The sequence below is a fragment of the Pieris rapae genome, chromosome 18, assembly GCF_905147795.1.
Source record: "Pieris rapae chromosome 18, ilPieRapa1.1, whole genome shotgun sequence".
NCBI classification, from domain to species: domain Eukaryota; kingdom Metazoa; phylum Arthropoda; class Insecta; order Lepidoptera; family Pieridae; genus Pieris; species Pieris rapae.
Genome location: NC_059526.1, coordinates 8515120 through 8587208, shown reverse-complemented (window position 1 = coordinate 8587208; position 72089 = coordinate 8515120). Strand labels below are relative to the sequence as shown.

At 33.0% G+C, this 72089-nt stretch overlaps 2 protein-coding genes across 2 annotated transcripts; both read left to right on the top strand.

Moving 5' to 3' along the window:
• The first annotated feature begins 17688 nt into the window (after positions 1–17688).
• LOC111000023 (regulator of hypoxia-inducible factor 1-like) lies at positions 17689–45289 on the top strand. The gene is made up of 13 exons (XM_045632275.1): positions 17689–17771; positions 22742–22890; positions 23574–23744; positions 24414–24567; positions 25638–25740; positions 27164–27251; positions 33564–33730; positions 33995–34180; positions 35990–36169; positions 37517–37667; positions 38527–38707; positions 40918–41060; positions 44420–45289. The coding sequence occupies exons 1-13, from the start codon at positions 17720–17722 to the stop codon at positions 44609–44611; spliced, it is 1917 nt and encodes a 638-aa protein (XP_045488231.1). The 5' UTR covers positions 17689–17719; the 3' UTR covers positions 44612–45289.
• Positions 45290–59274: 13985 nt separating this feature from the next.
• Positions 59275–64432, top strand: LOC111000016 (chymotrypsin-like elastase family member 2A). The gene is made up of 7 exons (XM_022269326.2): positions 59275–59632; positions 60430–60603; positions 61340–61571; positions 62558–62667; positions 62872–63039; positions 63703–63859; positions 64196–64432. Exons 1-7 carry the CDS (start codon positions 59309–59311, stop codon positions 64414–64416), a joined length of 1386 nt encoding a protein of 461 aa, XP_022125018.2. The 5' UTR covers positions 59275–59308; the 3' UTR covers positions 64417–64432.
• The last annotated feature ends 7657 nt before the right edge of the window (positions 64433–72089 follow it).

The following is a 72089-nucleotide window of genomic DNA, read 5'->3' as shown; positions in this document are numbered from 1 at the left end:
TATATTATATTACATATAAACTATTCACTTTATAAAACATTTCTCTTGTCAACTAGCGGACTGTGGAATCGGTTTCCAGTGGAAGTCATACGAGATAACGTATTCAGTAATTCAAAATGTAGATTACTTGGGCACATGTGGTAAATATAGATGTTAATCATCATCTTTGGGGCACATGTGTGTGTTATTTACATTTCGCGTGCCGATATCCCGGGACTGGCTTAAAAATATACAAGCTAGTCCAAAAGCAATGTGAACTGCGTCGGAAAATTTTTTTCAACAATCAAAGTATCAACTCGGAAGCCGGATTCGAAATTTTCTTTTGTTTTCCGCTTCAATCAGAATATGTCAATAGGTTCGGCTTTCACTTGTTTTGAATTTTGGGCATTTCCATATTTATTATACCGATATTTTGCATGTAATCGCGGTTCATAGTGTGTGTAGTGACGACAAAATACAAGAATATTTCGTTCAACTTACTCAAGATGTGGAACATGGTGTAATGGTTGCAGCTCCTTACAAACGTTATGTAAAAAAAGCTTGGTGATTAAAATGAGTGGCGGAGAGTTTATTGCCAGTTCTTCACTTCCATTCTACGTTCTTGATTAGAGAGCTGGCAGTAAATGTAAAATAAGAAGCATTTAATGTATTTTTTGACGTTCCTGAGTGTACATGTTACCTACATGAATAAATGATTTTTGTTTGTTTGTTTGTTTAAACTTAGACTTTGTTGTCTTTGGAGCAGAGCCTTTGCGGCTCTTGGACCGTGAGATTCATATGCTCCCCACATTAACTTTTAAGAGTTATTTTAGTTTTTTTTCTTAATACTATATATCAGTGGCGAAGGGTGAAATTTTGGCAAAGGGAAGCCGGTCCAAAAAAATGTTGAACAGCACTCTATATGAATTAAAGCCATAATCAAAATCACAAACAAAATCCACAGTATTTAACCAAATCTGCGATTAAATTACCTTACAGAATCAGTCACAGTTTAAATAACACAGATATTAAAATATAACAAACGAAATTATCACGCACCAGTGGTATAGGAACACATGTCACATACTAAAAATAATCTATTTTCAACCAAACGAAATGGAACGCGAAAATATGCCAAAATAAAAAGAATATGACTTGCGAAGGATTTCATTATAACGCTAATTCTTTTTAATTTTGTCGTGTTTTCTTTCTCCCGTGCCGTGGTTCAATAACAATAATTTCTTTGTCTCTTTCTAATAGAGGAGAGGAGAGAACTGCAAGCCGGTCGCGATCAGCCTTATCTTTCTTTAAATTTTACGTACAGTTAGCGAGCATTAGAAAGAGATGGTTTGACACGCTCTGTCTCTTTTCGCCTCATAGTAAAACGTTGGCCGAGATAAGCTGTAATTCGTCGAGTTACCTTTAATGTAATTTAGGTACGAAAAATTGACGCGCTGATTAATTTACGACTATAAAATGAAATGTGATACTTAGGGTATTGCTAAGAATTACTATTGCTATTGTAAATCGCGCAGGCATTTAATTAATAATACTTTGTTAATGAAATAGAATGTAAATACTTTTGTATGAATATGGAACTGATTTTTGAAAGGTAACCCGGTGGGAATCGGCTTGTATGGACTCTTCGCCACTGCTATATATATATAAATTAGCTTTAATCGGTTGTATTTACAATAACCGAAAAATAAAAAAATAATAATAATACCTAATTATCTTTTATAGGTAAAGTGTAATATTAGAAATAATAGTAAAACATTAATTTGATAACATTGTGTTTATTAGTAGCTCGGTTTCTTTAATAAATGTATGTAATTGAATCCATAAAAAAATGTTATAGTTAGACGGCTATAATATTTTCCTAATAAGGTTCTGTTACGAGGTCATGTTGCGAATTTTCATACTAATTGAATGAACAAAATAGGTTCACCGCTGGGGTCACGGGAAAACTTAAACTGGCTAGTTTATTCGATGTCATCATATGCATAAGCAAGTTCAATTGCATTGAGTTTAAATAGTTTTATAATAACTGATGATGTTCTGAAAATTTTTTTTTAGGGAAAAATCATAAATGGATAAAAACATAAATTATCATGGACAGGCCCACCAGGTAAACGGTACAGAGGCAGACAGTAAGGGATGATGACATCAAAACAATCGCGGGTCCCCAATGGATGCAAATAATATATGAAATATTTACCTTTATAAAGGATAACAATATATATCAAAAAATAATTTAAATCTAAAAATAAAATGTCGCACCCAACTACCTTAATGAGCTCATCAACTGCCTAGCATGTTTACTAAACACGCCTTTTAACCAGAGGCCTGAATGATATTCAGCTATTTGATCAAACAGCTAGGCAAATATTAAATAATTTGAATGGATTATTGTTGCCTAGCTTGTTCATTTTAGTTGGTTCCACTTTCTCCCACCGAACTTGATCATAATTTCAAAAGAACACATATTCTACTACATTTTAAATATATTAAATACAGATTTTTATCTCAGATATTTCATCTTTTCTTTTTCTGTCACATGGTCATCCTATCGTGCGAATGGCCTAAGTATTAGCTAACCAGTTTATTAAATGTTGTTACAAATGCTACAGCTGAATGTTATTCAGGCCGCTAGTTAAACGGAGCTGTTAAGTAAAGCCGTTGTCGATTGAATTTAAGCTAATTAAGCTAGTTGACTGTGATATCTATCTAACTATATATACTAACAAAAAACTTGTCCTAGAGTTTTGTATGATTATTCTTACAATCTTAATCTTCTTAGGTTGTAGCAGGTTAGCTGAGAACTTTAACATATGAGGAAACGGAGCACATTTTGGTGCGAATTCGCTAGTTTCAGACAAGCCTAATTGTATAACTGACAGCATGCACACACTTGCTCACACACAAACACACACAGCACACATACACACACACAAACACGGATGCATAAATTAAGTTTATAGCTATTTTTTTTAGAAATTACAAAAAAAAACACTATGACCCAATAGACTAACTAACTGCGCAAACGTACTCGTACATCAAACCGGCATGCCTCAGACCCAAAAAGTCAATAGCGTTCAGAAGACTGATCACCTACTTGCCTAGATTGACAAATTATCATGAAACAGATACAGAAATTGCCTTTAGCGGTTAGAGGTTTAAGCGCCTTGGTTTGTACTCATTAATACTTTGTTTTAGCTGTACGTACCTAATTAACTATATTTACGAAAATTAGTCTACAAATAATAAATTATCTCGTGTAAACATAATTAATAATAAATTGCACATATACAGCTTAAATATTCCGCAGCAAGTTTAGCTAAACACTATCGCACCAGCTATATGGCTAATGGCAAAATTAAGCTGTAAAATTTGGGAAGCACGATTATAAACTTTAATTATGAAATATTAGACGTGAAATATTATGGTTTGCGTTTCTCTTTTTGTGAATAGATTTTAATTAGCTTTCTGTTTTCATAATATGTAGATCTTGTGTCCAACTAAACCAATTCTTATATCGTCGGGAATCGAACTCAGGAAGTTGTTTACTAAAACACTTATTTATGTTTCCATAGTTGCTACATAGATAGCCAGGTTAATTTAATTAACTTTATATTTCAGAAATCAACAATATTGTCTTATAAATCTAGCCTAGTCTCCTAATATAATCATGATTATCTTATCAAATATTTAACAAAAGAATTAAATTAATTAGCTAGCAGAATTAATATAATAATGCTAGATTTGATTTCAAATACACTCACAATTAGGCATTTCTAGGGCTCACAAATAATTGTTCTTAAAAATTGTGGTTGCTCTGAAGTACAAAGCCGGAACAATTACAAACATTGCTGAAACTCACGAACGAAGGCTTCGTCAAACGTCGTGGATATTTAACATCCTGACACCACGGGCCTAGTGAGAGAAAAAAACCTTTGAATTTGTGATTTAGTGTTAGTGCATGTTATAGTGCACAGTAAGTGAAAAAAAAGACAAAAACAGCCCGGTAATATCTGTTTACTATATTTGTATTATTTGACATTTCTTATTCTAAGGGGCCAGATCTTAATATCCGATGAGTAGACTGTTTCAGTAAGTAGACTAATAAAAATAATAAAGCCCGCGATGTAAACACAATTTGACAGTTGGAGACAACCTTAAAATCCGAAAGACCGATGTATGAAAATGTCAACAAGATTATAAATTAAAAAGAAGCAATCTTGTATGTATGAAAACAGAATTAATTATGCAGGCACTTTTAATGCGGTTGGGAAATTTGAAAAGTTTTAGCTTAACAAAGTGATTGTCCTAAATACACAAGATAAGTCGATCGAGTTATAAGCCCTTGTTTGCCAGTGGAAGATTCGAAACATTATGTAAAGATTAATATAGGTATTAATATAATTATATATACTATATATATATATAGTCACAACCACTTCCAGACTAAGAAATGTTTACATTCAAAATTTGAATCAATGAAATTTAAATCTAGAATTGTAAAATTTTATATTAATTATGTATTATAATGTCTGTTAAATGCAGAGAATATTTTTTATTCTCAGGAAATGTATCATTTGTAATTACGACGGTAATTTTGAATGTAGAACCGGGCGTTGTAATTGATGACAGTGAAACAGACTCCGTACATCTTTGACCAATTTGCAATTCAATAGAACTCAGCTACAATACAACTTGTAAATTAAGTTTACTTTTGATAGTTACAATACTGTGCATGTATAAAACTATGCGCATCAAATAAAGGCTGCATTCATCTCAAGGCCGGTGCTGCCACATGTCATCTGAGTACCTTAGTTCCTATTAAGCGGGCGAAGCGAAGTATAGACCAGGATTGAATCTCTTTCCAGCTCCGTTCAGTTGCCAGCCTCGGTCTTTTTATAGATTACACTCCGGAGAATTCTCTATGGAATTACACAACCAAATTCCGTCATCCTGTCAATCGACGTTCATCTTGAAGCATGCTGTTTGCTTGGAGTTTCACCACTCCAAACTCTTGCGGAACTCACAAAGAATATATCACATAAAATAAGCTACTTCTGGACAAGTGTGATCACCAATAAGCTGCATCTCACTTTACATCGGGCAGGACTGTGGTCTAAACGTTGATTTAAAGCAAACCTATTAAACTATCACATTCTGCTATCATAATCAGTTATTCGTTTGGGTCCATCTTTAAACATGTCGTCAATTCTCCTCCAGCTCCCATTGCATTGTACTTTTTTGCATCCATTTCTCACACTCTACTTATATTTGAGACTACCTATAATAGATAGGTCCTTATAATGTGCCAGAGTCTGTATTTATTTTTGTACTTTTTTCGCCCATTATTGTTTTTTCGCCCATTTATTTTTTCCCCCCCAAGATTTACATAAAATAACAAAAATTTCAATAGTGTATTCTAATCTTTATTGATTTTCCATCTGTTTCAACTGGTTTAATTAAGGATAATTTATTTCAAGAGGTGTAATTTAATGCGCCTTGTAAATTTCACTTAACAATTTTGTTTATCATGTGGAGTGCCTGAGTTGCTAATGGCTACTGATAATTTAACTTTAACTCTGTTTTTGTGTTACTATTGCTATAATTTATAATTTATCATATTACTTTTTTAAGGTCAGTAATATTGGAGATTTTTTTTTTGTTCTTTCTTTTTGAAGTAAAACTTCTTTAGACGGTAAATTTGCATGAGGGTAATTTTTTACGGATGTAACGTCACGAAGATGTGCAGCGTTTTTGTCGAAGGGAGAGGGATTGAGAGCGATTAAGCTGTGAGTGAGTGAGAAAGGGAGATCGAAAAAATACATGCTAATAGTTGATGTATTCGTTTAGTAGTATATTAGAACTTTAGATTACCATTCTGTCGCATAACATCTTGTGCAGTAAACCAAATAGACTGCATCATCAGCTCTTGCAATTTGCGATGATGGGATTATAGCTGAGCGTATCTTCCTCTCTCCAAGGGAGAAATAAAGTTTATGTGTTATTTTGTGTAACAAATACAGCTAAATTACAATGAAATTAATTACACATTTTAAATTGTTATTTGTTAACTAGTGGTAATATTGGCTCGATGACCAAGAATGCGAGTGTCAAGTGATGATACATATATAAATAATATTGTCATAATTATGCACGTCTGTATCATATCATTATAAACCAAGCGATATTCGTCATACTAGGCTAACATTTGCAATAATAATTCTAAGAACAATAAAGAGCATTACCCAGATTACACGTCACTATGGCAACGGATATACCATTAAAATGAATAGTGCGTCTCGCTCGCACCTTGTACCAAACATATAAATGAGACAGAGATAAGCCCACTTCCGACAGCTTCCGGTGTAACATCCGCGATACGGAGTAGATTGTATCACTTTTGCGCCATAATGTATAAACAGTCTATATATTTCTAAATTTAAGGCTGTTCAAAATTTGAAACAACTCTTTATATTTTTAATGAAACCAGAATAATTATTAATTACCCATCAGTATTGTTTAATCCAGATTGTAATTTATATAAAATCACGTTAATAAATTAATAAATCATTTATTTGCAACAAAGTGGGTTTGCTAGTGCGGATGCACAATTAGCCAAATCTAAATTAGCTTGCAAATGTCATATTAATTTTCATAAATAACCACGACATATCAGAATAATAAGTTATTTATGAGTATAATTGTAGACTTTATACTACGAACAAAATTAGGAGTTTACCGTACATACACCATGATTTTGTTTGTAAGAAATATGACTGTTTCATGTTGAAAAGCAACGTTTAATATTATTAAAAATATGATATCTACCAAAATATTCATTGAAACAATTAAATTGTGTATAAATAATTTCAGTTGTGTAAAACGCATTTTTTTTATAGAACCGGGGACAATCGGGCAGGAGGCTCACCTGATGCAATAGCTTTCATAATATATATCTACTGTATAAATCTTAATCATTCAAAGTAACTTGATTTAAAAGGCAAGCAATTTTTACGAAACAAAATTTACAACCCATGGGAAATTTCCCTCTGCTCTCTATAGTAATTATTTATTTATGCTATTAAACTCTATCGGAATTTCAGTTCTTTCTTTAAATTGTACGATTTGAAATCGTGATTCAAAAATTCAACCCCTTCTCAGTTCTTCTTTGTTGGTGTGAGACCTGTGCCAGTCCAACATCAAAAAACGACAACAATCTCCAAATTATAGAAGGAAAAATACATTTATTTGATTATATCGCTCACACATATATAAAAAAAAACTTTAATTTAAGGCCCTACTCTGATTTCAGTCTCTGTCAGCGGTAACACAGATTTTCAGTGGACCCATACTTGGGGTAAAGAAGGGCTATATACACCAAGCAAAACAAAAATTTAATAATTAATATAAAAATGACATATTTGAAAACAGAATGAAAAAAAAACACAATGTGAAATTAAATGTGATTTCCATATATATTCGAAGAGCTGCCATGGCAAAGTTAGAGCAGCAATACAACTGAACATAATAATATGTATAATATAATATAATCACTAAAGTAAATAAATTAATCAGTAAAGAACTCGCAAAGACGACAGAACTTGCTACTTTGTAACATGAGTTTTACAATTGATTAAAAGCACTTGGAAAAGGCTACCACAATATTTTATAAACCTAGCTTCTTAAAAAAATAGTTCCTACATTTCCATATAAATTGTGCGAGCTCATACGAGTTTATACGGAGTTAAAAAAATAAGATTTTTTCAAATATCCTTTGAGATCAAACGTCCCATTCTCTTTGTGGCCGTAGTAGAGCGATGAATTTTAATGAATTACTCTCAAAATTAAGACTGCATACGATTCTGTTTTATTTAAAAAAAAAATCTATCCGTGTTTTTCGAAACTTAGAAACCACATTCATATTCTTTTTATCAGTAGGTTTTCTTTAAAAATACGTCAGCTTTCAGATCAGATTATATAATAACTTTCTTATTTGCTTGAATCTCAGGAACTGTTGGAAGTATTTAAATTAAATTAGGAGTCGGTACTGGAGCTCCCAGTCAGCAACAGCTCAGTACCAGCTCCTTCCACTTATTACACTAAAAAATATCGTCTATTGTTATCAGTGGGGACTAGGGGCATCCACGGGGCCCTGGTTTGCAGCCCATAAAGCCTTTAAGTAGATCCGTCCCGGTTATCGAGGTAACACTGTATTATAAGCTAAAGACTATGATTGATTGACATTCTCATTTGACTCAGTCTTATTGACATTTGACCTCAACTTTGTGCTATAATCCTATATCCACATGTTCAATTCTTATTTATATACAAACACTAATCAATTTTATGTAATTGCATAATTCTTAATTCAAATACCTTCCGTAATTTGAACAATTTTAAAATACAGCACATAAAAAAGCAGTTACATTGAAAGTGAACAAACCGTTTGAGTTAATCAATAGGTTGAAACTGAAACGATCCCGGTTCAAAGTTATTTCATTTAAACCGCGAAACAAATAGTTTACAGTTGAAGTTTATTAACTTAAATGACCTGTGTACTGTGAGTTTGACAACGTATTAAACGGTCATACAATGTGAAAAATAAATGTTTAACAAATCTTACAGCGAATATATATTTATAGACTATTTTTCCAGTATTTATATACAAAAATTGTCATTACACCGAACTACAAAAAGTAACAATTGACAATGTGTGTCTGGGTCTCAGATTTCTGTCTTTCTATTTAATGATAATTTGTCAATCTAATAGGCAAGTATGGTGATCAGGCTTCTGTAACAAACCCCGTTGACAGCTTGTGTCTATGGCAATCCGGTTTCCTTCCGATGCTTACCTTCACCGTTTGAACGAATGTAAAATTCACATATAGCAAGTTCATTGGTGTATAGCCGGGGATCGTACCTGCGACCTCAGGGATGAGGGTCGCACGCATCTAAATACACTAAGTTAAAGGTACTCAATAATCTATCCTTAGCTTCCAGTGAGAACCTTTTAGATGGTTGAAAAGTGCTCCTATTTTTGTGGTAATTATATTTTCATAGAAAATAAACTTTTTTATAAATTGTGTGTTTAATACAAAAATGTCCTGCAGTCACGAGGTGCAAGTACAGCGCCCTATGGTAACCATGCCGGCCTTAAAATGCGGCTAAAATATTGCTGTAACTAAATAAATGATTATTATATTTCATTTTGCAACTCGGTGTGAATGGCACTTAATGTTTTGAAATTTCAATTAAAAGTTTTACCACAAAATTAAGGCTAATTCTGTTTCGTTTCTTTTATTAAGGTTTCTTATTTTGTACTAAAATATGGCGTTTAAATAAATATTATGTAAAAATAAAGGGAGTCGAAAATGGCCTGAAGAGATTCGAGAAAAGGATGGGCATGCCGGTTGCTAGACTTGGAGGTCGCACTCCTGTGCCCCGAAATACTAAACGCGGTTGTGTAGTAATGCATTGATTGCAGTTAGCTTGATCGTAAATATTCACATGCCAACATTAAAACATTTGGTGCAAAACGATGTTCAAAATAGTCGCGCTTACCACCAGGCGAAATAAGCTCATTAAAATTAAATCGCAGGCACAAAAACACAAACAATTTGGAATAGGCACAAAAGATACGAGGTCGCGACCTCCTACAAGATAATTAACTCAAACTCAAAATAACTTATTCACATAGCTAACCAAGTACACTTATGAACGTCAACAGAAAAGAAGTTAAATTGATTCTTAATTTACAGTAACCAGTTCGCAATAGAGTGGGCAAAAAGAACTGGCAAGAAACTCTCCGCCAATCTTTTGAATCGCCCAGTTCAAGTCTAGAAAGTCTAGATAGTTTACATACTAATTGTTTAAACTGGAGCAAATAAATCCCAAAGACAAGAATCATTTAAATATTCCCAGACAGATAACTCACTAATTAGATTTAAAAAAACATAATGTCTTCGTGATCTCGTGATTAACAATTTTTGTCATCTAAAGAGTTGTCAATTGATTTTAGGCAAATTGATTTCCGGCCGGTAAGGATATACACAATTTTTCGACCTCTGTGCCTTCGGGCCTTCTTGTCAGTGGTTAGACATTTAGACAGGTCGGGGACCTTTCCTTTAGATTGGAGTAATAATTCACCTTTCTTTCTCCACATGGCTAATACTGAAGAGTGTGCATTTAGCAAACATCTTTAATAACTCTTCTTGCCAGCCAGAGGACTGTTTAAATTTATATGTTTTAAATGTCCGGAGTATCTGCTCATATATGTTATATATGAGCATAACTAAATATATGAGAGGCTATGATGTAAGAACCCAACAACCCTACGAAGCCCTAAGCCTCACAGACGGAGCCCTACGACTAGGATTTTAGTCTTTGAGGTACACAAATGAAAACCAAAATAGGCATTCACTGTCTTTATTGTCAGCACTGTATAACACGGCGGTTCTATGACGACTGCCTGATCCACGTGCAAATGGAATTACGAATAAACGATACATAGACATAATTACAAATGGAATTACGAAATTTACAGTACAAATATAGTAAATTTACAGACTTAATTACCTCTACATACAACGACTTCTAAAAAAAAACTTCAATACTTTTTTCTTTGATGTATTTAGTAGAATGGTCAATGAATCGTAAAATAAACTCATTCTCATATGAATTAATATATTTCGAGTAGAACATTATCTTTATTAGTCAATTAACTAAATTACAATTAATAATGCTAATCAAGCCACTGAAGTGAACTTTATCACTTGACCGAATTTGATGTTAAGATCTTTGATATAATAACAATTCAATTCAGTGAATACATGACATAGTAATTTATGGTACGCTTATATAAAAAGCAAAAGAACTTTATGGTCTGATTAATTCCAAAATATGAGGTTTCACATGTAACATTTTTAGGATAGTCAAAATACTAAAAATTTATACTTAACCCACGATTACTATACACGATTATGTTATTCTGTATTCTGTCAAATGTGAAAATTTACTTCAAACTCAATTAAAAAATCATTTATTTATGTAACATAATGTATTTAAATATGAACGTCAAGAAAAGAAATATACATTAAATTCTTTTAATTTTACATTTACTGCCAGTTCTCAAATCAACGGCGTAGAACGAAAGAGAAGAACTGGCAATAAACTCTAATCATCAGATCTGTCAGTCTTCTGTAATTCTAAATTCGGATATTACTTATAACTCTTCCCTAACAAGAAAGAGACTTATAGACAAGTATGATCTTCAATTTGCTTGAACTATATTTCATGGATGCCTTTAAAACTACAGTTAAAGATGTAGTCTGTCAATTTATAGTTGACCTGATTTTGATTTTGGCTAACCAAAAAAGTTCAACTTTTTATTATTCTATGCAAGACAACATTTTAAAAGCGGGTTAAAAATTATTTCTATACATGTGGTTATTACCGACCCGAATGACTCGTTATGTTGTACGTGACCGCTGGAGGGTTGAAAAGCAATTATAAGCCTGATTCGGTCGAAAGGACGTTGTAGTTTGTCAGCGATTAACTGGTTCCAGCGAAAAAAGCTTCCTGTAACTTTATAAGCTGTAGTAAATAGATGTTATTTCAAATTTGGAATCTATTTTTTAAATAACAGGGTACTAACAGGAGGCTCATATGTATTGTAATAAAAAAATATATATATTTTGGAATATAAGATACAGATATCACATATTTCGCGTTATTAAATTAGAATCGGTCGACATCCCTACTCATCGGCAAAGAAGACAGAGGGTGTAGGCCGAGAGAAAGGCCGGCGTAAAAAACTCTCGGTAGGTACTCTTTTAAAATAGCAAATCGTCAAGCAACACTTATTTTAAAATAAATACCGAAAAATTAATTAGAAATAGCCTGCCTAGCACTAGTCCTTTTATCAACTATATAATAGTTAGCCCTTTTACATGGCCTTCCTTTAAGACATTTCTTAAATTTATTAAAAAGCAGAGATAAAAGTTCCAATGTGATTTTATTAAAGAAAAGTATTCCCTTTAAAAAAAAATACTTACTTTAGATTATTACTCTAGTACGGGGAAATTGCAGCCTGCGTTTGTTCTATTCTAGTAAACTTATCACTATAAAATATTTTCATTAATATATTGCGAGGAAAATGTAAGGTAAAATTTATTTCCTTGAATTTATCTCTCAGAGATTCCCTACAATTTAAATTATAGATTGCACGAATAGCCCTCTTTTACAGGATGAAAATAGATTCGACATCAGCAGCATGACCCCATAGTGATAAGCCAGAAATCATTAAGCTGTGACACTAACTAAATTAAATGATGTCCATGGACCACTTATCCAAAAGGGTCGCTAGTGCTTTACCGGCCATAGGTTCGATACCCGGCTGTGCAACAATGGACTTTGTGTCTATTATTACAGTTGGCTCGAATGGTGAAGGAAAACATCGTCAAGCACAAGAGGCTCATCACCTTCTTTCTGAGACTTGCTTACTTAATTAGATTGACAAATGATCATGACACAGAAATCTGAGGCCAAGACCTAAAAAGGTTGTAGCGTCAGTTTCTTTGTCTCCATATTAAGAGACGATAAAAGTTCCCAACTTCTGAAGTATTGCATACACAACTTTAATGGGAATAGATAATTGAAGTAGAACAATTATCATAGGGCACCAGCCACCATACCAGCCCTTCAAGCCTCAATTTGCTTCATTAATGCAACAAAATGTCTGCCTCTTAGAATTTGTTACACGGCAAAATAAGAGCTAAGTACTGTTCTTATAAGCGGTGTCCTGAAGGACGGATCAGCACGAATTCCCAAAAGGCAAAGAAAAAACATTATTAAGATAATTGTACCCAAGAGAAATTTCGTTCTGCCAATTTTTTTGCTAAAACCGAATCGAATTCGTGAGGGAAATAGGTTTTTGCGGAATAGAATCGAAGTGGAAAAGGAAACTTATGGCTTAAATTTAAATTTCGAATGTTACACGTAAAAAAAACGACGGCAGACAGGTGGCTGTTCAAGCTTTTTTTTTTCAGAAGAACTTTGGCCAAAAATTTATATAGTGTGCCGAGCATTGGCGTTTATAAATGAAATAAAAAATTTCCATGTAAACACATGATTACACACGGACAGACCGTATACAACCGCACTGCAGAAGAACAAAGAATCCTTATGACGGTTAAGAAAAGAAAACTTTAATATTTTGGACACGTCTCTATTTAAGTTCGGTGGTGGTTGTTGGTGGAATGTTTAAAGAATTGAAACTCTTTGTTAGGAGCCGAGTATCAACTGGCTTTAATCGTTTTAAGCATGAGCTTATAACTAACATAAAATGAGAGGTTGCAATGCTGGATTAACAGAAAACTAACTTGACTTATTTAAGGGTTGTTAAATATAAACACACATCTGTTACCGATAACGAATATTAGTGTAGTCGATCTATAGGACATTATCGGAAACCGGAATGTTATATAAAAAATTATGAGTTTGGGAAAAACTAAATGGCTCAGTTTGACTTCAAGTATGCGATGGTTACTAAAGGTGGCGACTGACATTCAATATACCCTCGATGTGAGCACGTTACAAGTCGAATATTCGGCATGTCAGTATATCGAGCCGAGCAGCTCGATACGATCTTCGAACGCGCTTCACTCGGTTGTCGGTTTTTTGCGAATCCCTTTGAATGTTATATTACAAGTCAGTCGCCACCACATCTAACGTCCTCCATTTTGACTGCAACTGTGGGTGGGATAGATCACAGGCGAATGGCGAATATTCAGTTGTTGTGAGCTTGCTCAAAATGAACAAATATTCACATCAAGCGAAAATTCGACGTCAGTCGCCACCTTATTAACATTTGGTTTGCGTTTCTAAAATACATATATGTAACTTAACTAATGTCAGGGTAACTTTCGTAATAGCAAACAATTTAGCGCCTCCCACTAATTATTCAAGACAAAGATCGGCCCGCATCACGTCTTGGTTGAAGAATCTTAGGCAATGATTCAAAGCTCCAAGTCATTGCTCAGAAGCGCGCCATCCGAAATTAGTAGATTTTTTTAAATATTTTCTAGACAATTCCCCGACTATGTAGTCGTCGGAGGCATTAAGTATCTAACATAAGTCGTATTGGTAACTCCGATGATAATACAGCACTACCTATTTATTTTAACCACCCTTTGTATAACCACTAAAGCAAATCCCAAAAATATGCCTCTCAATTGGACGTTAAACATTATTTCCTTTAAATTTGTCTCCGTTACTTTTATGCCCATAGCTCTAATAATATATAGTTGCAGTTAAAGTACTCTTGGGCATAGGGTTCAAGTGTACAAGTCGCTTATTAAACATTTCAGTTGGCGCCTGGTACTACCGGATACCCCAGGGCTGGTACTTTCCTCGCTCGACGAATAAGTATCCCAATACAGCTAGAAATATCACCATTAAAGGTGTACTGCCACGAGGAGTTTTTAAATTCGTATTAATTTTTTTTGTCTAATGAATCTGACAGGCTACTTCGTTCGTCAATCACATAACATATGTATTATTTATGTCCTATTTCATTTTTATTAAGTATTATGGTAAATAAACATTTAACTTTAATTGTACATAATAAAATAAATTAATGTAACACAACCACATTGGTATTAAACACAATATTATCGTAATTACGTAGCGTAAAATATTGTCAAATTTGCTCTTTTACTGTTTTATCTCTCATAATGCCCCATCTTTTGAGTTTTTCTGGTTTTTATTATCATATTGTATTCTTATTTCTTAATAGCATTATAATACAATAAACTATTGTATTTATATTTATTTTAAACAATTATAAACACGACGATTTTCACAGAACAAAAAATGTGATTTTTGTCTCATAATGTTTCACAAGAAAACAATCGGAGTCCGCTTATTTCGTCTTAATATTGAGGTCAAATAGAATAAATAAAAAAAATCAAACAAATTATGTCAGAATGAAGAAAAATGTTTGAACAAACGCAGCGGTGCGTGTCGTACCGTTGCGATCGCACATTGCTTCATTAGTCATTACTCCTCTTGTTATGCTGGGTACACACTGTCTGCGCTTATGCGTTTGAAATTGGCAAACTGTTAACTTTTAATAATGAATAGTCGTCATCGTAATCATCTCACCTAGCTAGCAAATTATAGTTAGTGGTGTGAGTGAGGCTGCCGGAAGTTCATCTTCTCCTCGAATCATGGCAGCGTTATTAAATAGAATTTTTACCCATTTGTACCCGCACATTTCTTACTAGTTCTTAAAACAAATTGGAGAAGAATGGACGAGTCTTGCAAGATATGTATGGTATTATTTTTTAGCACTTACTAGACTAGACTAGATTTGCGACAATAGACAAAACACTTAAACAACTGACAATATTTAAACAATGTTTCAACGGCATCTTATTTTTTTTTTCATTTACTGTACAAGCGTTGTGCGAGTTTTATATGTACATATAGACAGTTAAACCAGTGGCAACATCACTAACAAAATAGGAACACGAATTACGAATAAACATCAAATATAACCATTACAAAAATAACATCAAAAAAGTTAGTTAAATATATTAATAACGCGTGTTAAAATAACTTTAGGAAACGCGATGTTGACTCGCTAATTTTCCGGTTTCGCGCCAGTCTTGACGCGGCTAATAAAACTAGTTTTTATTTCTAACCTACATTATAAATGTGAAAATTTCATTGCCCAATGGACGTGAGTGGATTTATATATCCTTATTTACTTTTATAGGAGGTTTCCTTTCATCATTGTTTCTATTTTGTTATATACAAGTCCTTGTGACATAATTGTTTATGAAGCGCCTAAAATTAAACTTGTAGCTCCAATAAATGCAAAACCATATATCCCTACTGCAATTGAAAAAAAAAACTAAAAAGCAGAAATTTAGCCTTTGTATTATTATTGTTTTTTATAAAGGATTCTGGCATGTTTTTTTTAAATATTTAAGTACTAAATAGATACTTAAATACAACAATTTTACTGTTAAACTATGACATTTTGGATTCATTAAATATAATATATAAATTATTAAATAATAAATATCATACATGGCTATAATACTAGTATTTGTTAAGTGTGCTTCTTTTCAGTGATGCAATAGAATTTATTTCGTTAATAAAAGTAGAAATTAATTATTTAATTACCGACAAAATAAGTTACCACCAACCCAAATGCGGTAACTGTTTATATTATATACAAAACACACACCTACACAAAAATAACATAACATTGAACCGTAAAACGTTAAAAAACTAGCGGCCCGTCCCGGCTTCGGGTAGACATTTAATGCTTAAAAATATTACTGTAGATATTGATATGTTAATTAATATTGTGGAACATTTATTTATCATCAAGTTTTTCAGCGCATGCGATAAAAAGGCATTATTTTAAGCCTTGGGTAAGATTATTGAAGTTTTAGAAGGAGTGTGTATGATGTGCCATTAGACTATTTGCAAACTTATGTAATTTTTGGTAAAATAAATCATACCATTTTCCATGACGCTAAGGTATTCATATAATACGTGTGAATATTTCAACAGTAAAATAAATAGTTATAAAATTTTGTTTGAACTATTGTGAATTTATCATTAACCTTGTTGACCTGACCTATAATTAATATGCGATAGGATTAATCGTTTGTTTATAACGTAATACATACTAGTAATTTGGATTTTTATAAAATTCGAAAATTGTTCTGATTTTTTTATCAATATATTATGTTATGTTTTTTTAAATGTTACTTATCTTGTAAAGGCATGATGATGAATCAATGAATTCTCGAATTTTAAATTATTCTCTTTTGTTGGATTTTTAGTCAATTCTTTCTTGTCTGGAGTTCAAAAAGGACTCTGTTTCGTAATATTATCAGTTTTAATTTAATAATAAAGATCTAATTTATGATTATATTGAGTTCAACTGTTACTACAACTACTGTTGTATAATGTGATTTTATCTTATTTCCTACTACAATATTTGAATTTAGAACTTTAGCGACACTGACGTTATTAAAATACGTAAGATTGAAACAAAACTCACTATAACACAATTATTAAAAGGATGTTAATTATAATGGTTCATCATACTACATGTAACTAACATGAGAAAGTAAAAATTAAAAATAAATTAGTTGTTTATTAATTAATAAGTAACGCCAACAGTACTTTTTATTAACTATTGATAATATTAGGTTCAATTGCAAATAATGCTATTAAAACGTAATTAATCTGTTCTTACTTAGTACTTTAAGGTGTTTTAACCATTTATTAATTAACTTGTTTGTATAAATTAAATTAATTAATTAGTCGCTACTGGAAAAGCGATCTTTTCCGGGAATGAAGGTAATATTTGCATATAGTGCTGTTTTTAGTAGGGTAAAGAAAAACATTGTAACGAGTGTGGATCGTAAAGGCTGGAAGACCTGTTCGTACATCTGGAATAGATTCCATAAGAATTCGAAATACATCGAGCGTGTATGATGGACCGTTGTGAGTTGCAGCGAGGAGATATTTAAGAACTGTAGATATATTTGTTCTGTTGTCTCTGTCTACCGATTTGGATGATTCGAATTCAAGACTTCCCGGTACGCAACTTGCGCTTACTACTAAACTGCGGAGATTGTATTGCGTTAGTATGCTTCGCTTGCTTGTTGTTCAGTCTGTGATAGGCTTCCCTAAAATGTGGTTGCTGCTACTTTGTGCTGTGAGTGTCTTCGCACAAAATGGCACTGGTACGTATAAGTGTTGTGAAATTAAGACTCAAACGCCACGGCCGTGCCAAAAATTAACAATATTGTTTGAATTTCAAAATGCATTCCATATTCAAAATAGTACAATTATAATTTTAGCGTCACCTTTTGCAAATTTGCTTTTGTAGAAACCTAAGGGTTGCCTTAGACTCCAGTGAATCGGTTTTAAAGTCATAATTGATTTTAAAGGTATACTTTTGGCGGTTTCGGAAAAATGATGAGGGTAGATTTTTACGATGCGCGCGCCGACATCGACACTTTGATGTTAGTTAGAGTCAACGTTTTAGTTTTTTCTATTGTTAGTTTCGTTTTTTACGAAAAACGTAGAATAAGGCGAAAAATAAAATTTTTAAAAAGATTTTACCTTGTTACGCCAAAAAGTATAACTTCTAACGCGTGTACATAAGTACACACACATGTTTTTTTTGAAGTTATACTTCTTTTGGCGCGTTAGGGAAAAATTGTCGCAAAAAACCGTTACCCTGAAGTTATAGTCAACGTTTTAGTTTATTATATTGTTAGTGCCGTTTTTCACAAACGTAAAATAAGGCGAGAGATAAAATGTTTGAAAAGATTTTAATCTTGTTACGCCTTAAGTATTTAAGCTTCTTTTTTTTGTAGAGGATGTTACGAGCCAAAACCATAGCTATTATGTCTAGATATATTTCAAGCTCTGTGGATGAAATGTTTCCATTTTTAAATGTAGAATGTGATAAATGAATTCTTTTACGTGTGCTGTCGTTGCAGCTGAAAACACCATCTCGGAAATCAATCCTATTAGAATATGGATAATATGAACATAGAGTGCGCTTGTACGCGTAGTCATAGTCATAATATCTTTATTCATTTAGGGAAAACATGTACACTTAAGAACGTCTAGGAAAACAAATTAAATTAATCTTAGGTACATGTAGCCTATGATGCCGTTGATGCGACTGCTTGATAGAGAGTAGCCGTGAAGAATAAAAAATATTATTAACTGCGTTTATATTTTAAAGAAAAATTTCTATGATATACTCGTGTAAAGATAATTTAATATACGTGCCGCCCATGGACACTTAATTCCAGAAGGCTTGCGAGTTCGTGCCGGCATCATTGCGTCACCACGCCAAAAATTACGAATCCATTTCGACATCGAAAGGATTCAAGTCAAATTGAAAAACCAAAAGGATGTCTAATCGAAACCTCAAGGATATTAGGGAGAGCAATTATAGCAAAAATACGTTTTAAAATTGATGAGTACGATTATCCTATGACAGCGTTATTATATAAATTAATGACTAGGTAAAGTTGCAGTATGATTCGATAAAAAATAATTATTTACATACGTCAATCAAATAAAAAATATCAAGATGAATTATTATTATTATATTATGATGCAAGATTAATGACAATATTATAACTACACTTAATATATACTCTATACAAATGCATTTTCATCGGATTTTACAACAATGTTTGTTGTTGTTTAAACTTTGTTAAGTTTATTTAATTTTAACTATTTCTTCATAGATTTGAATATCATATACACTTCAAACCAGATTAATTGAGATAAGTTTGTGATAAGAGCAATTCGCGAAACAGGTATTGCAATTCCAAACGTTATGAAAGGGTTAGCTGACGAAACATAAAACTGGATTGAAATGTAGACATTATGTAAGCGTTTTTCCTATATCGTATTTCTTAATTTCTACGCATGCCTGTCTATATAAGCCTATTTTGAGGCTAAATACTCAAAAATTGTATGACCGCTGTAATCGTTATGTCACTCTCGAAGGCATATATCCGTTCCACAACTACGCGTTTTTCTAGGCAGTTTTTGCCGCTCACCACCACTTTGTGGAACCAGCTACAATTCTTAAAAGGCCGGCAACGCACTCGTGAGCCCTCTGGCATCGAGAGTGTTCATGGGCGGCGGTATCAGTTAACATCAGGTGAGCCTCTTGCCCGTTTGCCCCCTGTTCTATAAAAAAATATACAGAATAATCAAATCAAATTCTATCAATATACTTTGTAGCCTTTGAACTTTTCAGGCCACCGATTACACCCAGTAGCACTCTTGTCTCACGTTTGTGTACTTTTATTTACATTTTACATTGTAAAACGTTATGCTCCGCCCATTGCCACTTCTTTTTTAGGGCATAACGTAAGGCATCTAACAATTTAGTTTTTCCGTTTATTAAATAAACCTTAGATAATAAATAATTTTAATACATTATCTTACAAAAATTAAAATAATAAAATATTTATAATTAATCGGGAATTGTATAAGAAAAACATTTTTGTGTGACAATCAAAGTTTTATTATAATTTAACAAAATCATCAACAAACATTATTATTATATTAATGATTATTTGAGTAAAATATTACAATTAATATAAATTTGATATTGTCATAATATATTATTATAATTAGATATTTTATCACAGCAAATAATATAAAAATTAACTATATAAAATGTTTAATCTGATTTACAATTTTACTTCTATGTAAAATTATTTATTATATAATAAAATGTAGCCCTTATGTGTATTAGAATATACAATTTTCATTGCACAACTATACATACATTTTATACTATATTCTTGCAAATAATTTATTATTATAATAGATGTGCTGAGATCTCTCGGATATTCTTGGTACCTTGCTTGTCAATAATTAATAATATGCTAGTGCGCCTCACGGACCAAGACGAGTCAACTAAATAATAAATGAATAGTCTCTAATTTGTTAAAAGCAATAACGGTAATAGTATAAAAATATAGTATATATAGTATAATAATGTAAAACCAGAAATACTATGATATCATTCGTATATTCTATCCAATTTCCTGAATATAAAATTTGTAAGCAAAATTACACATTTTTTGTTTGTAAAATTTCCTTTTTGAATAACCGGTGCAAACAGCCACAATGTTCTTGAGCTTCCAGTAAATGTTTTTAATAATTTCTGCGTAAAGCCTTATACCTTATATTATCTGAAAATATCATAAACCAAACCATCTCGATTTTCCGAAATGAAAAAAACAATAAATAAGAGATAATGCTCTGTAAATTTAGTTTTATTTTTAATAAAATTATAGACTTTGATCACACATGATTTTCTATACATAAATAGATATATATAATCAAATTCATAAACTTTGGTCCCTGTGTTAACGACGGCAGGATTTTTGAAATAAATAACATTTTACACGTTTAAATTTATATTTTAAATGTTATTAGTAAAACATTTTCCAGATTTTTATTATTACCCAAGCTTTAGTGTGAACGTGTCTAAACTATCGCTTAATTATTCTTAGTACATTTCGTATATAATATGCAGTTTTCGTCCGCTTGTGATTCTTACAACATAACACTAATGCGATTCGTCGCATTGACTGCATTTAACTATCACAGTAATAGTTGCATTTCCGATAAAACCTGTTATTTAGTTGCAACTGTGTGTGAAAGTAAAACTGTACGTATAATTACACACTACTATAAGAATGCTGTCCTCTGACATCTTGCTCACTGCTGAGCACCGCGATGCTACCGACCCAATTGTGGCAGATTAATGCACTGCAGCTTCCATCTCTGACCTATCTCAATCCATTATTGACCATGAGATTGATATATTAATCCAGATATTGTTACTAGTGTGCCAATAACCAATCGACGGTTTGTAATAGCCATCTGTCGATACAAGATATCCATGGTCAGAAAATGACCAATATCCTAACTTAAGATTTTAATTTACACCAGTTTTTTATATAATTAAAAAGCTATTCGTTATGTTTGAAACATAGACATGTATAGGCTAACTATAAAGTTATTGATTATCTAGTTGATAAAGGGGCCTGGGACTAGTGCTGGGCAGGCTACCTGTAATCAATTTGATATATTTGTTTTAAATATTGTTTGATATGATTTGCTTTTTTAAAAGAGTACCAAGAATTTTTTACGCCGGCTTTTTCTCTCGGCCAAGGGATCTCCGGCGTAGGGATGCCTACAAGTTCGAATTGATTGACGTGGAATAAGTGATACCTAGATGATCTTATGTTCCAAAATAAACGTATTTTATTTTTTATTTTATTTTTATTTTATTTTATATTTTAAAATTAATTGTACGGTTTTAATTACTTTTTTTGGTTTATATTGATCAAATATGAGTGTAAAGAGCGAAGAGATTCGGCATCCTATTCGGTCGACTTTGACAATCTCAGATTGAAAACAATCTGAGATTGATTGGGCGTAAGAGAATGTGAGACATATTAAGTGGTATCTTAACATACATTTTCTCGATTATTATAAGTTTTTTAAGACTTCCGGGCAACGTTACCGAATTATTGAGAGACACTCCAGAATGCTAGGCTCCATCATTATTACTAGGATTATAAATAATTTTGACAACAAATTGGTTACACGTGGTAATGGCAACTCTTATTATTGAAAAGAAACAACGAGCATCCACAAACGTATACCCAGAGACAAGTCTAAGTGTAACTTTCAATTGTCAAATAATGTGCCTCCAAATTAAAAAAATACCTTTTAATAATAGTAAATTTGTTTTATATAAACATATAAAGGGTGTTTTGTCTATTATCTTAATATATATAAATCTCGTGTCACAATGTTTGTCCTCAATCAACTCCTAAACCACTTAACCGATTATAATAAAATTCGCACACCAAGTGCAGTTCGATCCAACTTGAGAGATAGGATAGTTTAAATCTCAAATTATTATAAATTAAATTAAATAAAAATTTAATTTATTGCTAATTATTTGTTTATTATTTGATACAATTCTAACAGATGGCGCTGTGTTAAAAGTACCAACGTTTCACCTACCGTTTCCCTTGAATAGTTTACTACTATGTAATATAAAAAAAACCTTAGCCACAGCAATGCTTGGCCGAGTCTGCTAGTAGACTTATAGAATATATATGAATGCACAATATCTATTTTCCAGAACTTCGTGAAGTATTCGATTACCAATCCATGCCAGCCCTCTCCGAATTGGACGACTTCGACAAATGCCTAAAGGACCCTGAAGCGGTTTATTGCATTGTGGATATGGAACTTCTGGAAGATGATACACCATTGTACCAGTATATAAAGGTATATGTTACAATACTATATTATTCGGATTGTTATGTCGTATCGACCGATATCTGTTTCTCAACGGCATGACTAGCACGAATGGAAAAAATGAGTATCGCTATACAGGGTTGCCAAAAAGTCGTGGATTTGTTTTTCGTCCAATTTTCTTATAAAATCGTTAAATAAATTATAACTCTGCGGAGCTGATGGACCTTCAGTAGAACATTTTTTGCAGCTTTTGTTTGATCCACGACTTTTTGACCAATCAGGTTTTGACTAGTTAGGTTTATTGCATTAGATTAAACAGTACAGTGTGTATGTATTTATTGTAATGCGTAACATTATATGTTACGTTAGTAAATTACCAGTTGAAAATAATATTAGTATATACTTAATAATTGATTGATAACCTGACATTTATCTCTTGTGGCGTTTATTCTCAAGCAAAATACAATCAGACGATTTCAGGTTCGAATCCTAGAAAAAACGTCATTTAAGGATGATAAATAATAGACAAGTACTGGCTTAGTACTTATTTATTTCAGCTACATTTATTTTTTACATATATACAGCTAAACAGAACATTATAGGAATTAGGTGGATACTACACTATTGCACCGAAGAGATAGATACAGACACACAGCATATATCTCTCCCTGACATATACTGTACTGTTACAAATAATTAACTATATGTTGCAGAATTTCTCGTCGCTATATTATAGAAACTATAAGCACTCAAAACTACATCGCGGCGTGTGTGGAACACAACATTGTGGATTGAATTTGACACATGCGAATGTAACCGATTTAACAGTGGATACTTTGAGAGAATGCTTTAATGCGAGTATACATAAAGGATATGGGTTGCAGGTAATTTCCAAAACTATATATTTCCTATCAAAAAATGGCTTATATACAGTCTTTCCTCCAACTCTCATTTTCCCTTTGGAGTTGGGCCTTTTGGGCCGTGGGGCTTTAGTGCAACTGCAACTTGCAATTTGGCGTCCAGCTAAACTCGCTCAACAAATAATAATCACAATGCAGCGAGGAAATGCTGGCAGCATTAAAGGTAAAATCCAGGGACCAAACTTTTTAAATTTGTTTTTCATCTTCTATTTATCAATATTGAATAGGTTAAATATAGTAACCTTTCTATATAATGGAAATCTATGTAAAAAACATATTTGTACTTCATTTCATTTTCTAACGAAAATTGTACATAACTACAAAATAAAAATCGGATATAAATAAGGATAAAAGTAGAATTCATATTCTCTTATTTGATATTATTAATTTATATTTTGTGGAGGGTAGTTGCGCCGAGCGCAATTGACCGCCATTATTTCTGATTGTTTTCTCGCTGGATAAGCGTATGCACTATGCATCCGCAGTCTTTTTAATCTAATTTAATTAAAAGAATCTTTTGTTTTCGTTTCAAAAGAGTGTACCATAAAGATAAATATATAAATAACCGGAAATAAACCGTAAGAATCCTTGCTGTAATATCCGTAGCGCTGGTAAATAAGAAATATTTTCTAGGTGGAATCACTATCAGTACGTTACTGCAAAACTCAGAAAGACCGTCTGCCAATAGACTGGCTGGACATCATCATTGGTATTTTAATACTTCTGGTCTTATTCGTGAACCTTGGTTGTTCCGCTTACTACTTCTTCTGGCCTCCACAGGAAAGAGGTAAGTTCTAGACTAGCGATATTACTACTAAAATAACTTTGGAAGAAGTGCAGCCCTTTCTGACTTTTCGGAAGTACAAAAGTTTTGCATTGAACAAACATAAAAAAATATCTAAAACGATGAAATCTCATAAGATTCAGAGTTCAAACTGAGCTAAGCGTGACTTCCGAATGTCAAAAACGTATTACACTTGAAGTCATACTTACTAGTCCTCTCTCTGATGTTAAGTAACTTTTTTAATCTTATACTAAAAGCGAACTTAGAAAGCCTTTTAAATAAAGTAATAAGATATTAAAAAAAATCACATTTCCAGACTCTCTGTATAGTCTAGAGAAAGATGTATTTTTTTCACTTTAGATTCTTGTTTAGATAATAAACGTTTTATGCCAACCTGCTACTCTTGTGGTTAGAGCCAAATCAATTTGTTAATGACGTTTAATTACATCCTTGTTGACTCCCAAATGACTTTGATGAACTATTAATAATTCTGTTGACATGGGCTTAGAATATTAATCTACAATACATATATATGTATGTATATTTACATGTGATGCTTTCAATAGGAAGGTGATTTAATTTTAATAGCAAGTTTTAAAGCGTGGAAGACTATGTAGACTACATGTTTTGACAAGAGTTATAAACAACAGTTCTTATTATTATGTCATTATGATAAATAATATGGCATTTTCATTCCTATTTTTATATGGTTGACTAAGTTTTTATAATTATTCAATCGGAAGGCACTTCATTTTGTAAATAAAAGATTTATTGTAATTTATTTATTATATTATTCAAAATTTCTTACAAATATAATTTCAATTGTAAATGACTTTATGTATTCCAGTGTTAAGCAAGCTTAAACTGGCTTATTAAAATTCTAGATTTAATAAAATACTTACAAAAATCTTCTTATGAGTACTTAGCTGATTAAGGTTTTAAGAAATCTAATATTTCTAAAAGTAAACTGTCCCATAAAAAATTATGATAATTTTCGCACCAAATACATTGAAAGTTCAAGCTTTGGTTTCTTAATTATATAGTTTATAATAACGATTTTCTTTTTCTTTTAGGTAACAGATATTTGTTAGCATTTTGTATCCAGAAAAATTGGAAAGCATTGAAGTATGGCGGCAGTGCTGATGGAGGAATTTTCAAATGTTTTCAAGCTATGAGGTAAATAACTGTAGTGTAGTTAGGAAAGGTGAATGTTGACACTCCCCAGCTGCCTAGCTTCTCAACTACAGATCTGCCTGATCGCACGGCTATGTAGGTCCTATGTAAACAATAAATACCTACATTAGAAAGTTATGTCTTAACTGATTTGTATGTATGTATGTATGATGTATTACTATACAGGTAGCATTTATCAAACTTTAAACTTCAACTTACGTATCAGAAGTATAAAAATCAGTCGACTATGATATATTACGACAATAAATATGGCTGCTTTATGAATAACAATATTTTCATGTGTTTCCCATATGAACATAAACATGACGTCCATATCACAACGCGTACAGAACTAGAAATGCTCTTGATCAATCACAATCAATCGAAACGTCCATGGTTTCGTGTTTCATAGTTTCAAACGGAAAGTTCGTATCGTAAGTAAACGAAACGCGTCGTCATTTCGTCTCTTCAAAAGGCATTTATCCAAAATATTAATAACTGGGAATTCATAATAGGTTTTATTGACATTGATTTAGGGCAACAGAAGAAAAACTTTTATTATTGACACATTGAAGGACATGATCATACGTTATTTAGGTCTGACGATCCAATTTTAACTACAGAGCTGCGAGTTGAACATAATGGATAATCAGTGTAGTCGCACAATCTGACAATTAACGTTCAACTGTGGATTCCCCCTTACAATAAAATATCGAATAACATTTCTATATAACTCTTCCATTCCCATATATATTTATTTTATCTATTCTGAACTAGGTGACCGGTCTTGTTGACTTTTTTACCATTCGGCGTGTAGTCTATGGTACACATAAGAAATCAGGCCTTTTTAGGTCTGTAGGCCTTCCGTATCTGTGTCATAATCATTTGTTTATTATAGATACAGGTATTACTTATACCACTATCCATATATATATATATACATCATTAAATTTTTATCCGGAGACATCCCAACTCATAGGCAAAGAAAACAGACGGTGTAGGCCGAGAGAAAAATACGGCGTAAAAAATTCTCGGTACTCTTTAATAATAGGAAATCATCAAACCTTATTTAAAAACAAATATAGCAAATTAATTAGAAAAAGCTTCTCTAATACTAGTCCCAGGACCTTTTATCAACTAGATAATCGTCAACTTTATAGTAAGCCTTTTTACACAGCTTTTAATTAAAACATTAAACATTAAAAAGCAGAGATAAAAGAGCCTCTGGGATTTTAATTAAGAAATATTCACCGTTCGAGTGAATGTTAAATGCGCTTATTAGAAAGTTGGTAATTCACAGCTGGGGATCGAACCTACGACCTCAGAGATGAGAATCACACGCTTAAGCCAATAGGCCAACTTTGTATACATACATACATAAGTTTAGTATGGTATACATAATAATGAATATAATTTGTCTTCATAGGTTTTATACAATGGCAATGATTCTTGGTCTTCATTCTATGATCTTCATTGGTTATGGCTACACGGAGAATCCAGAATTCATTGAAAATGTAAGTATCTTATTGTATAAATTGACTTATCCAATTCAGCCGATGCACATGTCGCAGGCATTTTGTACGATTCCGCCGTTTACATACGGCGTCGGCAGTTTATAAACGCTCGCTGTTTTGTAATATGCCGAAGGCAAAATCTATAATGCCGTGTCATTATGTAATAGGCCTAAACATTTGATTGTCGATTGAATCGCTATATACATAATGCCGCGGCAAATTGAAGTATTTAGTTCAGTTTTTTACCACGCGCGTCGCTGTTGACCGAAACAAACAAAATGGCGTCAAGTAGTGGTTTTGTGTCACAAAAAATGATTGAAAACAGTGCAAATACTATGTGTTCAAAAGACTTTTCACAAAATAATTGTGATTTTAAAGACATTTATTATAGTGAGTTGAAAAAGTATTACGATCTTCAAGCGGGAGCAGTAAAAAAGCCGTGGACAAATGAGAAGATTTTTGAGGTTATCCGGCACCTAAAAGATGCTAAGGTGTCCATAGAATCTGGTTCTCGGAAGACCCCTGCACAATATTTCTGGTCAAAAAAATGTTTGTCATGCGCAAATAAATAATTCTTGATTTCTGTATTACTAAAACCCGCCTAATAATAATAGGCGAATTTTTAATTTCTTTTTATAATATTTTTCTAAATATGTTTTTCTTTGGATATTTTTTATATTTGATTACTAAGACCCGCCTAATAATTACAGGCGAATTTTTGATTTCTCTTTATAATATTTTTCTAAATATCTTTTTCTTTGGACATTTTTGTATTTGATTACTTAGACCCGCGTAATAATTACAGGCGAATTTTCGATTTCTTTTTATAATATTTATATATATTTCTGAATATGTTTTCATCTGGATATTTTTGTATTTGACTGTGTAGAGGTATTGGGAAATATTAATAAATTTCGTTGAAATACGGATTTCAACAATACCAAACTAAGCAAATTATAACTAGGTTAATTTAAAATTAGTGTGAAGGAAAATATACTATATTTTTTAAATATTAATATTTAGTAATTTTGAAATGAACACAATAACAAACACACAACATAACATACACAACAACAACAAACAACATAAATAACACATAACACACACATACATTGAAAGTGCCATATTATCCTAAGAAGTTTAATTATTGTTTAAAATATAAATGTCGTTATTGTTACTTAAATATTTTAACTAAGTAAGAAACCAAAGCACTGATTGTTAATTTTAACTAAGTAAGAAACAAAAGCACTAATTGCTAAAATAAAGTCTGATTTGTCCCGACTGTGTTTTCTTCATGGTCACCCTAAAACTGCAACCAACGTTGAAATTACAACAATTGAACGAGTTGTCATATTGCCTTTGGCATTTTAAATAACAGCGAGCGTTTATAAACTGCCGACGCCGTATGTAAACGGCGGAATCATACAAAATGCCTGCGACACACATACATGGTGTCTGTTAAAAGCTATTTTAGTTACAATCGTATCGGGACTACTGTAAATTAGTCATTTCAATGTTTGTCTGTCCTTTAAAATTGTATTTGTGTACAGTTAGACAAATTTTTAGAACCTAGTCGACTTAGGGTCCTTCAAGAAAAGAGCGTACCAATACTTAAAAGGCCGTCAACGCACTCGCGTGCCCTCTGGCATTGAGAGTGTCCATGGGCGGCGGTATCTTTTAACATCAGGCGAGCCTTATGACCGTTTTCCCCCTGTTTAAATTAATGGATTACTCTGAGTATGTAATGAAAGTAAATAAGCTATTATTATTTATAATTTAGTATATTAAAAACTAGAAATCTCGCGATAAGTCGTTAACATATAATCAGCTACTTATACACAACAATTCTCGTAAACATTTTTATTACCTAGTTACCGCCGCGAACTTTGGTTTGCCTTAATATATTTTTTTACTCTACCTTTTTTATAGTTACATACTAACATATGGAACATTTTCCTTGCTATGGTAGGGACTGTATGCTTTTTATAACAATCAATTTTATAAAGATGTAGATTTAACAAATTATTACTAAAAAAATTACTATATTTTTTTTATTTCTCTCCATGAAAACCTTAATCACAGTTCAAGGAATAAAAAATACTTGAATTCGAGTTTTCTGCTTAGCAACATTGCGATTCATTTTATTTATATAGACATTCTAATTCTAGTTTAGCCTATAAATGGTTTGATTATAACAACATTACAAAAGTAGGCCTGCCGGTGTTGCGATACCAATTCTGCAGTTGCATGTGCATCGGACGAAACGACCTTGGCGTCTTGGCCAGTCTCTATTCCAATCTATAGACCATTGAAAATTAAGACTTTGAAATCGCGATGTCAGTGGAAAAAGGAATTTATAGTATTTCTCGTAAAAACTGCTCACAAAATATATAGAACACATTTAAATCGTTTTCGTATTCAATGATATATTCAGAGATGTGTCAGACCGAAGTGGTTTTATTTGTGATAAAGAATGCTGATTGTCAAAAACTAGGCAGTTTATCCACGAATTGCTTCGTCCATTTTTGTCGCACTTCAACAAGATACTCAACAAATGTAAACTTTCCTATCAGTTTTTAGTGACTATTACAATATGTACTGCAAAAAGCCTAGTTTACGATGTTAATTGAAATAATTCTATACTTTAAGGTAAGTAATGTAAATCAACAGATTTTTTATTATTTTATATCTGAATCGATTTCAGTACCGTTCACAAGAATAACGGAATAAATATATATAAAGATTTTATAATATTTTCAATCGAATTTCTTATGATGGAATCTTAGGGTACAGAGCAAAAAGTGCAAAACCAAATAAAAAAGAACTAAAACTAAAAGCTAACCTTGCCCTTTATGAATTTATGAATACAATGGAAAAGAATAAGAAGTACATGAATCACAAAATTCTCGATTAAGCATTTATAGAGGATACTGTAAAGAAATAATATTTATGTAGAAATAGTTTAAAATAAATAATAATAATAGCCTTTATTTAATTACATTTTACATTTAAACAAATTTCCATTTTTATCCTCTTCTAGTGTATCTGTGTGCCCTTTTTTGGCAAAAGCCTCCTCCAAATCCCGCTATTTCTCTCTGCACTGTGTCAAATTAAAAAAAAATAACAGGTATCCAAAATTAATTTATCCAAAACTAAGAGCTGTGGAATGGGATTTCTAGCATTATCCTAAGAATAGAATGAATTTTAAGATAAGATTTGGGATTGAATAGAATTTAGTAATCCGAGCCACCTACGAAAAATTAACGCCAAAACATTTCAAAATAACAATGCGTTTAACTTCGACAACAGTTGCCTTAAGTCTCGACTTGTCTACAAATCCTTTGGGACAGCCGTCAAAATGGATAAAGCCACAGATATACATCACAGTTTTATGGCGACTCGGGAATACTGTAGTTTAGTTTTTTCTTAAGATAGTCAAAGGATAGGCCTCTAGGCTTAGATTTAACGATATAAAGTGGATTTATGAGTCTTGAAATTCTTTAAGAGATCTTGCGGTTTTTTATTTGACTCCACGGTAATACTTCGATAAATCTTCAGAGATAGTTTGGGTTTAAAGAAGTTTATTGTCGATAAAAAATATATGTCAGTATAATATTAAAAAAATATTTTTTTTTATATATCACACCACCGTCGTACACTGAATATAAGTCCATCTACCAAAAAACGTTCGAAATGGGTCCACTGCTGCAATTTCCCGTATCTCAGGAGGTAAAGGGTAAAGGTAAAGGTAAGGTATGGTAGGTAAAGACTCGCTTCAAAATATGTTTAGCGACCGTTTTTAGTTCTGATTTTAGGTATATAGTTACTGTTATGCCGGCTACCTGTACGTTTGAAAATAAATGTTTTAACTTAAATGTATGTTTTGTATATATACAGCTACATAATTTAGTGTCAATTTATAGTTTGTTAGTGGAAGAAGGATCACTGATGCATTCGTCGTGCATTAGAATTCCGGCTATATGGAGATATTGTGAGAAAAATGTCACCTCTTAGCCGCGTATCAAGGTCATACTTACATGCCTATAAAGAAAAAATATCATAGAAGCGGACCGTAAGTGAGTGATTGACCCAAATTCCAAAATATAATTTGAGTTATATTACATAATGTTTTTTCTTAAATAACATCAATGATAGACGCAAAAATGATAAAAGTCACGGACTAGGTTTTGGGACACAACTATTTCCGAATTTCAGAATATCCTAGGGATATATATCCTATATAAAGACCGAGGAAGTTAGCCCTAAAACATAATAAATCTTAAATAAATGACATGTCTAACATTAAAGGCAAAAGTTCATTGCCATCACATTCACTCGTGCATTCACCTTATTTAAAATGTGCTTAATCAATTGTTAAAAGCCTTATTTGATCACAATTACATTCAATGAATGTATTAATAATTAAACACAAATAATATTGCTAGGTATGAATAACATTATAAATCGTTTTTTTGCTCTGCTTAACAAAAACGTCTGTGTTGTTGAAATGTGCTAAATTAATTGATAAAAGCCTTGTTTGAACACAATTTTACCTAAATTGATATAAATGTGAGATAAAAGAGTTTGTAGCATATAATAATAATAATAATAATTTTTTCTCCCATATAACATTTACAACATTAAATAAGATTACAGTTGAGAAGACAATACCTGGTTGAGATTGGTTTCCAAACTAGGTAAGAACCTGTGATATGGATAACCAGGCTTCCATTCCACAGTAAAATCATATTACATGGCAACAAAAGGAACATACATAAATGGGTTAGCAAACAAATTACGGCAGTCATATACCGTAGATATGATATATGTTGTGGTAAACTTAAATAAATAAATACATACTCGGGTGACAAACTTTTGCAGAATCCCTATTGAAACAATTCTATAATCTGGTTGTACCAGAATTTTTTTACACTATTTGAAAAATAATTTTCTTAAAATTTTAACCAATAGGCCCTAGGAGGACATATTTATTATAATACTATTTCATTGGTCATTTTACGACTTCTACGAAAAGCGGTTTACAGTCATGACTTGTTACTACGATATAAATATCAGATAAAACAGATAGCAGAATCAACTTTATACTATTTCTCAACGGAGCGTCAAGACTTTTGACGAGAACAGTCATTGTCGTCGTTGCCGACAGCGTGTCACAAAGTTTTATGAAAATTAATTTCTAACGTTATGTGTGGGCTAGGAAACGGTATCCCGGAAATTCATCATATATTTAATTTTTCGCCTTATGTCAAAAAAGTTTTATCTACAAAGGTAAAGCTCCTCCACCAAAAAACCTTACTTACAAACCTTGCCAGCACATATGGGCATGGGCTCCTTATGGCCAACCTGCAGGCCTTCTTGGAGTGTTTAAAATGTCAATGCAGTTGCACTATTTATCGCTCGGAAAACAGTTCATTTTTTTATAGTGGAATCTCGCTTTTGATCTTGAGGTTCTTGACACAGACGACGGGACGGGGGTTTGGGACGGACTAGGACCTGGGCTAGGGCCTTAAAAAGGTCGAGACTGAAGCTCACTGGAGTGAGCGAAGTACAAAGAAGTCCATTCCCGTAAAGGAGATTTTTACTCTAATCAGTCATTGGGGAAGAAAGTGGAATAAGATTACAGTTCAAACAATTTGTATAACTCAACTTAGCGATTAAAAAGAGTGGCGGAAAGTTTCTTGCTAGTGCTTGACCACTCTTCTTTCGAACTGGTAGTTAATGTATATTTAAGACGTTCATAAGTACTTGTTTACCTATATGAATATTTTATGACTTACTTTGGTTTATCGCACCGAAAACACAGTTTTAACACACTACATAGATTTTACGTTGCAGCAGTTATCACGAATCATTTAAACTCAACCACGATTTAATTTGCGGTGACACACTGTGCTAAACATTGTCGATTCCTGTTAAAGTGTGGTGTTATAATGTTAGTGCCTGAAATTTTCATTAAAGGGACAATTTGTATGGAAACAATTTAATTATTAAATTTTTGGCTATAAGTAAAAATTTTGAATATAATAATATTATATTAATATATAATAATATAAATATTTAGAAGCAAACATTATTCCCGGAAAACTTATTTATTTCTAGAGAACTTTAATTTTAAGATGTTTTATAACCGACTAATTAACATTAAAAATTGGGCCTTATTAAACGTTACTTAAAATCCTTTATTTTTTTAATATTTTATTCTTAACGCCTCATTTATCGGCAAAAATATAGGAAATATAAAAAAATATGTTATTTTAGATTACAATTTATCATAAAACGGATTATTTTCAGTCATACGACGATTTCTTCAAATCCCTCCTGTTCAACGCTCGCATCATAGTGCAAATATTCTTTGTGATGGGAGGATTTCTGATGGCTTACAAGATGCTGACATATGCTGAAACTCACGAGTTCAGTTTGAAGACTGTGCCTATGGCTATTGTTAATCGCTGGCTCCGGTGAGTTGTATACATCTATTTATTACTATACAATTACCTTGAGCAGTGTGACTCTCACCCCAGAGGTAGTAGGTTCGAGACCCGGTTGTTCACCAATGTAAAGTACATTGGTGCATAACCAATGTATGTTTTGTTTTTCTACTATTAGATTGTCAAATGGTCATGAAACAGATACTGAAATTGTTAACCCCCATTTATATATGTATATAATTATTTAAGACATCATAAGTTCAGCATAAGTGTACCAAATATCATTTTTTCTAGATTAATGCCAGCTGTTCTCGTAGTAATGGGTCTGGCAATGACCTGGGTGCCCCATTTAGGATCTGGTCCAATGTGGGACGCAGTAGTCAAGCGCGAGCGAGACGTCTGCAGGATGAATTGGTGGCAACTGGTTATACTAATGCCAAATGTGTTCCCATTTGAGAATCTATGCCTTCCTCAGGCTTGGTAAGTAGATTTAGTAGTTTTGGTAGTTGTGAGGAGTTTGGCTTTAGCATGCGACTGTCATCCTATCTATGTTAGGTAGGATCCCCGGCTGTATAGAAATGGACTTTCTGTCTGTGTGCACTTAACATTAGCTTGAACGGAGAATGAAAACATCGTGAGGAAACCGCTTGGCTTTGACCCAAACATTTTGACGGCGTGTGTCAAGCAGAGGAGGCTGATCCCGACGTTCGCTGTTCCAAAACTAAGTCCTTATAAAGGCACTTTTAGCCCTGCACCACTAGCGAACCAGCAGCCCTGAACTATTTTCGAACCAAGTCGACTTATGGCCCTTCCAGAAAAGAGCGTACCAATACATCACCTCTGGTAATGTAAGTTGTAAGTGGCGATGGGGGGTTTTAACATTTGGGAAGGCGTCCTTCCTACTGGTTTGCCTCCTGTACTATAAAATAACCAGCGTATCAAAGTATTCTTTTGGGCCCATATTCACAAATAATGTGTTTTTTTTACAAATCATGTATTATAAATGGGTTTGTTTTTGTAGATTTAGGCCTATTAAAACGAAAAAATATGTTATCGTAGAAGCTTCGAGAAAATTAAGAAAGATAAAATAAGGACAATGTTAGCCAACACTAAACCATTAATTCTAAATCGCACGTGAAATTGCGCAATTTTTTATGTCAATAAATAACGTTTCCTAACTGTACTAACATTTGTTTAAATGTCTTGCACCATATTTAAATCATTCGTTCTTATTTCTTATAAATTTCCAAGAAATTATTTTTATTTTTTAAAATTTCTAATAATTTGATTATTTTATAACTTGCCAGAGCACGGAAATGTTGGCAGACTTGTGTTTTTTTTTATATCGCTATACCTCTTATTATTTCATCTGCATACAATAAATAATTAAACAAAGAAAAAATGTATTATACAAAATTACACTAGGATACCCGGTGTTGTGGGCAGCCAGTCTCTTCCTTTTGACATATTAACTGTACGTGACAATAATTTCTACGTAACACTATAATCAAACAACTTTTCCATAACAAGATCAGTACAGGACAGGTTAATAAGATTTTAAGGATTTTTAATGACTGTATGTAATTGGAGTTTTGAAATGTTAGTGAAAATTTAGTTTTTAAGAAAGTGACTTAAAATGAAAGGGCTTCGGAGGAGATAAAGCTAGACAAAGTACTTTTTTGGGTTGCTTATATAAAGGTTTGTGTTGCGTATGATGTGGTGTGCTCAAATAATAATAATAATTAATGTTTATACTGTGTGCCTGTATATCTGTAGCGTTTCTCAATAATTGAACGATTCAAAATTAAAATATTCTTCAATTGGAAGTAGTAGAAACTTTAAACTGTATACAAAATAATCTCGTGGGTAACTCCTTCGAAGCGGCTTGGTTGTTTAAATTTTTTGTGTATTCGTCAATTAGCCATAAACTGATTTTTTGTCCCTGGGTGATTGACCGTAATATTTTTGTTTTTTTATTTATTTATTGTTTATGTCTTAATTAGGATCTACAGCGAGCAATAATTTATTTAATAATAGTGTAATAATCTTAAGTACAGTACAGTAAATAATTTTTATTTACATTAACTTTGTTATCAAAGACCTAGGAACCCTGACACAAATAAGTAAATAAAAGGATTCCCATATGTTATTGTAAAAATACTGATGGTACTCATAATGAATAAACTTTTCTTAATAGAAAAAGTACATCTATTAGGCCAGATAGTATTAATCTAGATATATGTATGCTAAGATGTTATTTATAAAACCGATATATAATTTTGTGGTTAGGTACTTGGGAACTGACACGCAACTATTCCTTCTGACGATGGTAGTAATGCTCATCATCTGGCGCTGGCCAAGGTCCGGAGTACCGGTCTTAAGTGGGGTGATGGTAGCGAGTTTATTGATACCATTCCTGCAGAGTTATTTCATGGATTTGCTGCCTATTCGCGTCAGCATATTCCCTGAGTGAGTACTGTTTTTTATACGATAGTGACATAAAGGAAAGTTATCGTAGCCTATGGATACATTTTAGTGGATACGTTGCCGGCTTTTGAGGGATTCATATTCTATTTCATATTTCTAGAAGATAATTATTTAAATCCTGTGAACCTTTGCATTGATATTTTTCTTTTAATGCGTCGAAACACTTGCTTGATAAAGAAAACTGAATTTAAAATGACTAGACCTAGAATAAGAGATGACATTGAAGGCTGACAACTTGTCTATAGAAAAAAGCAAATGCAATTGCTCTCTATATCGATAGTTCTGCTGTCGCAATCTTGCGAGTCCCCAGTATGTCAATCATATGTTATAGACTGGCGTTAAAATAGAAATATGTTCGAAATACCTTCAGCTGAGTTTCATCATCGGAAGTCGAGGCGGAATACGAAAATCCTGTACTACCACGACGACTGTCGTTCCATAACGGAGCGTTTTTTTAAGGTAGTTTTTTTCTAGCACCAGGTTCCACATAGTGATGTGGAACCAGCTGGCCACTAAAGTATTTCTGAACCAATTCGTCTTAGGGTCCAAGAAAAGAGCTACCAAATAAAAATGGTCGCACTGGCGAGCTCTCTGGCATTGTTAATGCATGGCAGTTATTAAAAAGAATGGGTGGATATTATTACGAAATTGCCCTCCATTCCATGACTTCTAAGGGCCACCTGTCAAGGGTACCTTCTAGAAAGTACCATTTCTTAAAAGGCTGGCAACGCACCTACAAAACTCCTGGCAATGTTGCATAAAAAATTTGAAAGTTATATAGCAAAATCTTATTTAAATTACGACTTAGAATTAATATTGATACGTAGATAAGATATAAGAATTCACTTATTTCTGTCAGTGCAATGTACCTATGACTTGAAAGGGGCTTAATACAGCTTTAAAAGTAATTATTTGTAGACAAATTTGGTTAAAGTACAAAGACGAAAATAAACTCGCTTTTCCTTTTGTATACTTTGAAAGGCAACGAAGTAATGGTTTTGTATAGCTATATTCTTGTTATAAATGTGCCCTAAGGTTTCAACTGCACTAACTCAGTTTAGCATTAATCTATAAACGTCCATAAATGAACTATTAACTGGTGATTAAGAAATCTTTAAAAGCTTTACAATTAAGATACAAAAACCACTCGTCATGTACAAGTAAACTAAAAAATATATAAGTTTGTTCTCTGTTAAATTTATATTCTAAAAAAACTTCTAATACAAAACCTATACAATATTAAATACAAAAAATATTTTTATAATATAGAATAGGGGGGCAAAGGAGTAGATGCGTTGCTGGCTTTAATAATGTTTTTTTACATTCCAGATCGATCCGTAATATATTTGGATTCAACTACACGTTTTACCACGCGTATGTGTCGGCCCAGGGAAACTGGGCTGGCTATCATCTTGGCGTGCTGACTGCGTGGTTCTATCATCGGGCGCAGAACAACAAGTGGAATCTGGGCGAATCTTGGGTGAGGTCTATCTTTCATTATATTATAACTTAAAAACTGTAAGATTCCTCCAAGTCTTTATACAAATGATGTGAATCCAGTTGGCGGCCCACATGAAAGGCCCGCCACCGTGACAACACGTATTAGTAGGGCGCGAATCATCAACCACCCGAAGGGGGCATTCGCCCCAAACGGGTCTAAACACCCCCCTAGCGGAGGAGGGTATAACAAAATCATCAAAAACGTTCAAAACTAAAAATTCTCGAACAAATATTTAATACAAATTCATGGTACTTTTGAGCTACTACTTCAATAAGAAATGCTTCTGGTTCCATTCCACGTTTCATTCTTGTAATGAAACTTGAGCACAACTATGATTCGAACGTACGGTCACAGAGTTGAGAAGCGAAAGCCCAAACCATTAGGTACAGTTTTTTTTTTGAAATCATCAAAGATATATAACATCAAAATGGTTGTACATCATGTGTATACAATAAATTCCTTAAGAAAAATATAACCAACTGCAGAATATCAATAACAAAAAAGATTTTATTCCCTAATCAAATACATTTAACATAATTTTGGTCTAAGCGATGACATAGATTTTAACTATATTTTTTATATCACAGTAGTTATCAGCAATTAGGTCAGGTTGTCATTAGATCTAGGCATAAAAATATTAAAGAACTAATATTTGTATAACTAAATGTATCAAGTAAAGAGGAATTAAAGATCCTATGAGGGTATTTTTTTCGCTGCAATTCGGAACCAAACATCTTGACCATCTAGATGGATTGATCCGTGAACATACACAAAAAATACACGTAGATAACCTCCTTATTCAATAATACATAATAATATCTATACATATTTTTTCCAGCTTCTAAAGTCTCTGTTCCTCATCTCTATCCCCATTGCTTTTGGGACGGTGTTGATGGGCTGGGATCTCCATCACCGAGAGGCGACCGCCTTCGAATCTGCCATTTTTAACGCATTGAATCAAAATTTCTTTGCGTTTGCGATTTGCATTTTCATCATCGGTTGCTTCTATAAATGTAACAGTAAGTATTTAAATTCATTGCGATAAGGATTTAATATATTTTTTTTACATCAGGGATAGGGGCATCCCATATGTCATGCCTTTACAATACTGCTAAGTGTAAGTCAAAACTCAAAAAGCCCACTCTGGGGGCGCTAAATAACTGATTTGACGTGACGTCTTATAATTCGATTGAGCCGGCTGCACGCACGAAAAATCCTTCGCTACCTCGCTCTTGACGCGTGCGTTGTTACCTGCTCTGAGGCGTTCCATTTAAGGCTTAACAATGGCAGATGATACCAGCGCCATTGCTCCGACATATATTTTATATTAGTTCCAATAGTTTTCCACCATATGGCAATGCTTTTGGTCGGGTTTTTCAAAGTCCCATAGAATGCGATACCTTTTATATGTTTAGTACATATATTATCTTTTTAAACTTTCTTATATATTATTAGTAACTTAATAGAACTATTGGAAAAAAATATGGCTGCCTACTCTAGCTTTCTTTTTATAAATCTTTTCGTACCAGTTTCACTTTTAAGCTCATCGAACGTGATTCATGTCATCAGTTCCTTAAATCTTATTCAGTAAATCCACGCCCTAACTGACATAATACAGCAATTTATATTAGCCTCCAACACGTACCGTTTAACATAAGGGTTCGATTCCCGTGCGAAAGATAGCGGGATTACTCGGGATCCTGGATAACAATAAAAATGCGGACGAAGGATTTTCGGTCCTGCGTTCAATGCATCTAGGGTTGTTATAAACTAGGCTAATAAACGATGTTGATGAAATTTATAAATTATTAAACTTTAGAATCAAATGTATGAATCGCCGTAGGTTCGATCCCTGTGGCTTTGCACCAATGGACTTCCTATGTACACACCTTTTAAACGGTGAAGAAAAACATCGTGAGGAAACCGGCTTGCCTTCGACCCAATAATAATGTATTAGTCACATTGACAGTGATATCTAAAAATTCACTATTCAAACTTTTCTGAAATTTTGTTTATTAGCACTTCGTTGCAGTAATATATAAATCCAGTATAATCAAAATAATTGAATATAAATAAGTTTTTATTTAATTACTTCAAGGGTTCGAGCGATCTCATCCCAGCAAACACTAATAGAACAAAGCAAAGCAATTCAAAGTAAAAGGGCTAATAAAAAAAAACACAAAGAAAGATATTGGATTGAGTTAGGCATAATTTGTTCCCTTTTATCCTCGAGTAAATTTTATTAATATGAAAACTTTGATAACTATAATTACATTTATTAATTTATGCTTAACTTTTTTAAAATATTTCTGACGCTTTGGAAACGTCTAGTCTATAACCACCCTATTTTCATCCGCGTTCGTTTAACGTATTCACACGCCCTATGTGTCTTCGGCTTGTATGTTAACGCATTTATTTATTTCGCGTAGAGCTCCGAGTTCACCAAATAAATCCCATTTTTTATTTACAAGTAAAATAAATTGCCTCTGGTCGAGGCCTTAATAACTGGGAAACGGGTTGGACAATGTTTAGGAAATTTTAAGGTTTTTATTAACCGACTTCAAATAGGAGGAGCCTTATTCGGCATGTAAGTTTTTTGTCTAAAAACAATTGTGACTTTTATCTTATTGACTATTAAGAATATTGTTTTTTTTATCTTATGTTTTTTAATTCTTTTATTGTCTACTAATCTCGTCGTCGTTCGAAGTCGCTCCTAGACTGCTTTGATTTTGTGATTCCTTTCACAAGCACAATACACAATTTGTATGACTGAAAACTTGACGATTAAAAATAGTGGCAGAGAGTTTCTTCTCTGTTCGACACCCTTGACTTGCAAACTGGTGCTAAATGTAAATATAGAATCAATTTAACATCTTTTATGTTGACGTTTATAAATAGAGAGACACAGAGTAGATTCAGAGTAGACACACTATGCGTTCTGTCCTGCTATAACTCGTATTGGCCGAAACTATATTACGTCATCGGGTGTTAGGTTTTTATTTTCGTTACGGAATTTCTAGACTCGGTCGCCGCGCTTAAAAAACTATGTAATAGCTTAAACTAAAATAACTTTTAACAAATAATTTTTAATTAGCTTTTTGTTCATGTATGTGTTTTGATTACATTATGTGTTATGTACCTACCTATTAATAATATCTGAATTAAATATTTCTGTATAACCAAGAAGACTTTAGAAAGAGTGCGATCAAAATAAATGGTCTATTTTCAGAGATCTACGTTGGCTCCGTAGAATGGGGTCCATTGCAGCCACTTGGCAGAATGTCTTACTGCGCTATGTTGGTCCACGCTACTGTACTAAGGACCTATGGTGGTCAAATGAGACGCTCGTTCTACGCCACAGATTACACAGCTGTAAGTTAAAGTAGTCTACTTATTTATCTAAAGTTAAATCAAATACAGAGCGGTGACTTCTTATAGGACATTAAAATTATCGTTTCTTATTCCCGAGGTATACAATCAGCAAAATTCAATGTGCAAAAACCAACCTAGGAGTTCAGCTATTTCCTTCTTTCGAATTCTTTGCGATATTACCGGATTAAGCAGGATATATTTGGTAGTGCGCTGATCAGTCTTAAAGAAGGCACTGTTAAGTACCTATATCTTAGTTAATCCGCTGTTTTGCTGGAAATTTCTTTTTCCGCTTAACATTTTATTTTTCATTTCTGATATTTTTGGTATCTTGTACTTATTTTAATTGATGTTATTGTATCATTTATGTTTAACTAAATTATCATACATTTTACATATAATAAAAGATCTAGTAAAGATCAAAGATATATAGCATTTATATATATATTTATATATATATTTATATATATTTGTATATACATAAATAAAGACAAAACAAAAAGACAGGAATTCAATAAAAAACATCAACACATAGTACACAAGTATTTGGTAGACGCAGCCGGATGTAGTGAAATCGTAGAAAGATACGGAAATGTATTCACTGAGAAGGAAAGGTGTTTATTCGTTTCAACATACAAACGCACAGGCAAAATTTTTGTCAAGTCGGGTCTTTTTTACCATTAGATAGTTGAAATAAACCCTGTTTATTTACAAATGAATATTTACAATATATTATTACAAGTTTCCGTAACTTCCTTCGATACCATTGATCGGAACCCTCCTTCAGCCAAACCTTTCTTTCTAAACGATTTGTTTCCTTCTATATCTTCTGTGCAGCGTTTTCTAGAGCGCGCTTACCTTTCTACATGTTCTTCAGTATATAGACATAATATACAATAAATATTATTATTATATATATTTTTTTTTTAATGAGGCGAAAATGCGCTTACGCAAGCTCGCAAAATCGAGCCCTCTGCTGTTTTAAAGGGGTAGCGAGCCCTTACCCACTAAAAATACCTCAGCCCTTCACACGCCTATAAGATGGGCCTTCGGAGTTCGCCAAGGTTTACCCAAAGACAATAAATATAATACTCTTTTTCCTTAAGTTCCATTATTCGAATCCGGATAACTTTAAATAACATTCGTAGGAAAGATTTAAGAATACAATTCAAAAACCGAGAAATCCGATACAATCTTAATAATACAATGTTTAAGCGATGCAATACGCAAATAAGATGGTTATTCGTTGAATAGAACTCCCGAGAGGGAGAAATTCAAGATTTCTGATGTCGGGATAAGATTACAGTTGACTGAATGAACTTCACTTTTGAGGGTTTGTTTTAAGGTATTTATCCATTGAATGCTATGTTATGAATTAATCATAAACTAGTTGGATGGGAAATTAAAACACATTGCTTAAGTTTGGTCTCTGTGGCAGTGTACCTTTAACGCTGGCAGCACTTTCTCGCTGTATTGTATTACTTATTCATTGAGCATGGAAAGCTTCAGCTCTGCAGTCACTGGTACCATCTACAAGGCGCCAACTTAAATCTCTAAGCACAGGAGTCTCTATACCAAAGGGAACAAAATAAAGTTGGAAAGACTCTTAAATGAGCAGTTTATTATACTCCGTATACCCTGCCACGTCACCAGATTTTAGCTTTTCCAAGGAAGGTTAGACGGGGATAACGTGTCCACACAAGCAGCAACCCATTTGAATAGGTACTTTTAATTAATAAGCTACATTGATGAGAATGAAAACGAATGGCGGGAATAGTGGGTTTTGTTTGAGTGTGATTTGTCTAAACTATTACTGGATATGCACTTGGTCTATCGTAATTAAATGAATCGCTATGGTCGTCTTTTTTTCATACCCACCTAAACTCTAAAGAATTCGATTATTTTTTATTACTACGTGGCTCATATCTAAGGCTTAAAATCGACAGTAATTTGACATCTATTATTTTATATTGAACACAATTTACAGCATACTATACACACATTACGAAAACAGACATTCACACAAGACAATAAACAAATGTATAATTTATTTAGTTACGAAGTACTACATTATATCACGCATATTCTAAGGTAAGTTAATATGTAAGTTTTATAATAACTGACGATTATGGTGAACATAAAGTTAAAAAAAAACAATGAAAAAAATCTTAAAAAACGAAAAAATAATAAAGGAACTAGGTTTTTACGTGCAGTTACAAATAATGTTAATGATAATATGTTATCGCTTTATCTGGAATTCCAGCTTTAGCATTAAAGTTGAGAGACTTTAAACGCTTAGCCACCAAAGTGATTGGTTTCGGATTGCAGTTTACAAATAATTAATTATATTTAAATACGTCATAAACCCTATTTCGTATACAATTATTTCGTGAACTCTGTTAATATTAAAAAACAAGCTGAAAGGCCTACTGGATTAGATTAACTGGAGAATTCCTAAGTAAATTAAATTACATATTATATGCAACGATTAAAAGAAAAACACTTTTTAACGGATTGAAGATATGTATTATTGTAAACATATAATTATTTAAAATTATGTTTAAAGTTATCTTAATAAAAGACAATACCTTAAACATCGATTTAACTTACTCGTATATATCGGAGAAATATGTCACTCCAACATAATATCGACATCGTCAGTAGCGAAATCAGTGGGCCTCAAGTGAGTAATTTTTGAGACGTATTCATAGTGATGATGGCGCCTCAGTCCCACTTGAGGTATTTGTTCTGATTTATTGAAACAATATTCTTTAAGTGAGATTAAAAGCAACAAAAGGCAATCAATAGTCAACTGAATCGATCGAAACATTTCCTCATAATCTAGGAATTCCTGGACATATCTAAGCGTATCTATTACAGGCGTAAATATTTACGTATACTGTGGTAGCTCGACAAACGGGTTGATTTCGTTCCGTATTGGTCGGATCTGAAAGACATTTTCCCTATTGAAATTAATGCCATTAATCTATTCCAGCTCCAAAAACACCATATCAGTTTTTTTCTGTTACGTGTTTTTGCTTCACGCTTCTTATAGACATCATCTTCGTTTGACCATTGGTTATAATGTGATAATATTTTGTAAATGTAAAAGAAGCTAAAAACGAACCCAAATTGCTCCCTCAAAAATACTACAAAAACAAGCAAACAAACTGAGGTCTTGTCTTAACTGGAAGAAACTGTTAGTGCTTCCATCTCAAAGAAAAGCATCGCTCGCTCGGCTGATCTTGCAGTGATTTTCGAGTGGTCTAAGACACACTAGTATCTTAGACCACTCGAAAATCACTGAAGTTTTCAACAAAAAATAATAGATATTTTAAAAATAAAATATTTTAAATTTTCAGATCATGTTGTACGCAGGCATCGTATGCACCACCTATCTCGCAGCATTACCACTCCATCTATTCGTTGAAGCCCCGGCGTGTGCCATACAGAAGATCTGGTTTAGTCCCAAACGGGTCCCAAGGGAGGAGAAGATGACAGTGAAAACTGGAGTATCTAACGCGTCTGTGTCAACTGTGTCAACACACATTTAAATTACTGGATTCAAACCATACTAACAGATTGAAATCTGTTAGTTACAAATTATCTTAGCGAAGTGTATTAAGAATACAATTGATTCGATTTCATATGATAGCCTATTTTTTTTACAAAATATATTCTTTTTAATATACTTCCAGCAGTCGTATGGTTATGGAAAAGATGATACAGAAACTAAGACTAAGACCCAAAACTCGACGGCTGTATAAAATGTTTTATAGGCCGGCAACGAATTCTCCCTGGCATTGAGAGTGTCTATCGGTGTCACTTCACATCAGATGATCCGCCTTCCTTTCCCCCTGATCTATAAAAATAGCTATGAAGATCACGAAACAGATACAGAAATCTGAGGTCCAGACTTAAAATATTGTAGCGCTGGGTTTTACTTCCAACAGTTTTCGGTTTGTTACTAATTACTAACAACAAATGTAATTATTGTAAATAGCAATGTCATAAAACGTACATACATTTTGATATATAATTTAAAAAAAAATCGAAGTCAATTCTAGAACTTCCAAGGAATCTTCCAATATGTATAAGTATTTTAAACAAGTTATTAAGTTGTGTAAGTACCTACAGACTTAGTTTTAGTTTAACGAGAACTTCAAGCGAAGTTCTCGTTTCTGATTATTAGAGTTAAGAAATATTGTAAATAATATATTTTAAAAATAAACATATACTCACAGTCGTTTTTTTTTTTACATAAAACATTTGAAAAAATAAATAAAAATTTATTAAAAAATAATTAATCTTCTATAATAGTCTGTACTAATTTATCGAAAGTATGTATGTATTCGTCTCTTTCTTTCACATTGTTTTCGCGCTGTGGTAAAAAGAGACATTGATAAAAAACTTTACTAACTTTAAAACGCTGCAATTATTTTTTTAATCCAGCGTTAATGTATATTATTATTATTATTTCGTTTGTCATTATGTGTTCAAGTCCTAATTAAAGAATTTAATGAGCAAACAAACTTGCTAATTTAAAGTTTAATTAAACAATAATATCCCAGTGTACAAATTATAACCCAGAAACGAACAACTAGTTCGAGCTACAGCACAATTATTGACAAATACAGTTTAATCGTAACAGTATATAGATATTTAAACGCCTGCTAGTATTGTTGAATGTTTAAAAAGGTCCATCTTTAATACCGAAAAAATCGATGAAATCCTCACTCATTGTCCCGTTTCGCTCATTGTACGCTTGCGACGCTCTTTTCTAGTCGATTGGTCTGAGTGTTCGAGGATTTACTCCTTTGCATCCTTACAAAATAGTGACAATTCAATAAATTTTGTTATGTTTGTTGAATTTATGTATAAATCATTGTTATTAATTAATGATTGAATAAAAATTAACTTATTATTGTTGGTTAATCATAGCAGGCATAATATAATTGTATATGCTATAACTACTATAATAATAATTTTGTTTAGTAGTTATAAGTTTGCTGCAGTCATATATATGTATGTATAAGGTATGCTAAAAAGTTTATAAGTGTAGATGGCGCTGCTAAATATGCTGAAGCTATTAAATTAATATAATTTTTAGTTAGCCCTAACCTACATAAGTAATGTTTATATATTTGACAACTGTCGAACCATTAGTTTGTGATATATACTATTTTAAGTAAAGCAACTATTATTTGTTTATAAAAATGGATAAAACCGAATTTGTTTTACGCGACAAAAAGTTTATTTAATGGTTAATTCGCTTAAGTTGATGATTTCTTAGTTTTTTGAGCGTTCTCTTTATTAATCAAAATAGGTGCAACTGTTTACAATTATACTATGGTAAACAAATAGGCGAACTTTGCTTATTGCGTATTTGGCATAGTCCCAGCTAATACGGGTCACCGTTGTTTATGCCCTTATCCTGGCACGTGGCTGTACTTGGTACACCAGTAATTGGTAAAAAAATATTTTAATAAATGCTCTGTTGCCTTTAAATATAATAATAAAACATGTCAATAATAAAAATGGAATGGCCTTTGAATTACTCTCAATAGAATTTTCAATTTGAAAATTTTCGTTTGTATTAATAAGTTCTGTATGAATTATGAAGTTCTTTTGTTTTTCTCTGTATTCGGCATAACAGTTAGCACCACAATAATGGCTGAAAGTCTTACACTGTCTGCTTCACAAGACACTTTCGTTTGCGAACTAGCGAACCTTGGAAACGACTCCCGGTCTTCTCAGTGGGGTTTTCCCTGGAAGATAGTAGGCTCGTCTGACTTCCTATACAATGATAATAAAAATAATAATATAATATAATATATTGATTTATTTCTCACAAAAACTTACAAAACTTCATAACATGATATGTTACAGTAAAGTATCTAAAATAATTGTCATTCTTCTTTGGAGTAATTGTTATTGTTTATGTGAGACTGATGCCTGACTGAAAAATAACTGACTATTCAACTTTATACTTCTTCAATCAATGTTGCGTTTCGTACGTAAAAATTTTACCCTCGTGCGCCTTAAGAAGTTTTACATCAAAATATTTGTAGTATGTACTTACGACGTTGTAATTTCCTGTAGCAGTGCGTGTTTTTTCGTTTACGTGCCTGTCATAGCACGCTCATTTTAGACCGGCAGACCTACACAGCAATAGAGCATCTACGAGTATCGACCCAACCCCTAGGGAAAATAAGTATACAAACTATTATTTATATTAAAGTCACCAGTGGTATGAAGATATTTTAAAATAACTTTTCTATTCTAAATTCCTTTCCCGCGGTCAAGCAATCTCATCCTATCGTATCGCAATCCATTTTTATAGGACCCATTTATAAGATTAGTCTCGATATTTCTATATCGACTTCCGTATTTTCAGTTATATCTGGAAATTTTATTGAATGGATTAAAGAATTTTATAACCAGTTTCAACTTTATATTCCAATTTTATTCATAATTGTTGCAAAAGAGTTCGCCGTTCTTAGTTCAATTGAAAAATTAGGGTGAAATTTAGGGTGAAAATAAGTGTTATAGCATTTTTTAAATGACTGGGGGCAAATAGGCAGGAGGCTTATCTGATATTAAGTGACAACGAAGCCCATACAGATTCACATTGCCAGAAGACTCGCAAGTGCGTTGCCGGCCTTTCCAGAATTGGTACGCTCTTCTCTTTACCTTAAGTTGAATTGCTTTGTAAATATTTTAGTGGGCAGCAGAAGGTTCCACGTAGTGATATTATTTACTATTAGATCACAAGTAGTCAGTAGTGTTTACAAAAATATTTATGTATGTTTTAGTTAGTTTTGTAGTTCTTCGTTTTCAATGTATACTTGTTTACTATTCAAAGGAAGAATTTTTTTCTTTTTTCGCTTTTCATTCAATTTCATTACTAATGCCATTCCGGTTCGAATGCACTTTATTTCCCAAATAACTGTATTCACTAGAGACCATTTAAATTAAGATAACTTAGTTGTTTAAATCGTGATATCAAATTATTTGAAAATAAACAAAATAATATAAAAATAATAGTTGATCTGCAAATATTAAAATATTGACAATAACATCGTGTAAAAATGATTGGCTAAAGAAACAAAAATAAGAATATGTACAATAGTTTTTACTAAAAAGTAGGTAGATAGCAGGTATTACCTATTTATTACCTCTGAACTTATTCTGCTTAGTTTAAAGGCAAGAACTCTGTGTCTGACACATTGTGACATTTGAAAGACGGCTGGCCGGTTACCTCGCTATGTTAATTTCACTATACGATTAAGATCTTTTAGCTGGGTTGACCTCAGCGGCAGGGGTCAGAGCTGCTAAACATCACTAAATAAATATCATTTAAATTATTTAAAAACAGATATACACTTATAAAGTACCAGGGTTATTATTTATTCAAAGTTAACTCATTTTTTGTATGGCGTCAAAAATCTCGTTTCGGCCCCCGTTTTTAATAAACTTGCGGATTCATGCTAAGGGCTTCGAAACTTTCAAGTTATTAATATTCCAGAGGAGTACAAAGGAGTGTTTTTGGGGTCCCGTTAAAATTCTTCTTTATTGGTATTCAAAGAAAACTCTTAACAGTCTAAGAAGAAAACTGAAATAGAGATTACACACTCTTCTAGCTTGCTCGTAGGATCTAAATTTACATATTTACGTAAATATAAACACTATCCCTACAGTGCCAAGCCTTAAATGCTAAAGTCTTAAAAAAAGAAATGTAATGAAAGAAGCCGGCAACTTTTTCTAGTCTATATCCAAATATTTGAGTAAAATATTTTTAGAAAACAGTTGGTGGAACAAAAAGTTTTTGTTCCACGTCATTTGATAAATGGAAATTACTCTATCGCAGTACAGAAAAATAATCATCTACGGAATCCCACAACTGAACGGAATACTCACACTCAGCCGTTATTAACTAGGCCTTTTTCTCCGTTAAAGTTAAATCGGTACGAATTGTGTGAGTGAAATATTAGGCCTTAAATACAAAAGACACCTTTGTGAAACAGTGCGTGAAGATCGTTAAAAATATATGTGAAATCCAGATAAAGAATATTCCTTACATATTTTCTAAATATATATTTATTTATTTCATATTCAAACAGCTAACATAAATTATGCACAACAAAAAATACGTATACTTAAGACATACAAAAAGGAAACCAACATTTAAAAAAGGCAACATTAAAAAAAATTAATAAGTACCCGTTAGTAATACCTTATTCGGCTGCGTGATGTGTGATGGTGTGAAAGGCTAAGCACGCGAGAGTGTGTGTGGTGTGTGCTCATGATGCGACTTATTTAACGGCATAGATATCTTTTTTTCCCCTTTTAATTATATTCTGCGATAGCTTGAACAAGTCATGGTTTAAATATTGGTTGTATTTAGCATTTTTTTTAGAATTTAGGTGGGGATCCCGCGACTCGCGCAAGGGTGTCCCTGTGAGACTCGAACCTCGGCCTGGACCATCGCGTATGTAGCATTAGTTCAAAACCAGCTTGCCGTAGTCAAAAAGTAAGCGCAAGTCTGCGGCAGGTGTCAGACACAGGCTTATTAACTCGCCTATTAGATTGACAAATGATCATGAAACAGATACAGAAATCTGAATCCCAGATCTAAAAGGTTTTATTTTTTTAAAACTGCACGATTACATTGGCCGTAACGTTCTGGAGATTTAATTCTGAAACTTAGTTTTCGCTTTCTAACAAATAGAAAAACATTTTCTTCTAAATTTCGTAGTCAAATGGTTTATTTAGAGTAAATCTTTCTTAGTACAACTGTAATTGCAAAAGAAAGAATAGCTAAACGTTTCACCGACCATTACATCTATTAAGTCCTTTCACGTTGACAAACATTACTAGATGCGCTTTTGTTATTTTCATCATACTCTCATATTTGTTTACGATAATATAAAGTCAGTATTTTTTTATCATTGCGCACTTGTATGTATGTATCTTTGTTTACTCGTGATTATAATCCACAATTATTGTGGATTATAATAACCATGCATTTGTTAAAAATAATTCATTCAATCATAATAATAACAACAGTTGTTTATAATTGTGGTCTAAATTACTCTCAGACGCCATAATACACATTTATACAGGTGGCAGAAATAGAATTTGGAGCAAAATATTCACAGATTACAATTTAAAACATATTGTGTTAGACATAAACACCTCTTGGATGAAGTTGGCATCGTCAAATCCCTCCAAACCCGTTTCGCCACATCATTAAATAATCTGTAGTAAGTATAATTCAAAATTCTCTTTAGCTTGGGAACCGTATATTATGTGATATATCCTTACCAGCCAACGGTTTTGCAGATCAGCCAGGTTCTTCATTTTATGTTAGCTTAAACGATCTCAAATACTTAGCGTTTTTTTTGTCTAATGACTTTTCTTACACCACATCTTTGTACAACAACTTCTATATCTAAAATATCTAAATACGTTTAAACTTTCTATAAATAGTACCTACTACATCAAATATTACATTTTACTATATTTGCCTTAAATATCAGATTAGAATCTCAATCAGGCTTATTATATATTGATACAAAGAGACAAATTAATAGATTCTAGATTACCGTTTTTTAAAACAACGGACAACGAAGCGTCGTTATTAACAACTTCACGTTTTAATTTCAATACTAAATTTTAGTAATTATCATTATAACGTCTAAATAAATCTCCACTGAAAAACTTAACAAAAACTTCCGGTACATAATTCACTCGAAAACAGGAAATCTCTGACTCAAGTACGTACTTCAGTATTTGAAACAAAACTTTGTGTTTTGAGTGGAGTGTAAACATTTTAAAATATGAATAAACTGAAAAGCCCTTGAAGCTTATCTTCAGGAACAATTCTGTTTATGGTAAAATAATAATTAGTTAATTGAATGGCTTAGTTCATAAAGTTATCAACTGATGCTGGATTCGATGTCCATCAAAAACACGCTTGTTTTAGAGGTACCTAGAGCATTCTGATAAATGAGCTAGATCTGGATATCCATAGTTGCTCCTAAGTAATCTCACACTGAAATCAAATTTCGTATTTTATTTACTTTCTGCTTGTAATGTTTGCATGTGCTTGTAACATTAATCTTGTATTTTTTGTGACAATATATTAGTGTACCGAGCGCTAAGCTTTTGTAAATAAAACAAATATAAAAAAATATCAACTTACCAACCTTCTGTCTCAGGTGAATAAGTAATTTACATAACAATACGGTTAGCATAAGATATTGTTTCATGTTTAATTTCATTATATATCATGTTTTAAATAAACACTGAAGTATTTGCGAACCAATTCGACTGAGAGTCCTTCAAGAAGAGTACGTACCAATTCTTAAAATGCTTGCAAAGCACTTGCGAGCCATCTGGCAATCTATAAACATTTCATCACAGTCCATACGCGGTATTACTTAACATCAGATATCCTGTCTGTTTGCCCCGGTACATAAAATCATTATAATATCTTTAGTCTGGTAAAAGGAAGTATTTTCGATCACAAATGTGTTGGTAACAATGTAGTAACTGACATTGCTCTACGGAATTAATGTCTGATACAACTAGACGATAATTTAAACTACTGCCTGATGGGTTAAAACATTGCTTATCACTGAACAACTCAACAAGCCCGCTTGCCTCCTGTAACAAAAAAAAAATAAAATCATATCCAGTAACTTTATACAATATGTAGGCCATTTGAGACTAGCATTACAGTATCCTCATTAAAGAGCTCTATAATCAACGCTTTTCTTTTACAGCGATTCTAAGTAATTACATCAAATTTCAGTGCATCTTAATGATGCCATTTTGTGATACCAAGAACATTGATTCACACATACACACATGTATGGGGGGCAATAACCACCATTATCAATAACTCTGCAAGTTTAACAACAGGGAGAATGATCAAATTTTTTTTACAAAAATTAAAAAAAAATATTTTCTTTATAGAACAGAGGGCACATGGGCACATGGGCAATACTTCTGTGGACAGTTCCACACGTCGTGATACGGTTGGTATTATGTATTCTCTCTCGAATAATCTGTAATAAGTTTCTAAGAAAATAAGCATCCGCCCACGTTTCATTTCTATTTTTAAGTGGCAATGTAATAATAATATACTAGATTTTAAAGAGATGAAACATAGAATCTTATCAAAATCTTATTATTATTGGTTAAACCCGCGAAGCCATAATTGATTTTAACACCACACAAATCAAAACGCCGATCACGTATTGTTCCAAAGAGATTTTTCAAATAAATTCCTAAGAAAATTCAGACAGGGTCCCAAAATGGGAGGATTACTGTTCATAAGTTAGGGTCTTTGAATGCGCGCACGTGACGTCATTATGTACGTGGCCTAATGCTAGTTGAAAGCCTGGATAGGTAATAGGTATGAACTCTGAAATCTAGCTGATTAATAGCTTATGTTTACAGAATTAATGGATTTCAAAAGACGCTGCAATCCAAAATCGATGTCATAGTTTTTATAATTCATTCTCATTTAAATAATTCTCTATCATTTTCGTTTCTCGCTTCATCTGAAAGTGCCGAAGACTCTAGGTGGCCTGCACAGCTCCATCTGTAACATGGTCTCGGTGGATGAATTCCGTATTTATTTAAATTTTCACTATTAAAATGTTAAGGTACGACGATTTTACTACGAAGTTTATTTCCAACACACAATCTACAGTATTAACGATATTCTTAAGCAGTAATAATAATAATTAAAATTTGATAATTATAGAATATTTAAACAATTTTAAAACGTAAACCAACTGCCCACTGAAGTATTTCCGAACTAATTCTACTTAGAGTCTGTCAAGAAAAGAGCATACCAATTTTTAAAAGGCTGGCAACGCACTTGCAAGCCTTTTAGTGCAGCAATGTTTCCATGGGGGGCGGTCTCACTTAACAACAATATTATAAATAACTTTTAGAGGTATATGAATGTAGATAACTAAAAATATATTCACAAATTATGCAAAATAGAGGTTTAAACTTACACCTTAAAACAACACACACAATACTGAATATAAAAAGAAACCATTGCTTGCGACAATATGTAACAAATACCCATCAATTCGATATTTTAACAAAGTTGCTTAACTATATCTATCCCCAAGCCTTAAGACATTCAGTTAATTTTAATACTTTGAAATGGTCCATTGACTCACAGTTTCACACTATTCAAAGTGTATTCGATTCACTGAACAAAACTCTGAAACTATTCACTTCATTACACATTCAAATATAACTTAAGTTTTTGCAGTATATTATGTTTGTAAGTTAACAAACGAAATAACCGTATTAAATATCAATACGATGATCTGCACCAGGGAACTGTTTCTTGTATCAACCGTCCTGTTAAATTATATGTTTTAAAATAAAAATTAATTATTTCGTATTAACTTCAACAAATTTAATAAAATAATTGTCAAGGGACTCCTAATTGTGTAAATAGTGCATCATTTATACATATCATTTATTCATAGAAATCTATGAACGAACAAGTCGACAGAAAGTCCATTTGTGTAAAGCCGGGGTTTGAACCTACAGCCTCAGGAATGAAAAACGTTGAAGCCACTTCACACCAACACTCAAATATACTTAGAACAAAATCTTGATTACGTCTTATTGATAGCTTAACTCGACTATATCGCGGTGTGCCGATATTTATCGTATGAAAAAATATAAATTCTTTGACGAAACAGAAATCAATAAATTTGGTCTAAATATAAAATCGGCTGACAAGTTAGCATTCAACAATGCAGTACCAAGCAGGGATTGTATAAGCTCGCTGTTCGAATTTAATTCAACTCGTACCAGTAGTTTAAGAATTATAACTACTAAAATTTTCTAATTTTGTCACTCACTGATCGATTATAAAACTCTATGGCACTTCTAGCAGACAGAAGATTCAAATCAATGTATTTATTTAAAACAAAATATTTTGTAATATTTATAGGGTCTTTATAAAGTGTTGATAGGTTAGCTAAACGTAATAACTGAAGACAAAAGGTCCTTTATGTAATGACTGAAAAAACTAGCTGAATTGGTTACGTGTATTTCACAACTTTTTACGGTAGAAGAACTGGGGTGTGAGAGTTTAAGAAGGTTTTTGAAATTACACTTCTTTTGGCGCGTTAGGGAGGAATTATGTGAGTAAATTTTAAAACGCGCACGCTGTCACAAAAAACTGACACCCTGAAGTAAACTATAGTCAACATTTTAGTTTTTTCAATTGTTAGTGTCGTTTTAACTTCCAACGTAGAATAGGGCGAATGATAAAAAAATCATCTTGTTACGGCAAAGAGGTATAATTTCTAACGTGTGTACATAAGTACATACACCTTTTTGTCCCTTTCACTCTTTACATATACATTCACACTCTTGCGCTCATCTCATATCTCTATATCTCTTTCATGTCTATCCTTTCTATTTAATTATTTTTACTGTACTATATTTCTGTATAACTGCAATGAACTGTTAATAAATAAAAATTAAAACTGTATGGTGTTTGCGTCGATTTAAATAGCTGAATTAAACTTTTATTCAAATAACTGTTTGCTAATATGTACCACAATAGACTTGTGATAAGTTGTATGGTATGTAATGCTTATATTACGCTTTCTTAATTGCATGCCCAGGTCAAAATTTTCCATTTTCTCTAAATTCACAGAGGAGCTGGGACGACATAGACAGTAAAATGACTTATGACAATCTTTTGAGCCGTAGTACAGGTTCAGCACGTGCTAGGCTTTTGGCCGTGGGTACGCATGAGGCCGGCTATTGGCTTCACGCTTACCCTTCGTCAAATACAGGAACATTTCTTGAACCTGACACGCTCCGAATCGCAACCTGTCTGCGGCTTGGGGTACCGGTCTGCGCTCCTCATACTTGTCCCTGTGGCAGTGATGTCGACAAACTAGGACATCACGGACTATCATGTCAAAAAAGTGCTGGCCGCTTCTCGAGACATGCCGCACTCAACGATATCATACATCGGTCCCTTGCCACCGTAAACGTGCCTAATCTACTTGAGCCGACTGGAATTGCTAGAGACGATGGCAAGAGACCGGACGGTATGAGTTTGATTCCATGGAAGATGGGTCGGGTTTTGGTATGGGATGCCACCTGTTCAGACACACTGGCCCCTTCCAATCTTCATGGAACTAACAAGAGAGCTGGTGCGGCTTGTGATGCGGCTGAAAAAGCTAAAGTCTGCAAATACAGGGGTCTAGGCTCTGAATATGATTTTGTCCCATTCGGTGTCGAGACCCTTGGTCCGTGGGGTCCTAGCGCATTAAAGCTTTTTTTAAGGAATAAAGGATAATAAAGGAATTATCAAAAAGGTTAGTCGACATCACAGGAGAACGAAGAGCTGGCAGCTACCTCGCACAAAGAATTAGTCTAGCTATTCAAAGGGGGAACGCTGCTAGTATCTTCGGAACCTTGCCTAAAGGGACTCCTTTTAATAATATTTTTTAATAATTAAATTTTAAGGTTAGTTATTAGATATATTTTTAGTATGCTTATATTATACATGTAATTGATTGTATATGTTTGATTTGTAACGTCATATTTCCTTCTATTTTTTAAGAAAACATGTTGTTCAACTTATAAAATTAATTAATTAATCTTCGTGTAAGTTAATACTGACTACGCCGCGATACCCAACACATCCCTTAATTATGTTTTGTTACAATGTTATATTACTAAGAATATCGTAAAACAATAAAACCAATTATATTATCAAAACAGAATATACCCATACCGATAGAAGCATGCACGTGGTTGCCAAAATTGGCCTCGAGAATTCTCCAGTATATTTAAGCCAACTGAAAGCGCTCTAACAATGATGGAGAAACTGTAGTGCTGAACCAATCCTATTAATAAGTCCAGTTACATCAAACGAACACAGTTTAGGTGCAAACAGTTTTAACGTCTCATATGTATAATATTATTTAATAAGGCGCTAATAAAGAAGATTGGAGTATGCCAAAGGAGCAGTAGGATAACAGATTTCGTAACAAAATACCCTTATCTGGAATGGAAGGAAAAGGGGAGGACGCCCACCAGAAACCTGGGTAGATGGAATGAAAGGTATAGCGGGGAAGGATTGGTAATTGGTGGTGAGGATGAGGGGCAAGTGGAAGAATTTGGTGGAAGCCTTTGCTCAGTCCTAAGTCAAGTAATAATGTTAAAAATATCGGGAGGAAGTGAGAAAGGAATATCGAGAAAAAATACACACTATTGGTTCATGGTTCTTAAGTAGTTACATATTAGAACTTTAGATGGCAATTCTGTCGCATTACGTCTTGTGCAGTAAACGAAGTTTTTTATGTTATTATTAGCACGGGTACAATGTGTGAACAACGTAAATATACATATACAAATACATGGAGTGATCTTCTATTGGGCCTTCAAATCAAAATCAAAAATCAAAATAGCCTTTATTACTGATATCATATAAATATAAATTATATTCATTTTAATTTTCGACATCGGTATCAGTTTGCCTTTTGGCATAGGCCTCCCCTAGGCTTTTCCATCTATCTCTATTTGTGGCTTCTCTTTGCCATGTTGTTCCAGCTACCTTCCTTATATCATCCTCCCATCTTGTTTTTTGCCTTCCTTTCTTTCTTTTTATTGGGCCTTAGTAATAATTAATTTACAAAGAAGTTTCACCTCTGACAGGTGTACTGTGTACGCACGCACTTTACAAATATAATAAATAAACCATCTCATTAAACACTTTAACTAATACAGTACTAATACAGTACTTAACCGCTTGGCTTGAACACAACTTTAATTTGATGACATTTTGCCAATATTACTAAATAACATATTAAAGTTAGACTGTTAATATACTCTATATTAACCGAACCTCTCGAATTATTCTCATACTAATTGTATCGCGTATACTAATTCGCGCTAAGGATATATCATGGTGAGGTATGTCCAGGACTTATTTTTTAAGATAAAACCATGCAACAACAACCGAACCGTTATTTGTGTGTATTGTCCATAATACAACTGTGGCTGTTTCAATATATTTCACCCAACATTCTCTATTGACACGGGCTAACAGATAACGAACCATTGATACTTGATCAAATTAAAATAAAATGTGTGATATTCTCACACTCATTCAATACTGTAGAATTTTTCCTTGTCTTGGGGTTTTCAGCGGATAAGGAAAACCCCCAAAATGTTCTATACCATTCGACTGGTTGTTGAAAGAAAACGCAAAATATGTGTGAAAAAACTATTATTTCTATTAATGGTTACGGACAGCTGCCGCATAATAAGCATGTTTGGGTATTTTTTTGTCTCAAAAAGTATTATAAAAATTCTATGATTACAAATTATTTCAAATTTAAATTTCCCGATTTTTTTTTTGTTTTGATTATCCTTCGATCATTATCAAATCCAGATTAAGGTATTCTTAAGTTATATTTTTGAGTGGATGCTACTTAGTAATTTCTTATTTTAAAATATTATGTTTATTAAGATACTAATTATAATAATACTATTTCGCAATGATCAATCGGTGACCGGTCAAGTTATTATTAACTTATCAAAGATGAAATCATTATTTTCCTTGTACCGTTGTTGTCGTCAAACAAGTGTCATATAGAACTTACGTCCTTTTTATTAACGGGAATTCATGATCATTTTAACACAAATTATTTAGTGGCACGGCAGTGCGCAAAAAAAGCAACCTTTTCTCACAGCAGTTAGGGCCAGTTTCGAATACCTATAACATCGTTGTGGATAAAATTAGAAATAATAAAATATTAAAATTAATTTTTGATGTGAAACATCTATAGCCGCACGTAAAACCGATTTCTGGCGTGGCGACGCATGCCGTGGCGACGCGTCGCCACACTATATGATATACAGTCTAAATGCAGTAGTAAATTTCACATTAAAAATATTTAATGAATATAATGTTTATTCAACAAATAGTCATCGTTATCTGGAAAAAAATCGTAATATTTTATTTTATCATTATAACATATTTATTTCCTATCACAGTCTATTCTTTTCTGCATATTACTTTAAAAAAAATAATATCGATGTTTCACATAATATGCCAGGCGTCCCGTGACGGCTCACATTTAATTTTTTTGATACCAAGCAAGATATCTATAGACACGGTATATTTTTAATAACAATCAATTTGAATCCGCCGTTCCACAACTGCGCCGGCAACGCACTCGCGAGCCCTCTGGCATTGAGTGTCCATGGGCGGCGGTATCACTTAACATCAGGTGAGCCTCCAGCCCGTTTGCCCCCTATTCTATAAACAAAAACCAGTACTTAAAGAAATCAAATTAGTACAATTGCCTAATTCTGTCACTCACTGAATCAAAACTCTAAGGCATTTCTTATAGCAGAAATGGCTTCAAAGTTTAAGTATATAAATCAGGGAGAAATCTTATTTATTTTGAAATTTCGGTGCGGTTTTCTAGAATCAATGCCATGCCCAACTCAATGTGTTCATTTTTTAATACTCATATCGTCAGTATAAGATATTGTTAGGTTAGCTACGTACGTAATTAAGATAGAAGTACCTTTAATTAGGGACTAAATTTAAACTTAATTAGGGAAGCCTTGAGAGACTAACTTTATTACAATGTATATTTTGATGGCATCACATATAAGTCGAGGTTTCGTATAATAGTGATTCCTATTAAATACAAAATCCGATAAATATTTCCTAATAAACATTTTTGAAAGCGTTACGCAAAGTGTGATCGGGCAAGGCGAACGGAAGTTGAGTGGAGGATATAATCGAGAGTCAGCAGTGCGCGCGCACATTTTCCTTCTCTCTTCCTCTCATAGCCAAATACGTTCCGTATATCTGAATAACTAACTCTAACACACTCTTGTTTTTTTTATCATGAATAAAAATAAAAGGTCTATACAAAAACATTAATTTACCAATAAAAACATAAAATAAATTTTAATATTAGTCGAAAATTAATATATGTATATACATACATATAGATGGAGTGAAATAAGTTTCACTTCAGTCCTGTGGTCTCGTTTTTTTTACAAAACATTTTTATTTTCTCTCTGGCTAATTTTGTAAAAGTACCTAAAAGTCACAAACACGATATTGCCGGTAACCTGACGTATTAAGATGGGTTTTTATGTAAACAGGTTTCAAAGTTGCGCGGACGCTCGTGTGTAATGGTAGTTATCTAATGCGAGAAGTGAAAAGTGTTTGTGTAGGTAAACAGCCTCAGAGACTTTTAGGCCGTGTGATTAATACAGGTTATAGAATGTTAAAAATCCTCTCAATACTGTTATTGCGCCTGTTATATGTGCATGCGCAAAAAACATGGACGTTACTTGGAAATCCGCTGGTCGCTGTCTACCCTTGTAACGAGACACGGGATGTATTAATTCAGTATGAGCCCGGAAAGCCTCCAGAGGACGAGAACGAATATATATTAAAAATCACACAAACTTTTCCAGTGACTACACGCATAGAAATTAAATTCGATTCACCCGCTGCTGTCACTTTGGTAATTGACTATTTCCTTTATACTTGAAATTTCATAAATTAAGGGCCTGTTTCACAATGTCCGGATAAGTTCCAAATAAGCTATTTGTTAACTTATTGGTATAATAAATAGTATTTTTGCGTTTCACGACTGTCAGATAATAATTAGTAAAAGATCTTCACTGAGATTTTTTTCTATTATAAGAAAGCTTAGAATAAAAAAATATTGTGCTTACTGCACCGCCTAGCTATCAATTAGTGGCTTCAGTGTACGACTCTCATCTCTGAGGTCGTAGGTTCGATCCACGGCTGTACCGATGGCTTTGTTGACTGTGCGCATTTAGCATTCGCTTGAAAGAAAACATGGTGAGGAAACCGGCTTAGACCCCAAAAGTCGACGACCTGTCTCAGGTCGTCGGCAGTAGGCTTCTGACTTCGATCGACAAATAATCATGAAACAAATGCATAAATCTGATACCTATACCTAAAAAGATTATATCATATATATATATATATATATATTATTATTAAGGGTAATAAAACGAGAAATTAAACATTTTGCAAAATATTTAACTTAAATATTTATGGAATCAACCAAAATTTTATCGCTTCGTTTGTTTGCACATTTATGACGCCTGCGCACAAATTCAATACAAAAGTATTTATGAGCATGTTATAGAAAATTACAGTGAGGAAATTAAATAAGACCGAGGTGAAAACTTTCTTAAATCGCTTAAGTTCAATAGAAATTAAGAACTTTCGTTTAAAGTAGATTTAAATTTCCGTTCTAATTTTAAAACTTCGAAACTCGATTTTCAGTCCGGTAACACACCTGCGAGAGTGTCCACTGAAAAGGATTTCATTGTTGTAAAGTTCTTCAAAGACGCAAAAGGCGTTGTGCTCGTTGTGAGAGGTCCCAGAAACACTCCCGTGGTACCATATATCACCTATTTGAACATTAATCGCGAGGAATATTGCCAGCACGCAAAAGTGGTATGTTTAGTTTTTATATTACTTTTACTAAAACCCCACCAGAAATCGCCCGAGGCAACAGTCAGAACGCCTGGTCCGCATCCCACCACGCTATCAGCCGTTGAAATCTGTACTCTGCTGTAGGCCGAGAGAAGAAGCCGGCGTAAAAAACTCTCGGTACTCTTATAAAATAGCAAATCATCAAAATGTTAAGAGGAAGAAATATAGAACAGAAGAGCATAGTGCTCTATACTGACCACTGTCTAGCTTTTAATAGAAACTTGCTTTTCACTTTGCCTTTTAATTCTTCTCACTAGTCTTTTTTAATTGCCTCGAGATTCAAGTGAAGGTGAAGCCTTCGTATGTAAGCTTATTAATTTTGATTGGACTGTCGAACTGATTAATATCTTATTCATGTTTCTATTTCCTAGATAAGTTTTATTTAAAGTCAAATAAGTGAGTCTTTTTGGGCTGTAACCCAGGGCCCCATGGATGAAAAGGGCTCACCGCCCCCTAAATTAAAAAAAATATCTGAGATTAAAAACAATCCAATCATAGTGTTGGAATGCCTTAGAATCAAACGGGGGACTTCCCCGTAATAGCCCATACCTCACAAATTTACAATCCGCCCAGGCTTTGACGAATTTGGGTCTAGCGATGTTACGCTTGGGTCAGTCTAAATACATTCATTGATCTATTCCGTCTCTTTCCCTCAAATTATAATTTGTACATATGTTTAATTTAGTTGAGTTTATAGGGTTATCTAGACTCATTCATTCAAGGATACAAAAACCACGCAGAAATTCAACCCCAACGAAACAGCCCATCGTGCGGGAAATCTAAAATAACATACACACAACTTATAGTGAATGGTGATGTCACACAGCCTGGTGATTGGCCATGGCATACCGCTATATATAGGTTGGATAAAAATAATATAAAATATATATGTGGAGGTAGTTTGATCTCCAAGAATTTCGTACTCACCGGTGCGTATGACTTATCTATTAAAATAATTTACAAAATTACATGTACACCAGAGTTGGTCTAGAAGCATTCAAAATCTCATCCCTGACGCCGTAGACTGAAACCCAAGCTTTGCACCAATGGCCTGTCTATGTGCGGATCTAACACTTGCTCGTGAAGGAAAACAGGAAAATGGAGAAGGAAAATCGTGAGGAAAACAGCATGTCACAATTTCTTGTGTCAGATAGGAGGTTGAATACCTATTTGTCTCTAAAATAAAAATAATCAAAGAAACGGCTTCAATCTGAGCTTAACCCTGAGTACATAACCCTAGTACCACTGCATTATTATTTTTATTATTACATCCCCATTCCTATAGTGGATATCAAAAACATACCATACCTCGTTAAAGAAAGAAACACATTAAAGTTTAGTGTCTATGCATTGTAAACATGGAATCTTACACAGGCAAACTATTCCGATACAAACAAAACACATGTTTAGTTCGCCAACCGAATTGGTTTACGAATCTTCAGAAGCCTCATTTTATCTTGGCATGATTCTGAGGTTCAATAAACAATACAGACACAGGGCACTGTTTACAACAATGAAAAGTAATAATCTTCGTTAATGTAATTATTATTACTTTTTATTATTGTATTTAATTTATATTAAGTCATTATTATACATGTTGCATGCTTAGTCAGAATAATAGCATTTTTTATATAATAATACCGCCCATGGACACTCAGATTACAAGAAGACTTGCAAGTGCGATGCCGGGATTTTAAGAGTTAGTAATCTCATTTCTTCAAGACAATCATCCTTCAATAGAACCTTTCCAACTTAGGGTCCTTCAAGAATAGAACGTATCAATTCTTAAAAGGCCGGCAGCACGTTTGCGAGAAGAAAAAAGGCATTGGCTGACTGTATTTTGTAATCGAAATTAAAAAATATTTTGTCTAGATATAACAATAGTGAGCATTTGAGTTTTTTTTTTTATTTTTAGCTGCACATTGCACAACTGTTCGTGGTGTGGCGTTACTGCCAGAACTACTGAGTGTTGTACTAGGCAAATACAACCTTATTGGAGGTGATGTAGGATCTGAAGAAAGGGAGGTAGACATTTAAAAAGATTGGTCCCTGTGGCAGTTTACTTCTAGCGCAGGCAACATTTCCTCTCGCGATACTTATTCGTTGAGCGATTAAATTCAAAGTCACCGGTATTATCTACCAAGCACCAACTTCAATCTTTCAAAATTAATTGAGATTTTTTGTGTTCCTAATGGCGCGGTTTAATTTGACTTTATTTATTTCATTTAGGTACATTCAATAATAGTTCACGAGGACTTCCAACTTCCATACTTGCATAATGACATTTCACTTTTGAAATTGAAAACGGAAGTGACTTATACCGATTACATACAACCAGCTTGTCTATGGTATAAGGCGGCTTTTGATTATCTGCCAACAAACCAAATTAATGGAACTGTAAGTAACGACGCCCATGCTTATTTCTTATTAACATTTATTTTTACTTGCTTTTAATAACTTCTTCGTTAAGAGCTATTTCAGGCTTCATCAGAGCATCATCATCATTCAGAGAGCTTAGTAACAAATAAATAGGAAGCTAAGTTTCATCATCGGACGTCAACGCAGAATACAATATACCATCCGTATCACCTCGACTTCCGTCAATTGTTCTGACGTTTTTGAGTTTTTGAGCACCACCACTATGTGGCTGATGCCACCAGGTACTGAAACCAAATGCCCACTAAATCATGTCCCAATCAATTCGATTTAGGGTGTTTCAATTCTAGCAACGCAGTTGTGAGCGTTCTGACAATGTAAGTGTCTATGGGCAGCGGTATCACTTATCATCAGCTAAGCATCCTGCCCGTTTGCCTCCTGTTCTATAGAAAATGATCTAATTTAAATTATTTGATAATCACTGTTTGTGACGTACATATATACGTATAGGTTATATATGGTTACCTAAATATTAATTTAATGTAATGTGTAACTCCTTGCGTCCAAACAAAACAAACCTTTACTTAAAGCCCGTTTGCCTGTGATGCCCTGGTGAAATCCATCATTAACTAATCAGGAATTAAGACGTTTGATTGAAGTTCGTCGTAAATTGTAAAATTTCAGGTCGTTGGCTGGGGATTTGACGTAACAGACAATTTATCCCCAAAATTAAATAAAGCAACCTTAATGATAGTGTCAGAAGGAACTTGTATAAAGAAGAATCCCCTATTGTATGCAACTGTGCTGACAGATAGCAAATTTTGCGCAGGAAATGCGGACGGTATGTGTATATTATAGTGTTGGTTTAGTAGTTCTATATACGACTCCTAGGCCGTAAATTCATTCCCCGGCTGTGCACTACAGGATTTAATATGTGAATATTTAACACTCGCTCGTAGATTTGCCCCCTGTTCTAAAAAAAGAAAAGATGGAAAATAACATCGTTCAGAAACTGACTGCCTTAGACTTAAAAACTATTAAGAAAAATAAATTATCACAAAACAGACACAGAAATCTGAGGCACAGATCAAAAAGGTCGCGACATTATTATGCATATTAGGCTGTTTTTAAAAACTATATTAAAATAAATTATTGACGCTTTATTTTATAATTTAAGGAATATCCGCCTGTAATGGCGACAGTGGTGGCGGGTACCACGTTTTTGTGCCAGACACCCCTAAGGATAATTCACCCAACGCCACCGGATCCTGGTATGTTCGAGGCATTGTATCACTTACTGCGAGGCGAAGTGACGCAGCGATATGTGATCCCCATCAGTACACTGTATTCACTGATGTAGCTAAATTTACAAATTGGATTGAAAAGTATGTCAATTAAAATATTGAAGAACTCATTGTTTTTTTGTGTTTGATATATCCAATGTGTATATTATTACTTTTTATTTTATAGATATGTATCAGGTATATGTATGTAATGTGACTAAATATTAAATATGACTTTAATGATTAAGTTGTAAAGTGTACATTAATAATAATGATAATAATAATATTACATAAATAAATAAATGATTGTTTGGTAAATAAACATGTATAATATGTTTTATACAAGAGCTCAACTCTTAAAGGATTATCAAAATTTGAATAAAATCTGTTAAGCCGTTTGGACACAATAACGATTTATTTTGTTTTTACAACAAACAACATATTTGTGCGAAAGAAATGGAAATTTGCGCGTCTAGCAAAAATAATAATGAAACCTCTTTGTTACAAACTTCATGGATATGTGAATTTGTATCAAAATAAAATTCTATATATAAAATTCTAACAGTGCCATTATTTGAAAACAATGTATGAAACCACTCAGCTCAGGTAAGATAAAACAACATTCGCTATAAACTGTATCAAACAAAGAACAACAATTTTAAAGCGTCGTACAATTTTGCGATACGAATCAAAACCGAAGCATTTGACATGATCAGTGTATACGGAACACAGGGTTATTGGAGGGTGTTTGGGCACTGTGGGGATTGTATATATTTATGGCTTCAGTGTGCGATCTTCATTTTTGAGGTTGTAGGTTCGATCCCCGGCTGTGCACCTATGGACTTTCTGTCCATCTGCGCATTTACAATCTCTCATACGGTGAATGAAAACATCGTGAGAAAACCTTGCCGTACTGTAATCCCATTGTTTATTATAATATAAAACAGTATTCCAAAATTCAGTTGTGACAAATAAAATAGAGGATCACACGCCTTTAAATCAATAGAGAGGAAAGATCTACAAGTTACAAGTTGATGGGAAACAGTATCACATGGCGTTCTTTAATTTCATAGGCTCACTGCATCATCGATTGACAGAGTGAAATAAATACATATATATATATATAAATTTTAGTGCAACTAATGAGTAATTTACATCGTACTAAAAATGATAAAGACCGGAGTTATTCAATAATAATCATATATTTAATAAAGTAATATTAAATTTTTTTCTAATAACCGTATGTATTAAGGTGCCGATAAATGAGTTAATGAGTTCATTAAATCCTTTATCACTCAGCAACAAATACATTAAATGTTAGTCACAGACTATAGACATTAGGCATTAAAACCGAGCATTAAAGTTAAGACGATGAAAGTATGGCAAGACGAGTCTTATGTATAATTGTGGTAGTAATGCGTGGCAATAGCCGAGTTAAAAGGAAAAATATCGGTTCTATTCCTTAATACTCAGATAGATCTTGCCAGAAAACTCGCCACTTTGTCTGCATTTTAATTGGTTGGTCCTTGAAGGTTTTGGTAGTTGTTTCCACAGACTATACTCGGATTTTTCATTCCGTAGAATTCTGACATTTTAAAAGTGTTGCTACTAAAAAAAGTTCTCCACCGAAAAAGGGATAAATTTGATCCATTTGAGGGTGAAAAAAAAATGCTACGTATTTTTATGTTTTGCCAAAAGGTACCTAAATCTAAATATTTACTTACTCAAGTGATAATACAAAAATCACAAATGTTTCAATATCACGAAATTTCCATATATCGAACAAACTTTCATTAAGTACTTTATATTATCCCTTATGTAATAAATAGTATTAAGTTGACTTTGATCTTTTGTAAGAAATAAAGAGGCTTTTTATTTAATTTTTATTATTATTTGTAGTGTTTCCAATCTAAATTAAATGAGATTATTAGGAATAATTAAATATCGATGAAATTACGATATTTCTCCAACATGTTTATTTTTATATTCACCAGTGCGTACGTACCTGTTTCTACGTTTGAAACGTAAAGAAACCTAACCTCGGGGATTTCAAAATCAGGACAAGACCCTCCATTATTTATGTAGAGTCGTTTCAGTTGCATCTCTACAAACTCCTTTGGTTTACATTATTAAATGAACATAAAAAGAGCTGAAGCGTAAATGAAATAGGTAGGGGTTTCGAGGCATTGTCTACCATTTTCGACTATAAATACAATTTATATCGGTTTTAGGCCTATTTATAGCAATGATGCGAATGCCATGATATTTACATTTGTAATATAGACGTTATTGTATTGGTCCTCGCGAGTTGGTAAACGTAAAATGTTTTCGGCAAACAATTCAAACTTTATTATTGCATACATCAAAGTAGTGTTAGACGGGTGACTTATAAAGTCGTTTACCCTAATAATAATAATAAATCGTTTGTTTGCAAAGAAAGTGATACATGATTGATATAAAAAGCAATTTTATATGGTATGCAAATATTATATTATTTGTCATAATAATAATAACAGTTATTTTAATAGTTGTCAAAACTTACGGTCTAAATACTCTACCACGATATAAAGCACTTTGCTGCTTAACATCATTTTACATCTGTGGTCATCTCGCCTTTCATTATCAACTGTCTGTGATTAAATCAAGCACATATTAAAAAAATACAAAGATTTTTTTTTAATTTTTGATAATGATGACGGTGTACGTATATTTCACACTGATTGAGAAATAATATATACTTTTTAAGATTGGCTTAAAGTTTATACGGAAGCGAAACTAGAAAAAAATCACTGTTAAAGCGAATTTCAGAAGCACTAGATAAGGATAGACACTTGTGAATAGGAATTACTAGTTCTTTGTATAGAAAAACTAGAACTAAATGTACTGGATCCACCAATTAATTTGTATGAATAATATTAAAAAGCCTTTTTTGCATAAAGACAAAGAAAACTTAATCCTTTAATTATATTTTCTTAAATAAATTACACAATTTTCTTACCATTTTTTATCTGTAATAAGTTATATATCTATTTCCTAATTACTTTGCAAGAACCCTTCCGCTTCTTCTTCGCTCTTCTCTAAGGATCCCCAGGTATCTCGTCAGGAGTAGGTTCTTATGAAATAAAAAATGATGATAATTGCGCTAAAAATTAGAAAATTTACGAATACTTCACCACCATATTATGTAATCCCGAATATTGCAATTTTGTTTTTTCAGAGCATAGGGCTTTTACAGACTTGTATGTAACCTTATGACGTTTGACATAACATTGACAGAATGGGTACAGCAAATATCGTCAAAGAGCATGTAAGAAAAATGAATATTGTTTAAAACAAATGCATCGATCGGATTAACTATATTGATAAATATATATAAATTATAAAAGTAATTGTTTGTGGCATTAATCTTGAAAATCGATGTTTTTCACATGGCCCTATATGTCGCCTGTTCCCGTGCCCGAATACCTACAAATCTATTTATATACACGCCAGAAAACAAAGAATGTTGTTTTTAATAAAGCGCTAATAAACACAATGCAAGTACATAATATTACTATGCAAATGACAAAACAGGTTGTCTAATAGTTCATTAAAGTAAATAATTAAGAATTACTCATTGTTTTACTCCTAAAACCAACATCTACCAGCTGACAGTGGTAAAACCTAGCATGTACTGAATTCAAACGGTAAAATCTCAAAAAAATCGTCGTATTTTCAGAAATACTTACATTTACCAACTCATGTCGGTAAATCCTAATACTTACACTTAAATCTTAAGATTAACCGTAGTTCGAGCTTTTACAATAACATATATATTATTGAACTGTCATGTCTAGTTCTGAACATCTGCGCCTGGTACCTACTCGGACTAGATTGACAATAAGGCACACACTCAGCACAATTTTCAATGCACTATCGTTTCTCCAGCTTAATTCGATTGCATTTTCGTAGCTTTTCAACGGTATCGAACAACGGGCTAAATCCTTTTTAGAGATTCTTTGAATCGTGTTAGCAGAGTTTTTAAATAGTATTGTTCTGGTATTCTTGGCGAATCCCGAGGAATCAATTTTTGACAGTTTGTTAGCAGAGTTTTTAAATAGTGTTGTTATGGTACTCTTGGCGTAATCCCGAGAAATCTGTTTTTGACAGTATCAACTTTTTAAATTCATAATGGACCAACATTAATCTTACTGCAATTAAAGTACTGAATAAGTAAATTAATACATTAATTCAATTCTGATCCAACTTTAATTCTACTGTAATCTAGCCTATTTAATCTAATAAATACCCATTAATTAAACGTTAAATTATATTTAGTCAAATCTAGGGCGTAGAATTGACCATAACACCGGTAGGAATTTTAAAAAATGAGAGGGAATGCGATTAAACACATTTAATAATTTATCAAGAATATGGCATAAAAATGTAATGGTGGAACAGTCTAAAGTTGACATATACACGTCGTGCAAATTTGTCTTAAAAGGAATTTTTTACAGAAGGTACATAGATAGTCATATCATTATAGTCATTTACTATATTACTTGAAGCGTTAAAATATCACATTATTAGAATACATTATTATGTTATCAAATTATTATTTTTTATAATGTTGCACACAAGTAGTCATTTTAAAATAATATGTCACACAAAAACAAAGTCAGTTTCGTGACATCAAACTCAAACTCATCACATAACATATAGGAAAGTTTATAATAATATAGTAACTATAAACTTTAGTCTTTCTGAATAAAACGATCGTGCGTCGGAGTTACACCCCGAAAGTATAGCCAGACGTTGGCACACTTCATCTGTTCCTTTCATAGCAATTAACTTAATTAGGGAGGAAATATAAATAAATAGTAAAACACCGGCGTTTAGCGTACATTATCTAAAAATCTAGAATATCGTAGACTTTTAGTACGTTTATATTTTATAAAGATTAAATAAAACCGCTACAATCTTTTTTGGTCTGCGCCTCAGATTTCTATATCTGCACACGGTGGTCAGCCGGGAATTGAGCCTACGACATCACGGATGAAAGTTGCACACCACTAGGCCAACACGGCTCATTATATATATATTTGTTTAATATTAAAATAAATACAATATGTAGCTAGCATGTTTCTACATTCAAACAAGTTTATTTATAATTTAAATATTAAAAGAAATCTCATTTAATACACAAAACAAAAAAGTGTCTGAAAATTGCGAATAATAAATAAATTGGGTCAATTTGATTCATCAATGACAGTGAGTGAATTGTCCCGAAAAATAACTGACGGAATTAGATGTCTGCCTTTCGAGATAACGGGACATCGTCAAGAATGTGCCAAACTTGGATATGGTATATATATCCTTCAATAAAAGAGCGTATCAATTCTTAAAGGGCTGACAACGCACTCACCTCTGGCATTAAGTGTCCATGGGCAGCGGTATCACTTAACATCAGGTGAGCCTCCTGCCCGTTTGCCCCCTGTTCTATAAAAAAAATGTGTTTTTTATCCTTACAATTATCTGATGGATTTTCGACTACTGAATCACTGTGAATAGTTTTCTTTGATTACAAAGAACTAAGTATGAGCTGCTATTAAGTACCACTTAATAGGGTAAACACAGTATTAGTTGACTGTAACATCAAGTGAAAAAAAACTCAAGCACAGAGTGTATACACCTTAAAAATAAAGTATCCAATAACTCACAGTGTCTATTACACTTTCTTATGTTAATATCCTTATTAGTAAATTGGGTAAGACGAAAATTACTGATGTGTCAGTGAAACACATGTTAAAAAAAATTAAAATGATTTAGTTTCGCAGAATCAGACAAAAAAAACTTGTGAACATTTGAAGATATTTTTATTTTCATTTTAAATAACTCACGTTAAAAGTATTTATTTGTACTTTACTACTAGCAGACTCTGCCAAGCGTTGCTGTGGCTATGATTTTTATTTTGTTACATAGTAGTAAGCTATTTAAGGGAAACTGATGTGAAATAGCTTATGTGAAACGTTGGTACTTTTAACACAGTGCCATCTGTTAGAATTGTATCAAATAATAAACAAATAATTAGCAATAAATTAAAATTGCGACTATAATTTGAGAAACTATCCTATCTCTCAAGTTGGATCGAACTGCACATGGTGTGCGAATTTTATTATAATCGGTTAAGTGGTTCAGGAGTCCATTGAGGACAAACATTGTGACACGAGATTTATATATATTAAGATGAATTCATTGTGATTTAACACCGACTGAGGAAATTTATCCGATATTTTGAACACAGTATGACTTCTTCACTAATAAGGGCTGATAAAGCCCTGGTATAAAAATACGACATCCACACATTCTAGCTGCCATTAGTTCCCTTATCTTGGCAAAGCAGAAAGTGGAATTATTGTATTTCTTACGAAATAAAATAGATTGAATACATTGATTACATTATAATATTGTATACCTAGCAATACATTCACAAGTCCATCTATCCAAATTACTCTTCATTATACCTCCTTTTTTTTTCGCTACAAAGCACAACTGCTTAGTGTTGGAGAGTTATGTGTGATTTGCGATACCAAAAAAACACCATGCCACCAGCAGTCTTAGGCGGGATGTGGTAACAGCAGAGCCGTATCCGCTGCCCATGCTATGCAGCAGTTGCCGCCGCGTCTCCACGCCTATAGTTAGTTTATGAAGAAACTTGACACAGAAAGTATTTTTCCAGACCGGTTCCTTCGATCTAGTTATTACTTGGATGACTATCCCATCGTTAATATACCGCCTTTATCGTTAGTATGTAGGTACATGGAGCGCGTTGCTTCTTTTCGGTTTAGCCTGGAAGCTTTAATACCGTTTAGCTCTTAATTATTTAATGACGATATTGTTAATACTGATTAATTTGTTCCCATTTCAATTACGTTCTTTCAATCCGTAGCCCTGATATCTTCTTAGGTCTCCTGGTAAAAAATCTAAATGATACATTTATTTTATCATTAATTATTATGACAATGAATTACTAACAAAAATATAAAATAAATAATTGAGTGCGCTCAAACCTTTTTAGGGCTTTAGATTTCTGAATCAGTTTCATGATCATTTGCTGATCTAATAGGCAAGTAGATGATAATCCTGAGCCTGACACACGCCATCGACGCCGTCTTTGGGTCAAAGCAAGGTTTCCTCAACGTTTTCCTTCACCGTTTGAGCGTATTTTAAAGTGCACCGAAAAAGTCCATTGTTTCTCAGCCGGAGAATGAACCTACGACATCAAGGATGAGAGTCGTATGCAGGAGCTACTAGGCCAATACTGCATACGTACAATAGTAGTATTTATTTTTCATTTATAAGGACTCTTAAAGTAACCTAAATCTAAAGCGCCATAGGCAATCTCCAATTCTTCATAAAAGGTGACCTACAATGAAAATCCTTGTTAACTTAAGTTTGCATTGCACTTCAATTTGTAAAGCCTGTGTATCCAGGTCAGAGTGGAAAAATAGGCCGGCACTAAAACTGTGTCCTATTCACAAACGAAGTATAAGCTGTTAAGTGTTTTGGTCATTAGTCTAAGTTTAAGTCATTAACTAAGATTGAGTTAACATAACGTTTGATTTTGAAAAAAGTATAAATTATTAAATTGCCTATGTGTATTTCTTAGTGTAGTACATTGTCTTTCATACAAAGGGGGAACGCTGGCAGTATCTTCGAAACCTTGCCTAAAGGGTCAATAATATAATTTCATAATTATTTGTTAAGTTTAGTTATTGTTTGTTGTTAAATTATATGTATATGTCCCTG

Coding starts and splice junctions, on each gene's coding strand:
- LOC111000016 (XM_022269326.2), top strand. CDS start 59,309: ATGCGAGAAGTGAAAAGTGTTTGTGTAGGTAAACAGCCTCAGAGACTT. Junction 61,572..62,557: donor CAAGAATTTCGTACTCACCG/GTGCGTATGACT, acceptor TTTTATTTTTAG/CTGCACATTGCACAACTGTT. Junction 63,040..63,702: donor CAAACCAAATTAATGGAACT/GTAAGTAACGAC, acceptor GTAAAATTTCAG/GTCGTTGGCTGGGGATTTGA.
- LOC111000023 (XM_045632275.1), top strand. CDS start 17,720: ATGTGGTTGCTGCTACTTTGTGCTGTGAGTGTCTTCGCACAAAATGGC. Junction 22,891..23,573: donor CATTGTACCAGTATATAAAG/GTATATGTTACA, acceptor TATATGTTGCAG/AATTTCTCGTCGCTATATTA. Junction 33,731..33,994: donor ATTGTTAATCGCTGGCTCCG/GTGAGTTGTATA, acceptor CATTTTTTCTAG/ATTAATGCCAGCTGTTCTCG.